Source organism: Typopeltis vanoorti, chromosome 7 (assembly GCF_054136105.1).
Source record: "Typopeltis vanoorti isolate ZY-2024b chromosome 7, IOZ_Tvanoo_1.0, whole genome shotgun sequence".
Classification (NCBI taxonomy): domain Eukaryota; kingdom Metazoa; phylum Arthropoda; class Arachnida; order Uropygi; family Thelyphonidae; genus Typopeltis; species Typopeltis vanoorti.
Window position 1 is genome coordinate 149,839,986 of NC_143555.1, and position 72,089 is coordinate 149,912,074.

General features: G+C 36.5%; 1 protein-coding gene across 1 annotated transcript; it reads right to left on the minus strand.

Annotated features, from left to right (window-relative positions):
* Positions 1 to 2,881: 2,881 nt before the first annotated feature.
* On the minus strand, positions 2,882 to 57,914 carry LOC150105195 (uncharacterized). Its single transcript, XM_090395135.1, has 3 exons — positions 57,743 to 57,914; positions 7,509 to 7,585; positions 2,882 to 4,324 (listed from the first exon to the last, which is right to left on the minus strand). The coding sequence occupies exons 1-3, from the start codon at positions 57,912 to 57,914 to the stop codon at positions 2,882 to 2,884; spliced, it is 1,692 nt and encodes a 563-aa protein (XP_090251261.1).
* Positions 57,915 to 72,089: the final 14,175 nt, after the last annotated feature.

Below are 72,089 nucleotides of genomic sequence, written 5' to 3' on the forward strand. Positions count from 1 at the left end.
ATGTCAAAATCATTATTATTGGTAGCAGCAGCAGTAATAGAAGAGGGTTCCCCAAAGGGTTTTGTGCAATATAATAACTTAAACTTTATAAATTTTACGAACTTACGGTAAACGCATTGGAAAGTTTAGTTATTGGAGTTTTTTCTTATTCATTAGTTGTGTGAATTCGGATTATTTTATCTTTTTTTTAAAGATTTAATTTCCGAATTAAAATGCAAACATAAAAAAAAATAGTAAACTGTCCTATTGTTAGTAGAACATAAGTCCACTTTTATTATACAAATTATTGAAACAATTACTGTGTTAAAATAAAAACTGCAGTTTAATATAAATCTAAATAATGATTACGTTTCGACCTTCACATTAACATTATCATCTGGAGTATACACATATATACAAAGAAACAAGCTACACCGAAATCTTCATGGTTTGCTATAAAAGTAAGTTAATTTAGTCACTTAAAACTACTGGTCTGACCTCTGGTGGAAAAAAACAACTTTAGTATACCATGTAGATTGTAGTGTAGCTTGTTTCCTTATTATGTGTATACTCCAGATGATAACCTTCTTTGAAGGTCGAAACGTCGAGTGATTATTTTAGTTTACATTAAACTGAAATTGTTACCTTAACACAATAATTGTTTCCATAATTTGTATAATGAATTTTGATCACGGTGCAACCATGGAGGAAAGGATAACCCTACTTTTCACATGAATGGCAAAGTTAACCGCCATAACAGCCAAACGTGGGGTACAGAAAAGCCTCAGGAAGGTTTGCCAACATGACCAAGATTCTCCAAAAGTTTGTGAAGAGGTCATTCTTTGAATGATCTTAGGGTTAGGATTACAAATGCAACTCATTCAATCACTCAGTGATTGAATGCAACTCATTCAATCACTGAGTTGAGGATGATAAATGTTTTCATAGAGTTCGAAAATCGGATTGAACAGTTCATCACACATGATTATGATGTGCCTGAAATGTCTTGCATTTTCAATCCTTTCTTTATTGAAGAGAACCTGTGTAGGTCAGTGGAAGTGGTGTTTGCACACTTCAGTGCTAAACTACTCGAAGATGGACTTAAGTTCAAGTCAAGTCGCCGACTAGAGGAACTTTTTCTAAGCCTTTTTTAATAAAAGGAACGAGCAAGCGGGAGTTTTTCTCCCCTAAACTCGGATTTTTCGTCCCTTAAACTCAAGAAAATCGGCCGTAGAATCCACACTATTTCAGACATTAAAAATATTGTGTTAGGGTTAGGGGCTGGTTAGTGGTTAGAGGTTGTTGACCCGTCTCTTCACTGCTGGCCGCTTAAATTAGTGAAAATTTTTTAGCCAGCTATCTCTAATTGGCTAGCAGTTGTGATTGAACTACCCATTCAGTCTCCGAAAGTTATACCCCTATACGGGAATGAAAGGAGTTAACTGATTTTTTTAATGTTTTTTTGAAGAGTCAGTAGTCTAACAGACATTCTTCATTCTCGAACTAGAAAGGTTAAATCTTTTAATGAACACGTTTTTTAACACCAGGAGGGCACTTGATTGGCCACCTCGGTCTCCTGATCTAACGCCATTGGAATTTTGTGTGTGTGTGTGTGTGTGTGTGTGTGTGTGTGTGTGTGTGTGTGTGTGTGTGTGTGTGTGTGTGTGTGTGTGTGTGTGTGTGTGTGTGTGTGTGTGTGTGTGTGTGTGTGTGTGTGTGTGTGTGTGTGTGTGTGTGTGTGTGATCGAAACGGTTGTCTAAGCATCAAAACCTCGTTCTTTGGATGATCTTAGGATTACAAATGCAACTCATTCAATCACTGAGTTGGAGCTGATAAATGTTCTCACAGAGTTCGAAAATCGGATTGAACAGTGCATCACACATGATTGCAGTAATGTGGAACTTAGAACAAACCTGAACTGCATAAATAATTAAGTTTTTGAATGGTGTTCACTCCAAGTTTGTAACAACGTAAGTTATTAAAGCTAAAATCTCCAGAAGGACTTTTGGGACGTTATTTAAAGTTCAGCGATATAAACCAAAGAATAAATCTACATTTCAAAGATAAAATGGTACTGGTACTGATTGATTGAAAAATATCCCCTAGCGGGATTTGCGGGTAATTAGCATAGCCAGAAACCCTTGGATCCTGAAAATATCACTGAAAAAATGCATTTCCATTTTCAACGTGTAACTAAATATGAAAAGGTACATTTATAAACCATTAGATTTACTTAAAAAAAAGGAAAAGAAAGAGCTGTTTATTTTACTAAGAAATTTAAAGAAATGTTAAGATATCCATATTTAATAATAAATATTTTTTATTTAAAAATATTTATTTAATTTAAAAAAATTATTTAAAACATATTTTGATATTAAACACGAAGATAATATTTAACAGATTGATATCTTGAATTGTATTTGTCTAATATTTTTTTTTTGTCATTAAATTCAGAGTTTAAGTTCAACACACAAAACTTAATGCACTTGACACATTGTATTAAACAATTTTATTTGACACTTCATTTATTTTCACTTAAAAAATGGAAGAAATGAACATAAATAATCCCGCGTGCTGTTCAGAAGTGTCTGATCATGCAGATCGCGTTCTCAACCCCATGACAAATTACTCAGCTGAATTGAACTTCACCACCTAAACAGATTAATTTCTTTATTTTCACTGATGGAGTTTGTTAGAAAAGTCCTGGCATTTCACGACCCGAAATGACGTGTTGTTTCCTCTGCAGTAAAAGAGGTCATCGATGTTAATTTTCACCTCGAAGCTTCTGGGAGCCATCAGTTGCCAAATCCTGTCCTATCACGCCAGTTAAGTTATGAGTCCAACTGCAGATGTCGCTTATGTACAAATACATTTATATCCAGGTTCGTAAAATCGTTCTTCTCAGTGTATAACAGTCCCTTTGTGACCTCCAAAACCGATGCCTTTCTCCAATACAACGCCGAAGACCACACGTCCTTTGAGATCAACTTTAGGCTTAGGTATAGCTACTGGAAGTAATGGGGACACCACGGACTTCAGGATTCCACCCAAGGGAGCAAGAGGAATCGCACCTCCACCGAGATTCAAGGATATACCTTTGCCTGGACTTCCAGAGACTCCGATATCGATAATTCCTGTCCGTCCAGAATCGTAATCTTGACCTCCGCCACCACCACCACCATATCCGTCAGTCTGGTATGACTGGGTTGGTGGAGGAGGAGGTGGTGGGGGATAATAGGAATATGAAGGGCCACCTCCTCCTCCTCCTCCATTACCTCCCGCAGAAGCATATTGCTGTTTGGGATAATACTGTGGTGGAGGTGAGCCTTGCTGATACTGCTGCTGCTGGGGTCCTTGCGAATACTGTTGTGGAAGTCCTTGTGGATACTGCTGTGGAGGCCCTTGCTGGTATTGCTGTGGTGGTCCTTGTTGGTACTGTTGCGGGGATCCTTGATATTGCTGTGATGGTCCTTGCTGATACTGCTGGGAGGGGGGTCCGTCTTGCTGCTCTTGTTGATACTGCTGGTACTGTTTATATTGATAATACTGCTGCTGGGCTTGTGGCTGTGGAGGGGGCCCTTGCTCGGATGGTTGCAGCTGGTTGTATCCTCTCGGACCGTCACTCGGTCCAGCCCGGTTTACCAAAGCTGCCGGCGCTATGCTGCTCTGTGTTTTTTTGGAGGATTTCGAGAACGTTTTGGAGAGATTAGCCGTGGTATTCTCGGACGTTCTGCGACTGCTCTCCGAACGGACGAAGTCACCTCCGCTCGCGGAACTTCTGGTGCTGGTCTGTGGCGCCACCTTTTTTTTGGTTGACTTCTTGCGTTTCACTTTGATTTCCACTTCTTCTTCATCATCATCGTCATTGTGATGATCATTTTCTTCTTCGTTCTCCTCCTCCTCCTCCTCCTCTTCGTCGAATTCGACCTTCTCGTCTTTCGGGGTCTTCTTGGTGGACGATTGGGGGTGTGCTATCTGCGCTGCCCCTTCCACAGGCGCGAACACTACGAATTGCGGAGTTCCCTTCTTCGCGCTTTTCGAAGCCGACAAAATCCTGGCGAGAATGTCGCTCGTCGACGCCGAAGTCGTGGAGATGGGTTCGCTCTTCTTAGTCGGCACGTAGTGAACCACGTATAGCGGATCGTTGCCCGTGGTGCTGTCGTCGCCGTCGACGATCGAACCGGTCACGCTGGCAGTCGGGTCTCGCCTGTCGATTCGAGACGGACCGTTGCTGGCATCGTCGGAGTTGACCCTCACAGTAATTACCGACTTCGGATCGAATTCGAAGTCACTTCGGTCCTCGATTTGAGGAAACAAAGGATGAAGCGGGTTGTCTGCTCCGTCCTGCAAAGAGAAGAGGAGGGTTACAATGAGAGCACATCAAAAGAGAAGAAATTAGCATCGGGATGAGCCGATGCTAATTTCTGTTAACAATACTTTTGTTAACAGGCGCGTTCGGTTTTGTGTGAATGTAAAATTCCACGTTAAAGTAGGGATATGATGTACAGAAAGAGGATGTCTGTGTAGGTCGTGCAAACATTGCCGTTATTGATACTAATGTACGTAGGCTGTTCAATAAGTAATAAGACTATATTTATACAGAAAACAGATTACCTTTAATCGTCATCATTTACATGGTATCTTTCGAAGTAACTACCGTGAGACGCGATGCATTTGTCCCAACGTTGCGTCCACTTATCAAACACATGTGAGAGTCCGTTTTTTGAGAGTTCTTTCAAAACCGCCTCCACAGCTTTTACTGCTTTCGATTTATTGCTTTCGAAATGGTGGCCTCTTAGTGGTTTCTTGAGCTGAGGAAACAGCCAGAAATCGCACGGTGCGAGATCAGGACTGTATGGAAGGTGTGGTAGGATATCTGTGTTGTTCTTCTGCAAAACGTCCACTACACAATCAGCAATATGTGGCCTTGCATTATCGTGGTGCAGTAAGAAGCCATTCTTCAGCAATGGATGCTTCCTTTTGACGTGCTTGATGATAATCGCTGCTGTGTTGATCATTGTCTGTGATGGACGTTGAAGGTCTTCCCTCACGTTCAAGATCTTCCGCATTTTGCCTTCCTTCCTTAAAAGTTTTATGCCAGCGAAAAGCACTTGCCCTCGACATTGCTTCATCGTGGAAAGCTTCGCGTATCATGTTAAAAGTGTCCGATGCCGATTTTTGCAAACGCACACAAAATTTAATCGCATAACGCAGTTCCAAGGACGCTTTCCATTTCGAAGACTGGTGCCTAGCAGGCGCGCCGAAACAAGTTTAGGTTTAGTCACGTGACACTCTGGCACATCAGCCCGTATACGCCATCTATCAACCTCTTTTGTTAATACAGACAGCAACATTTCTTTATTCTACAGAAATTCATATTGTCATGAGTGCTTTCGCCACAGTAAAATTAGTCTTATTACTTATTGAACAGCCCACGTACTATAGGTTATGCAGTACTTCGCGTGAGTGTGATAATAATCATAACAAAACCATTTCTGGACGTTTTAAGTATTTTTAGAAAAGGTCAGAAGACTATTGAAGGTGAAATCTCAACAGTAAAAGTTTGACGTGTAGGAGTAAAGCTAAATCAACTGAAAATTAGTGTATGTACTAACGTCAGCCAGGTCATGCTCAGAGAGAATTTAAGCATGCATCATGTCTGCGCAAGTTTTTGCAACTTCTGCCGATAATTCTAGAATGTTATCATCAACCTCACTTTTGGAGCATTTCAGTTACAAATGCTCTGGAGATATGCTGAGCAACTTTCATAAAAGTTAGAAATTCTCCTGCGGCTTCGCTGTATTGAAATCCATATTGTTGATAAGAAAATACCGTAGTTGGGATCAAGTAGTACAGAAGTTGACTGTTGAGGAATTTGTAAATTATGAGATTATATAAATTTGTTTCCCTTTTTTGGGACTGGGAATAGGTTAGATATGGCATAATTTCCAAGTTGCAAGGCATCCAGTGGATAAGGAGAGGGTGAGAAAACCATAAGATAAGATTAGCTGTGGAGACCGAAGGAATTATGATAACGGGGGAAGTATTTGGTGTAGTATAGGAAGAAAAAAATTTCCTGATTACTAAAGTAAGATTTATGGAAAGATATTTCCAAGAGGTCTGTTTGGACCTTTTGTGGAATGGAAGAAATCGAAGCCATAAAAATTAACAAGGGCACAAATGCATGACTACCATTTCGGTGAAGCAAAGTAAATTTTTCATTTTTTGGCTTTTCAAAATTTTTGAACTTTTAATTGTAACTGCATCGCCTAGTTGAAAAGACTGTTGGCTAAAAAGAAACGAATAATCAGAATTAGTTATTCTGAAAAGTTAGATAATCACCAGTTTCATTGGATTCATAAACTATTTATGTAAGATCTGATATTTATTTGATATTTTTCAATGTATATCGCAAAAGCTGAAGCCTTCGTAGCTCAGTTAAACCTAGAATCTGGTCTAATTCGGAGGTGGAAGATTTTTTCCTCTCTAAGGGTTTGTTTGTCCCTCAAAATAGGCAAACCCGCCATAAGAACACACGCAACAGTCGCATGACAATACGGGAAAAAGGATTAATCATTCTGTTCCATCGGATTTGGTTTCGAACGCCTGCAGGTAAAGCGTGGGTCTATGAGTAAGCCAAAATCTGAAAGGATTGTAAAAATTGTGTTTAATCGTGTTGTTAAAAATTCCCATTAAGATCTACCGTTCTTAGAATAGATTCAATGATAGTACAGTAGTAGTCGTATTGTCATATTTCAATTAAGTACGTTGTGGTATCACAATATAGTCGCAAAGTGTTATATTTTCTAATTTTTATTATTCCAGATTCATATATGTTTCTTTCTTTATTCATTTATCAACATCAATTTATTTATTTATTGTAAATAAAAAAAAAGAAACCGAAATACGATTGCAGTCTTCAGGAAAGACTGCCAACCACACCCTATATTAAAAAAAAAAAATATATAATAATAAAAGATTTGTGATGCTGTATTTGCAAAAAAAAAAAAAAAAAAAACTATATATATATATTCAGTCACAGACCCTGATATTGTCTTGTGAGGTGTCTGGCGCACTTCAGTGAGCTCCGAAAATGATTAACAGCTTAATTTAAAAATTCAGGAATTTAGCAAGAAACGCTGAAAACAGTTTCGGGATTTAAAAAAGCGAATGCTGGTCTCATATGCTACTAGTGAATTCAGTGACGTCAGGGGAGAGAGTATGGCAGACAACTACGGCCCTCTCATGATTCTGAATCCTAACATCGACTTTGTTAGTGAGTTCCATTTTCTTGAGTTGAGGGTTTAAAAACTAGTTTCTGAAAGGGTGAGGGGGGGGGGTGAAGACCGCCTGTTCGGAGACTAGAATGCGACCTATAACAACCTTTCTTCTAGAGGTCTAGCTATAGAGACAAACGCTATTTCCACAGGGCTTATACAGACCTCCAGTTCTGGATATTTAAACTAATGTAAGTTAACTTGGTTTAAAAATTATAGAATGATTTTTGAGAAATGAGAATGTTGCTTACCATTCTTCTGAAGTCACTTGTTTGTCGCGCTGCGGATGGAAACACAGTTTCTGCACTCACAGCCCAAGCAACCACTCCTAAAGGCAGAAAAATCAAAAGAAAATGTTACATTTCAGATATATGTTCTGTAATAGCGAAAGAAAAGCGATTTATTCAGAATATTGGTTGTTTATAAACGGATAATCACAGTTTTTGCATGACATCGAATAACGAATTTAGGCACTCAATCCTTCACATCTTAATACAATTTAAATTTAATAATAATCCGATATACAGCAAAGAGGACAATCATATCAATATATCAGTGAATTTAGATTTCGATGGATACCATTGAGATCGCCGTAAATCTATAATTGATTTAAAGTAGTTATTTCGTTCTTGATTTTTTCTTTTAGATTTTTTTTTTAAATTTCGGGTTATAATCATGGTATGTGACTTAGTAAATGCATGTTGCATAATTCTATAACATACACATCGCATTTTTAAAATAAAACGTTAAAACACTGAAGTAATATATTAAATATCTTAGATAAATACCTTAATTTGAAATTCAAAAAAATGTTGCTGCAGATGTTGATAGAATTGACAATGTTGCCAGTTTATTTTTTAAAAACAAAGCAAATATTAACACTCGGGAGGTCGAATCTGATCTGACAGATACATGCTAATTGTTAACATGAATATTCTTCTTTAGCCTATCTATTGTATAATTTGAAGGTCATGAGTAGCTGTGCATTCATATGTTACGAGTGATATTCCGCACTTTTGTTGCTGTCAGTTTGGTTTAACACGTATTATGCAAAGATTTGTGATATTTGACCTGCGGAGGTCGCGGCAGATCTGACAGATATTTGCTTATTTTGTAACAAACATTTTTATTCTTTATATTTCTTTGTTTCAATAATTTCTAGATTGTAACTGAAAATAAACAACCATCATGTATTACTGAAATAGAGAGCCAAAGGCTTATTTTTATCATACATATCCTCTAGTCTAGGTGATGTGCTTTACATTTATTGAAAATACTAAGGATATATATCTGTAGCTTGTTCCACCTTTGCAACGAGTTGCCCAAAGTTGCACTATTTATGCTTGTGTCCGCCTAAACTTTTAGTTTCTATATTTTCCGCACGAAACTCTGGAAATAATATTGAAATAATGTTGGTTTCAATATTCATCATACATATTTCTATCATACATATCCTCTAAGAGATGTGCTTTACATTTATGGAAAATACTAAGGAAAGAAATCTGTAGCTTTTTCCACCTTTGACGAGTTGCCCAAAGTTGCACTACTTATGCTTGTTTCCGTCAAAACGTTTAGTTTCTATACATATTTTCGACACGAAACTCTTGTAATTTCTATATTCGGCTATGAAATAATGTTGGATACAATATTCATATAAATATAAGGGCCCCTCCAAACAGCCACACAGCAGCCGTCATAACATGCAAACTAGCAGACCATTATTTCACAGCATTGCAGTTACACACTGAACCAGAACCCATAAAAATCACTGAGACTACACAACAGTATCAGAGCATTGTAAACGAAGCAATAGTGAACGAAGAAATCAGAAAAACAGACTGGATGCAGATAGCATCTTTAGACTCTGCTGAAGCTGTATATAATAATCTTAAACTTGCATTTAACAAAATATACAACAAAGCATTAACAAAAATAAAAATACGCCCCCAAACGAAACAAAATCCATGGATAACAGACAACATACTAACAGACATACAAAGAAAAGATGCCCTATGGAAACAACTTAAGAAGTCACCGAACAATATCGCTTTAAAAACTGAATACAAAAGAAAACGGAAACTCCTAACAACCCAGATTCGAACGGCAAAAAGAAACTATTACAGCAACAAATTAACAACAGCACAGAACGACATAAAGGAAACCTGGCACCTGATTAATGAAATGCTGGACAATGTACACAGAACCACTGCCACAGAAACAATAAAACACAGCTTTGCCTGCGACCCCAAATCCCTTAAACAGTTGGCAAACAACTTTAATCAGCACTTCGTGAACTCTGTCCAAAAGCTACAAGAAACAACCTTTCCTCACACACACGAACATTCTCCACTAGGTCCACGAGCAACCCAGTCGATGTGGTTCCCCACAGTAACAAAAGAAGAACTATCACTGGCAATTCAACAAATTAATCCTAACAAAGGACCGGGGATAGACGGAATCAGACCAAAAGACATCAAGAAACACTCAACCGACCTACTCCCAGTTATACAAAAACTGTTAAATAAAATCTTCGAAACGGGACACATACCTGAAACACTGAAGACTGCATTAATCACACCCATACACAAACAGGGAAAAAGAAACATAATAAGTAATTACAGACCTATCGCCACGCTGCCTGTAATCAACCAAATCATGGAGCGCATTGTACATCAGAAACTCTCCACATACGTTGAAAAATTTCAAATCATACCCAAAACACAATATGGCTTTCAAAAAAATAAAGGAACAGCAACACTCCTGGAAGATTTCGCAGACCTAATAAACGCTGCATTGGATAAAAACAGAATAACATTAGTGGTATTCATTGACCTAACAAAAGCATTTGACACACTTACATATAAAACCTTGTTAACGAAACTTACCCATATCGGAATTGGAGGTCGTCTACTCCAGTGGTTTAAAGCATACACGAAAAACAGAAAGCACACCACGCGTATAGGATCAGCACACAGCAAAGAGGTACAAGTAACCTGTAGAGTACCGCAAGGAGCTGTCCTATCTCCCATTCTATTTAACATATACACACACGACATAAGCCAACTCCCCCTAAAAAGTAAAATCTTCCAGTATGCAGACGACACTGCCATAGTATCCATTCACAACACTGCAAAAATCGCTTACAAAAATATGCAACACGACATTAATCAAATCACTAACTGGTTAACCGAAAACGGCATATATATAAACCCTGGAAAAACAAAGCTAATGATATTCAAAAACCCCCAAACCCTGCCCATAGAAACAAAATATCTCACTATCAAACATTCATCCTCCTATACACAAAGTGCAGAACCTAAAATCACAACCATCACACAGGTGAAAACAACACGCTACCTTGGACTTCACTTCGATGCAGATCAAAGTTGGAATAGCCATACAAACTACCTACATACCAAGCTTAGGATAATAGCAAGCAAACTATACAGATTAAAAGACATTGTCCCAACCCACATAAAAATACTAATCTATAAAGCATTATGTGAAAACATTTTAAGATATGCAATCACATCATACGCATTCTGCGCAGACTACAGACTTAACAGGCTACAATGGTTGCAAGATAAAATGATAAAACTGATATTCTGGGAACAACCCACTCTTATGCACGAAGCACGGACAAAACACAAAATATTTAAGGTGAAACAATTACGCCACTACACAGTCATGTTAAAACACTACTACAGTCCAACATATAGAGTAACCAGAACAACATATCAAATAACAAGACCACAGTCAACAAACTACATAACATATAAGTACAACAATCACTACGGCAAAAGCCACCCGAAACTTCTATAAAGCATTATGTTCCTAGGTTTCTGTTGTCAAACTGCCGTTCGACAACAGAAACCTAGGAACATACAGAGAGCTGAAACAGGCACTATATAAATATTATAGCGAGAACGAAAATTAGAGCAATTCCTGTTTCTCTCTCCCCCACCACACACACACACACACACACACACACACACACACACACACACACACACACACACACACACACACACACACACACACACACACACACACACACACACACACACACACACAAAAAAAAAACTATGACAACCCCCCCTCTCCAAAAACTATCACTACAAGAACACAAAGCAACAAACACACCATGTCTAAATCCAACCCTATTTTCACAAAAAAAAAAAAAAAAGTTAAACTGTAATAGCAGTCGAAGTCTTTCAAGCATGTACCAACAAACAGTAAAATCAACACCTGGCTTGTGACCACTATAGGAACACAACCATAAAACCACCACCCTCTGTCATCTATTATCTTCCTCAGATAAGCTCTGCTAAGCTTCGAGGAAGAAAATTACTAACTTGCAAGTATCTGTTATACACACTTGTAATGCGTTATAAATATTATATACATATAATTACTACAGCAACTATGTATGCAATTCATCTGAGACATAAAAAAAAAAAAATCTATCTAATCCTTATTGTAAATACTGTAAATATTATTATTGTATGTAACTTATACTGAGACATAATGAAATGTAAAAAAAAAAAAAAAAAATTATTATTATTATTGAATTGTGTGTGTATGCTGCATTACTGCATTGTATCGTGAAATGTGTGCACATCGATGCCAATCCATATTTAGCTAGTTTAAAAAAAAAAAAATGTATACTCATATTTATAAAATGTACACTGCATTTTGTATATCAAATTTTCGTACTGTACAGAAAAGATAATATGTTTTTCATTGTGTGTGTGCAGATACTCTGTGTGATAGTAAACCTTATCATTTTCATTGTAAAAACAAAAACAAATAAGTCGTTTATAAAAAAAAAAAAAAAAAATATTATTATTATATTCTAAATTCAAAAATTCTGTATAAACCTTATTGTAAATATTGTAAATATTATTATTGTATGTAATTTATACTGAGACATAATAAAATGTTTTAAAAAAAAATTATTATTATTATTATTATTATTATTATTATTTTATTTTATTTTTATTTTTTTGCATTTTAGCACATACTAGTAATGAATGTATCTCTCAGATACACCTCGTCCGACGCTGCAAAATTACGACCTCAACCTCCCGAGTGTTAAGGAAATATTAAACAGATAATTTTACGTCATCTTCATTATGTAAGAAACACTAATTCATGACGTAATGCTTGGCACGCGACGCTACAGTCAGTAAATCACTTGATACTATTACTCGAATGTAAACATTTTATTCCTGTGTGTTCATTTCAATTTTTTGAGACTTATGCATTGTAAGTTCCTCGGATGAACATTTTTATGCTTTTCGTTATGCCTTTATCTTTTGTTTTACTAATTCTCAAAAAGTAAGCATTAATTATTTCTATTCACGAATTCATAATTATTCTCTTTCTCAGCAATGCCCTCCTACTGATGTTCATATAAAACAGTAACTATTGTTTAAAATTTATTATTTCACTCTCTTGATATGGCATTTTATAAAGGATATCAGAACAATAACAATCTCTAGCTTTCCCAACAACTCGCTAGATGGCAGCACAGTAAAACAACATTTACCAGTGAAAGGATTTCACAATAACGTCCATTCAGTGAACTCTAGAAGTGGAGTATTGAAGCAGTGAAGGTCACTAGGTCATTATCCCCGTTGAAGGATAGTTTGATATTAGTGTTCAAGTCACTTCTTTGTAGATGATCTTGAAACTTGAGATATTTGAGCACTGCAAGGTTTATCGTATCAATAGGATGAGTGGAGAGTGCTAGCATTAGCAAAACTGCGAATTGGGTTTGAGGTCAGTGAGAGCAAATAATTTATGAATATGAGAAAGAGAATGGGAATTGCACGCAGTGAATGACACCATAGAAAACTGGAAATCCTATTACAAAGGAAGGAAGGCAGAGAATAAGATGCAATTAGCTGATAAGCCCTCTATGTTAAGCCCCATCAAATGCCTCGGAAATGTCAAATGGAATAACAAAGGATTGTCCAAAGAGATGGTCACTTAGATGAGAAGATCTGTGGATCTTGATTAGTGGAATCCGTACTGGTGGCAACTGATTACTTCGACGGTTTTCCAGGTGTTAAAGTTGATTGTTGTTGACATTCGACGTCACTTTAGACAGCACTTAGGTCAGAGCAATAGGTCGATAATTTGATAACAGACACCTTTCATCTTTCTTTCGAATTAGCTGTGTGAGGGGGGTTGCTTCCATCTCTGCAGGCGGATGCCAGCTGAGTGTACAGTGTAGAGAACATAAAGAACAGGTGCTAATTTAGGAGAACGAACACAGTTGTTACCATTAGGACGAGAAGCCTTCTTTGGTGTCCAGACTGGCAAAAATCTTTCTGATGTCTTTCTTGCGGAGGGCCAAAGGAAGCATGTAATGCAATATAAATGAACTAGACAAAGGAAATGGATACACATTATACTTTTGGATTTTACTAAGGCTTTTGACAGAATACAGCACGGCAGACTGCTGCATAAATTGGAGAAAATGGGTTTGGGTTATACAACATTAGCATGGATAAGAGGAAGGCTGACTGAGAGATATCAAAAAGTGGTATAAAGGGGATCTGAGTCTGCAAGGTCTAAGATGACAAGTGGTGTACCACAAGGATCAGTGCTTGGTCAACTGTTATTCAATCTGTACATTAATGATATTGGAAAGGATTTGACAGGCGACATGCAGCTATTTGTGATGATGCAAAGATAAGTAGAGTAATCATGAATGCTGCTGATATGCAGTACTTTCAAAATGGTTTCAATAGGCTGGAATTGTAGGCATGGGAAAATGAATATCAGTAAATGTAAAGTCATTCACTTTGGCGTGATTAGATATCCGATGTCGTATTATATTGATGGGATTATGCTAGAAGAAACTGATGAGGCTAGGGATCTTAGAGTGTTAGTAGATAGCAAGTTGAGGTTCAGGGGGCCATGTAGAAAGATTGCAAATACAACTCAAAAGATAATTGCAATGCTGAAACGAACTTTAACATGTAAAGATAAGGATGTTATTTTGCCTCTTTACAAGACCTTGATAAGACCTCACTTGGACTATTGTGTGCAGGTCTAGTCTGCTGGTTTCCGTTGTGATTCTGATATATTGGGGAGAGTACAAAGGAGAGTGTTAAAAATGATACCAGGATTGTGGAATACTGATTACGAAGACAGACTGAGAATTTGTAGACTGCAGACAATGGCAAACAGGAGAAAGAGGGGTGATACAATTGAGACTTTCGAACTTCTGAAAGGGTCATACGACATTTCAATTGATGGAATTTTTCAATTTATGGAGGGTGGGGAAAGAACGAGAGGGCATCCTTGGAAGCTGAGAATGAAGGCCGCCAAGAGGGGTGTGAGGGCTAGATTTTTCTCTCATAATTGCCATTGGATATTGTGAGTGCAAGCAGTGTGAATGAATTCAAGAATAAGTATAATAGCTGGTGTATGTAGCCTCCCTCGATGAGTCTCTGACTCCCTGGAGGCCTCTCTTAATATTACTATTACTACTACTAATAATAATAATATTCCAGGTAGTTTGTGGTTTGTTTTGATCAGGAATGAACGACTTGGGTGACAGGAATGATGCCTGGAGATTAGCTTTTTCTTTCAGTAATGCTACAGTAATACCCTCTAGTTGATGTCAGAAGTGAGAGCGCAGATGCGCAGAAAGCATGATTTCTTTTGCTGAACTAACTGCTCTGCAAGTGTTGCGGGCGGCTTAAAGTGTTTTATGTTTGCGAAAAATTTTGCTGCTTTATGGACTTGCCACTCCTCGGTTGGAGTGAGGAATTATCTTAGTTGATTGTGGTTAGATTCCCAGGAAACCTTCCATACTCGGCTGAGTCCTGCTGGTTTCTCTTGGATCATGACATCGGGGTGATTCTTCTTTTTTCCCACGTTTCTGCCTAACCCACGCCTACCATCTATATGCATTGCTGGAAACGAGATTCATCCCAAAAGACAACTTTATCTAATCTTCCATATTTAAATGATGTCTCTCAGAACAGAACTGCAGATGTAATCGGCCATGATTAGGGATAGACATGGATACCTTGACTGGTTTCTACTTCGGATGCCCATACGGAGGAGGACATGTTAGATTGTAGTCTGTTAGAACACTTTCGTCGTGCCCTACTTAAATTCATGCTTTCGTTTCACAGTTTTTCCTCTCTGGGTTACACAAAGTTGGGAAACTGAGTTCCTGGCGACTGTTGTTCTTCCAAGTATTATCCTTTCATTCTTTGCACGTCTTACCTACAACACTCTGCTAGCGAACAGCCAATAATATTCGCAATTTCCTGGATACTATTACCATCCAACCGGTACCCTACAATCGTACCTTTTTCGAAGTCTGTGAGATCATATCAATCAACAACTTATAACGAATAGCATGCCGCACAACTTCAGGCTCATTTATGATGGCACTGCAGTGATAGGAGTGCCACCAGGTGGCACTTCTATCGCTGCAGTAAAATCGCTGCTGTAAAATGTAAAATTGCCCTGTGATTTTAAAATAGCAGATTTTTCAAAATAGTTTGACTGAACTGTGTATATCACAGTTCACTCAAAAATCTATGTATCAGTTAAAATTTTTAGAAAAAAACTTAATTTTTTTTAAAATCAAAAATTAATTTTTTAATTTTGGATTTTAATTTTTAATTCCAAAATAAAAAAAAAACTTTTTTGCTTCTTTTAGCTTTATTTATGATAATGAGAGATTATAGTATTATAAGTATGTTTTTAATGTTACTTGTTGAATATTCTCTTTAGTAAAAGTCACTTAGCAATCAAAATACTTTTCTTATTATCTGTTAAATATTTAATAACAATAATTCCTAGAATTAATAATAAATTAAAATTACTAAACTAAAAAAATATTTTTATATATTTTTAAAATATTCCAACTTTTTAAATATGTTCAAAAGACACCACAAAATAAATATTATACGCAAAATCATGCTTAATACTACGAATAGGATGTGACCTACCCTTGTACCTACTCTTGGAGGGTAATGTGTATATATATATATATATATAATGCAGTAGCCAATGAAGTTCTAACTGAGGCTCGGCCATTGCTGCTACCCTCCTGCCATGATCAGAGCTTTAATAGCTCAATAACACCTTATCCCGACACTGTCCTCTACAGATAACGGGGAAGATGAAAAGCATTCTTGCTTCGCCCCTTTAACCCAGTCCTTATAAGGACGAATAAGATGTGGGCACGGAGAAAGGGAAAAAAAGTCCTTTTTAGGACTTCCAGGGTAACATATGGCAATGCTGTTGCCAATGAAGTTTTAACTGAGGCTCGGCTATTGCCGTTACCCAGCCATGACTAGAGCTTTTTAGCTTGATAACACTCCATCCGCACAGATTTACTTCATTCAGATGACGGGATAAAGAGTCAAGGACTCAGTCCATCGCCCAGTTCTTATAAGAACGAATAGGATGTGACTTCCCCGTGTGGCTGCCGGGATTGCCGGCAACCGCAAGAATTCGTGTGGTTGCCGAGAATTGCACCGACGGTGCAATATATCTTGCTGAAAGAGACAAGGTCAAGAAATGCCACAAAGTAGGAAGAATTGCATTTTCCAGAATGTTCCAATACCTCTCGGAGTACAATGTTCGTTGCACCACAAACGGGGTTCGATGCCAATCCAAAATGAATAGGACCATATCATCACATCGCCACCTCCGAACTTCATAGCTGGGGTTATGCACTCTCGTAAGAGAGGTTTACACCCACACCTGTCCATCTGCTCAGTAGAACTGCTCATTCAACGTGTCTGCCGAAGAATAGCGGTTTTTATCCTTCGTAGCAGCCGTCGGTTATGTTGGGCGAGTGTATGGCGGTCGATCACTGTAGGTAGCACTTGCAGTTGACTCCTTGCTCTTCCATCTCAGTACGGTATCAGTGGTTGTTCACATGAAATAGCCCAATCTGTCAATAATTTGCCGAACAGAAAGGCCTCCTACTACATCTTTCAAACTCCTTTAGTTTCCTTCTCGCAGCCATACACAGTTGCACTGACTTGGGAGCATAATATTCCTTCAATTTATACCGGCTACAAACACATGCTTCGTTACATGGCCCAATGCACCTTGCCCATGGGTGTGTCCTTTGACTTATTTCCAAGCAGTGTATACGTCTTGGGTGAAGAACGGTTCCTATCCAACCATATGACACATTATACATTGAAATAAATTAAAGTTAGCATATCTGCAACTCCATTGAGTCTAATTCGATTTTATTCCAAGATGTGAGGAGGAGAGAGAGAGAGAATAGCCTGAAAACACCCGGAAAACACATCCAATTTAAGAACTTTTGTTTTTATTATACTTATTTTAAAGCCAACTTTTTCAGTTGTTTCATACAATGCTTCTGAGTCTGCATGTATTTCAGTGTGTTTTGATGACACGAAAATCAAGTTATCAGCATAATCTGCATTCTCCAGCAGTGATAACATAGAGCACTTCGGGGGATGATGTAGCCTGCACCTATCCCCGCCTAGAAACTAAAACTTCTAACTAATATCTCACCTCCGATCCAAATGTGAATACCGGTATCCAAGCTTCAAGTTCTTTAATGTGTTAAACACTGATCTACTTGCCCTGGTCAATTTAGTGAAATTCAGTGCTATCAAAACACAGTTCTTCCTTATTTCTGGCAAGAATGCCTAAATCTCCAAACCAGATCAAATTTCTCTTCTTGGGATGGGTTACATCGATAGCCTTTCTTGTCCCAAACACGTCAGCCATAGTTTATATTAGTAAAAAAAAAACAAATTGGTGTGCTGTCCAAAGGAGTCTCCTTCACATATGACTGCAGGTTCACTCCAACTGCTTCTCCGATTTTTCCCTTTCTATAATTAATATACACTAACTACCAATAACTGTCCGGATACCCTTCTTATTTGATGTTACGGAATATTTTTTCCGTAACTTCCATAAATTCCAGGTTTGTTAATAACATAAAAACCGGATGTACAGATAGTAGGAAGCAGTATTTCATCGTAGCAGTCGAATACAGGTCATATAGCAACAGGACGTAAGCTCGGTGACTTCGAGAGAGGCGTTATCGTGGGCATGTCCATACGTGCCATTGCCGCTCAATTGGAGCATTCAGAATCCAATTCAGAACTTCTCCATTTGTTGATCACATCAACAAATAGAGAAGTTCTGCAATCACAGGTGCAAGAAAACACCCATACGACAGCCGAAAATGACTGACAGGAACAGGAGGGTGTTAACACGGGTGGCACGCAAAACCGGCTACAATCGGCACAAACCATCCGTGATGAGTTCCATAGCTTCAATAACACCACGGGAGAGCAGCGGAACACAAGCCAAGCATCACAACAACGAACAAGGCGGCTCGTCTGGACTGGTGCAAAGAACGTATGAACTGGACAATTGACCAGTGGGAAACGGTACTCTGGAGCGGTGAATCAAGGTTCACCTGTTTCCAGTCTGGAGGCAGGGTGTAGAGGCAGCTTGGTGAACGCTTGTTACCAAGTGTGTTGTACCCACAGTATAGTTTGGTGCTGAAGGAGTGATGACTCGGGGTTCGTTCTGCTGGTTTGGAGTGGGACCACTGGTCGTTGTCGTGGTTCCGTTAAGGTAGCTCAGTACCTTGATATTCTGGATGGTGCTGCGTACACTGTGGAGTTTTATGGAACGGGCCCATCACTATCAAGACGACAATGACCCATGCCACAAAGCTGCAGCTGCTGTGGAATGGTATGAAGAGATGGGTGTTCAACGACTGCCCTCCGTACACAGAGTCCTGACCTCAAACTCATCGAACACCTGTGGGAGGAATTGGAGCGGCGATTGAGGTCCAGAGCAGCACGTCCTCGATCTATCACTGGAGGAATGGAAGCGAATTCCACCTGATGTCTGCCGCACACCGGTGGAACCCCCCCCCCCCAAGGGTGTAGGAGGTGATCAAAGCCAAAAGTGGACATACCTGATATTAGGGTTCGCTAGCTGGTATCAATTGTAAATTGCTTAAGTGTCCGGACAATTATTAGTAGATAGTGTATAGTTTTCTAGTGTCATATATCTATAACGGTAGAGCACGGGTGCGTAAATCACTTGGACATGATATTCGATGATTTTACTGTTCTTTTCTTCTGTTTGGTGAACATTTAAAATTTGGTTTGGTTAATATTAAGGCCATGAGTCATGCTCATTTACTGCATGTGTTTCGCGGGATGAAGCCGCTGTCACTTTCATATGACATCGGGTAGTCCCCTAGGAGTTGATAAACCACTATAAAGGAGTTACTTCGGTCTTTCACGGGAACCAAATTCCAGGTCTTTCCAATAGAAAACTAAAGATGTATCGTCTTCATCACTGAGCTACGGAGGCCATCTCGGTTGACATCCATTTTTTCAGTTAAAAGAGCCAATTCTTCCGAGCCACGTGTTTGTTTCCTAAGGAACCCCAATTTAAAACTTTGTCTCACGATTATAACCTCCCCATCTATATACTAAGACTCTCACCTGTTCTACATTTTGGGAATCCCAGAATCATTTAAAAACCAAACTGTTACAATCATCAATCATTTTACTATTCTGGTTTAGAAGAGCACTGTGCTCCTTCAGGAATCCCAGTTTAAAAACTTGTATCACGATTATTATCAACCCCCCCAGCAAGCACACCACCCCTATCCACGCAAATTAACCCTGCGAGGTCATTGACTCCCCTCTGTCACTGAACGCGTGCATATCCGCCGCACGTATTACACTAACCTGGAAACAGTGGCCTGCCGAGACAACTCGTATGTCCCGTAGGCTGAGTGACGGAACTTCTGACTATGCCTAGAAGGTATTTATTACCTGACTTCTTTTTCATTTGAGGACACCTTTTATTTAGATATGAGATTAGGCTCTTTGCGCTCTTTAAAGGTCAATGGCTGCCAGAACTGTAGTTAGACAAGTAGGAAAGTTAACGATGTCTAACATATAATAAAAGTACGTTGGTGTTTCAATCTTCAAAACACAGAAGAATAAAAATTGTTTCTACTTTAGCATCCATCGTCTGCGTTTTCTATTGCATTTTTACTTTGGCTTTCATCAGAGATCATTATTGTTGTTTTCTTACTTTCTTTCATAATAAAAAAGAATAAAGCATAGAAACTTTTCTATTTCATTTTTGAAAAGTTATATATTTTATGTCCTTGATTTTATATAAATGTAAATAAGTTTTTTTACCTTGGGAATAATGTATATTAGGGTTACCAAGTAATTTTATAAACTTGGTCATTTTACTCCTAATCCCAAGTAAGCAAACAGTTAAGTTTGCGCCTGAACGTAGTTCAAGTCTAAAAGTGGTGCAACACTAGGGCAACTTATTGTAAAGGTGGGTAAAATTCTGATCACTATTCTTAGTATTTTCCATAATGTAAAGCACATCTCACTAAGAGATGTATACTGCAATACATCATGGGTGGGGTCACTACCCAGACCGGTTTCAACCTTTTTTGAGGTCTCCTCAGTGAGTAGCTAGACCCTAAAATTTACATTATGGAAAATACTCAGAATAGTGATCAGAGCTTTAACCACATTTACAATGAGTTGGCCTGGTGTTGCACCACCTTTAGACTTGAACTACGTTTCAGGCGCAAACTTAACTGTTTGCTTACTTGGGATTAGGAGTAAAATAACCAAGTTTATAAAATTACTTAGTAACCTTAATTTAAAAAAGAATTTATAAACATGAAAACAAATGAATTTAAATTGCATTAATAGGAAGTAATAAAATATATATATGTGTGTGTTAATAAAGAGTTGGCGATCAAAATATTATTAAAATTAATTGGCAAGTTTGAATGTAGTACATTTTAAAACTACTTATTTGTAACGATCTTGACTTCAATTCATACATAAGTGACCTTGGAATTTCAATGTACAAATGTATTTAAAAATCTTTTAAATGGCGGTCTCGCCTGGTGCATCACATCTGAATCTCATGTTTTTTTTTTATTCAATAACATAAAATTTACCAGAAATTGTGTGAAAATTTTTATATCTATATATTTTTATATGTTTAAAATTAATTCAAATTTTAGTAAAATTATCTAGAAGAAAATCAATTCTTATTAAAATGGTTTTTTAAAGTTAAAAATTTAAATAATTTAAAATTTAATCTAAAAAAATCAGATTCTTGATCATACACCAATACATTTCTTGGCTCTTTTTGAAATATATATAAATGAGTGTGTTGGAAAAACTTTGCGAAGATGGGAGAAAAAAAAAAGTCCTTTTTAGGACTTCCATGGTAACAAATGGCAATGCTGTAGCCAATGAAGTTTTAACTAAGGCTCGGCTATTGCCGTTACCCAGCCTTTTTAGAGCTTTTTAGCTCAAAATAACACTCTATCTACACAGATTTACTTCATTCAGACATTCAGATGACGGGATAAAGAGTCAAGGACTCAGTCCATCGCCCAGTTCTTATAAGAACTATATATATATAAGAACTATATATATATATATATATATATATATATATATATATATATATATATATATATATATGTATATATATATGTATATATATATATATATATATAAGAAAAACTTTGCGGAGAATTGAGACAGAGAGAAAGTCCTTTTTAGAACTTCCAGGGTAACAAATGGCAATGCTGTAGACAAAACTGAGGCTCGGCTATTGCCGTTACCCAGCCATGACTAGAGCTTTTTAGCTCAATAACACCCCATCCACGCATTCAGATGACGGGATAAGGAGTCAAGGACTCAGTCCATCGCCCAGTTCTTATAAGATAAGAAAAACTTTGCGGAGCGAATCCAATACCCTTGGAGGGTAATGGATGGCAATGCTGAACCAATGAAGTTTAACTGAGGTTCGGCTGTTGCTGTTACCCCCTGGGGCGCAGAGATTCGAGAGTTTTGAGTTCGCTCTCTTAAGGTTTTTGCCTTAAGGGAGCAATTTGAGTCTCCGGGGAGAGTGTTTTCCGGCACGGCCCGCTGAGGGGCTTTGTCGGTGGATGCTTTTCCTCGGAATTTGAGCGGCTTTGCTCGGTGGTGGCGTGTGGGTGGAAGGCCATCTCAGCGTTGGCTCACTGAGTGGAGCCAACGCTGAGATGGACGGTTTCTCGCCCACGATTGAGTGGCCTAGGGATCGTCCGAATTTTTAGAGACGGCTTTACCTGTAAATAAATATGCAATGCTGTAGCCAATGAAGTTCTAACTGAGGCTCAGCTATTGCTGTTACCTTCCTGCCATGATCAGAGTTTTAATAGCTCAATAACACTTATCCCTACACTGTCATCTACAGATAACGGGGAAGATGAAAAGCATTCTTGCTTCGCCCCTTTAAGCCAGTCCTTATATAAGGACTATAAGGAAAAACGGGGAAGAAATTTGAGCATGAAACTTGATGTGGTGATTAATACTGCGTCGGCGCAGAGAACATTTTTGGATTTACCCCTTACGGGGGAGAAGATACCAGGTAGTGACCAAAAATATGAAGACTAGAGAAAAGCTTCTCCAAGGGTTTGACTGTGGTAAAGTAAAAGTATCTCCCTTCATGGTTGGGAGCATCCTGAGAACCCTTAAGATACCACGATTTCCCCTAGAATATGCAGAGAACAACGACATAATCCACAGCGTATTCTCTAAGTGGGGAGTTGTACGGGAAATCCAGTACAACTCCCCACTTAGAGAATCCTGACTTTTAAGAACTTAAGGTTCACAATGACGCAGACAATCCTGAATCGAAGTCAGGGGAGGTAACTATCTCTCTTGAAATGAGGACCGAAGTTCCTAACTTTGTCCTCATAGGATCTGCCCGGGTAATGGTAAATTACCCAGGCTTCAAAAAGCAATGCTTTAGAGGTGGCGCCTTCAATCATCTTGGGACAGACTGCCCTCACATAAAATGCAAGAACTGCCTAAAAATTGGCCACAACCAAGAAAAATGTGAGGCAGCTTGTTTGAAATGTGGGGTCACTGACCACAAAGTCGACACCTGCCAGAACCCTCGCAGAGAGGATGGGTGGTACAATCACATCAGCAACAAAACCAAGTAATGAAAAGGTCACACCACAGGAAGAGTTTCCTCCTCATGAGGCCACTCCCGATCATGCCGCCATGTCTAAGAGAACGAAAAGGTCCCGTAAGGGAGGGAAACCTACCAGAATTGCAGAGAACAGCAATACGATCCCAACAGAAGAGACTGACAATGCAGAAACCATCATGGTAACTCCCACGGACGAAAGCGGAGCTTCCACTGCCAATATAGACATTGCCAATTCAGATACAGTAGAAGAAGCTGAAGTAGAGATGGAGGCGAACACCAAAACTTCCAAACCACCATTAAGTCCGCAGGAAGAAGAGCTGACAAATCTCAAAACAGCAAAAGTATCTGAAACCGAACACCCAGAAGTCCCTCATGCAAAAGCAGGGGAGACTCTAAAACATCTCCTTAGAGGTATGCCCGGGGCGGCAGAAAAGTTTAAAGAGGCAATATATAAAGTAGGAGAACCTGAACTCCTCCTCACAGGGAAATATGGACCCGACATCGTCAGTGCAAAATGGGGTGACCTGTTCGTTGATGACATCAGCAAAATCACCTCTGAGTAAGTAGAGGTAGCCCTGGATATAGATGAGGAAGCAGCTTCGGCGTTCTACATAGCTCTCTGCAAACTAGACATGGCCAAGGGAAGTGAGGTGGCCAAAAGAATCATAACAGCCCACAACAAAAGAAAGGAACAGTAACCACCTTGTGAATTTCTGTACTCAGGTTCATTGGTTTTAGCTCCCACAGGTGGGGGAGGACCTGAGAACCCGAGCGGCGAAGGCTTACAGTGAGGCGGTCCAATTCCTTGGGAGCTGCATCACTCGGGGCAGATCCTTCCTCCACCTCTAAGTTTACCTTTCCATTCCTTCTCCAAATTTATTCTCTCTTTGTTTTGTTATATGTTTCCTTTTTAGGATTTTTCCTTTTTTTTAAAGTGAAAAATCGACGACCGTTTCAGAAGCGCCCCTTCGGGGCAAACAGCTAAAACAGGTCAACTGAGGCCTCTTTTACCTACTCTACCACTATGCACTCCATCTTTATTTCCTCTCCTACTATCTGCTGACTCTCAGCCTATCTTACTCTACAGGCCAATGATGAAGTTTGTTGAACTCACAAAATATATATATATATATATATATGGTGATGCTGTAGCCAATGAAGTTCTAACTGAGGCTCGGCTATTGCTGTTACCCTCCTGCCATGATCAGAGCTTTAATAGCTCAATAACACCTTATCCCTATACTGTCTTCTACAGATAACGGGGAAGATGAAAAGCATTATTGTTTCGCCCCTTTAAGCCAGTGCTTATTATTATATAAGGAAACACTTTGCGAGGGAGAAAATAGTTCTTTTTAGGACTTCCAGGCGAATGGTAATGCTGTAGCCAATGAAGTTTTAACTGAGGCTCGGCTATTGCTGTTACCCAGCCATGACTAGAGCAATTAGCTCAATAACACTCCATCCACACAGATTTTCTTCATTCAGATGACGGGATAAAGAGTCAAGGACTCAGTCCATTGCCCAGTTCTTTTAAGAACTTAAGAAACACTTTGCGATTTGTCCTGTTTATTGAAATGATTGGTGTTATATGTTATTTATATTTATATTATTTTACCTGCAGAGGTATGTTTTTGTTTCGTTTAGATATTTAGGAAAATGTAACAGTAGTAAATCTGAAGTAATTGTAATTTCTCTTCGTTCTGTTCGCCTCCAGCAAACGTACTTGTCTTTACCTTTGTCATGAAATTATAAACCTTCAAACTTATTTTTTCTCTCGCTTCACGACAGGCCTACATGAATCGCGATACTGACTATAAATAGACTACTAGAGAAAAGAGGTTGTGTAATGCATAATAGCAGGTCTTTGCTGGATTATACCAAGGAAAAACAGCAAGTCTGAGGTCTTACTGAAAGACGGGGGGTGACAAACAATACGGTTCTTTTCTATTTGCTTCCTTTATATGCTTTTAAATAGAACCAGTACTCGTATGAAGACAAGCGATAAAAACAAACACGCTAGCTAGAATTGAAGACTCTTTTGAACCAAATAGCACTCTTCAAACAATGCGGTCAACATTCTGCATTTTACTCAGTTTTCCTGAATTTATAATTTTTATTTATGCATTTATTTTTTAAGATCTCTCTCTCTCTCTCTCTCTCTCTCTCTCTCTCTCTCTCTCTCTCTCTCTCTCTATGTGAGGGTTGTTTGGCCAGAAAAGAAACTACATGTTTTAGAATCCAGTATTTTCTGGATAACAGGCAAAATAAATGTTCAATTGATAAGTAAGATTGGTAAAGGAGTAATGAACGATTGATTGGAAAGTTTCCAGCAATTACATTAAATGTAAACTAAACACAGTCATGTTATTGTGATAGAATCAGTGATGCATCATTTACATGTGAACAAATACCATGCGATCGAAAGGTCTCAGTTTTGAACTGTCGTTTGCTAGTTCGAAAAGCAGAGTTTGAGCCAGCTTTTTTTTCGCAAATTGGTTCGACATGATGGTTCATGTTATGGCAACTTGTAGCAAAGGTGGCTCAAGCTCCCGTGTTTCGAATCTTTCTTTGACTTTTCTTTATTTTAATACATGCTTTTTTTTTTTTAATCAGTCGTTATCGATAGATATGTTTCTTGATTTTTGTTTGTCTGTGAGTTTCGTTTGTAAATAGTCTGATTTCAGATCTAACATTATTAATTTGAAAATTGCCATTACTAAACCTTGAAATTTGATTTCTAAGCAAGTTTTATATTATTTAAATTTTAGTAAGTTAATTCATAAAATTCGTAAGTTGTGAAATGTTTCCTCCACTTTCAGAAGCGTTATTATTGCTAAGGATAAAGAATAAATATACTAAACATAAATAACACTTATTTATGCATAAGAATTAATGAGTAGCATTTAAGTCTTCCCAAACAGTGGTCTGGAAACTGTATGTTGGGACTGTAACGAGGGTGAGGAGGAAGCACTTGCTATCTCTAATTTTCCAAAGAAAACACGTGACATTTCATGTCATGAAAAATCTGCAATATTCGAGTCATTTAAAAGTATTTTTTTAAATGAGAAAACCGGAAATAGCAAATAAGCAAACAGCGTTGTTATTCGATTTAACTTACAACTGGTGTGAGACGAAAAAGCCATTGCGCATTGCGTCATCGCAGTGACCACGCATGCGCAATGGCTTTTTCGTAGAGAGTTTTGGAATTTTACCAATTATCAAAGAAAGAGCTATACAGCTTCATTTCGTCGATTATATAGAAATTATTATATGGAAATTATATAGAGTCCGCGCGGTTAGCCTAGTGGCTTTGCGCTTCGCAACCATATGCCTGGGGAAGGAGTGTCCTAGGTTCGATTCCCGTCCACGACGTGAGGAGCTTAAGGATCTTCCTCAGCCATAGCCAAGTTAGCCGGTCTTGGGCGTGGGCAGCAGGGTTTTTTCCGCCAGTTTATCTGGGGTTTTTCATCCCGCAAGCAGGCAAACCGTTCCCGTAAACACACAGGTTACAGTCATAAATACTTACGGCAAGGAAGGCAACGGGAAACCTCCTTGCTCATAATCATCTCTCCCTAGAATAGTAGCATTTAGCTACCCTCCCGCGGCCGTATGGCAGATGGGAACCAGAAGAATAGAAATAGTGGATATTAAACATCCAACATTATTCCAAAGTCGAATATATGTTGAATATTGGAAGTTCAAAAATTTAGTATCCATTATTTCTGTATACATTTTGTTTCACATTTACGAGAACTAATTCATTTTGTTGCATGATAATTAAAGAGATCCCCCCCCGCCAAAAAAAAGGCATTCGAAATTGATCCATTCACTAGTCTAGAACAGCGTTTCTAAAGGTCACAACCCAGTACAAAATAATAATAATAATAATAATAATAATAATAATAATAATAATACGATAAAAATAAATATATAAAAATATAAATGAGCAAAATAAAATAATGAACCTGAGAAAATATAAACATTCAAATATGACAGGCGAGCTGTGGATAGATAAAACCGAGCTATAAGCTATTTAAAAAATAATAAATAAAAATAACAACAGAAATGAATATAATTATTATTTGTTTAAGTTTAGTAATGTGGATATGGGAGTACCTAGAAAATCCTATAGGGTTTTTGTCCTTGTGTAACAGACATTAGACACCAGGAAAAATTTCAGATATTTTACCTTTTATAAATCTGCTATTTAATCATTAAGCTATAGGATGTGTGTTCTAGATGCGATCAATCGACCGTGAGATGCGGTGATTGATTGCCATCCATTACCCTCCAAGGGTAATGGATGGCAATACTGTAGCTAATGAAGTTCTAACTGAGGCTCGGCTATTGCTGTTACCCTCCTGCCATGATCAGAGCTTTAATAGCTCAATAACACCTTATCCCTACACTGTCCTCTACAGATAACGGGGAAGATGAAAAGCATTCTTGCTTCGCCCCTTTAAGCCAGTCCTTATAAGGATAAGGATCATTAAGCTATAAATATACAAGCGTACCTATATAAATGATCATGAACGTTTATTAGGTTTCAGACTTATTTATACTCCGTCGACTGGTCTTTATAGTATTTTTTAATAAATATTCTTTTTATCTGTTTACTCTTGTTAGGTTTTTAGTGTATTTAGTGTATTTTTTTCTCTCCCTTTTTGGGACTTTTAATAAGTGAAAAGTCAAACGACCGTTTTAGAAGTACACGGTGGGTCAACAGCTAAAACTGGTCAACTGAAGTCTCTCTCCTCTATCACTATTTCACTCTATCTTTTTATCTTTCCTCTCTCTACTGAATCTTAGCGCCACTTTTATTCTCAAAAGACCAATGATGAGAGACTTGAACTCACAGAATAATTCATGATGAGCAGCAAAAATTATTCCGGAGGAAACAGGTCCAGGGTTATGGACAGTTCGGGGAACTTCACATCTAGTCTATCCATTATCAGATTATACACGCTGTTGTAATGAGTGGATGACAATAAGTCATCCACTTATCGCCACATTGTCTCAAATTCAGAATATAACAGAATTCAAAATATGACATTCTGTTGTAATAGCATTACTGTTATCCTACTATGATGACATTTTTTCCACTACTAGCAAGTGAATATTCATCATGGGTAAGTAAATTTATGAATAAGGGTATAAGGTAATTCCGGAGCGTTGTAAATATATATACTAGACTTTATATATAATTCAAACAATGTAATTAGTACTATTGCAAAAATATATGTATAATCGACTACAAATGCACAGTTAATGTTGTGAAAAACAAACAAACAAACAAACAAAAAAAAAAACAGTTCGGAATTGTAACTTTCACTTTTAAGTGAAAAAGGAAGTAGACGACGTCAGTTTATTCCTAACTTTTTGAGACATCGACAACCAGTCACTCTCCGCGCTTGAGCCATCACTGATAGCTGGGCCAAGACTATCAATGATTCAGAGGCATCCGGGATGGAGAGTATGGTAGACAGATGCTGTTATCTAGTATTTCCTAATATTAATACCCGAAATAGTTTGAGTTTTGCGTCGATTTTCTTGTTTTGTCGAGTTGAAACATCCGTTTTCTGAGACTGGTTAACTCGCTGGGTGGTTGACAGAATTCATTCCAATGCCTAGCGCTCTGGAAGCAAATTCCATCAATATCCAACTAGAATAAAACTTCCTTAGCCTAAAGCAATTGCTTACAGTTACATAACTGCAATGACAAATTTTATTATTAAATTATTTTTAGACTACCATCTAGTGGCCTACAAATAATTGTAATAACTGAAGACAAAAAGATCAGGCCACCATCCGGTGGTCTGGTCTTCTTTGTCTTAGCAACAGCAGTCATTTTAAGATGGTGTTTAAGGCTTTACCATCTGCAGTGGCTCTTTAGGGCATTGTGTTTCATTATAACCAAAGACATGAATATCACGATGGGAGTGAGATGATCTCACTTTAACTACCCAACCCGAAACATGGATAAAATATTTCAAAAATATATATAAAACAAGGACTGCAGAATCCATTTTCTTCACTAGTGACTGCTAATACCTTCAACATATAAAAATTGAAATGGAAGAAAATCGAAAAAGAAATCTGTATGAGCAGGGACACTGCTTCTATTTTTCGATGGAGTGTCGTTTCCTATTGTAAGTGCTGTTTTTCAGATACTATCTCTTTATACTTAATAACAATCAACACACACATTGAGATATAGGTACTAATAACACGATCAGTGGCGGCTCGTGGCTTGAAATCGTGGGGGTGCTGCTACTTTCGATTATGGTAAAATTAAAAAAAAAAATAAACATGAAAAAATATTTTTTTATTATCGATAAAATAATACAGTTTGGTATAATTCAAAATTGCTTAAAAATAAAATCCATTCCTTTAATTGTAATTAAAGGAATGGATTTACAATTTTTGGACATTACAATTAAATCCTTTAATTGTAATGTCCAAATATTTAAAGAGACGGAGTAAAGACGATAAGCACTACGAACACTTTACTACTGGCGCAAACTGCATAGAAACAACAGTGGAACTGCGCGACGGACAGTGCCGCATTACGCTAATAGCTCGCATCTTATTATGACGTGCATATGCTTGCGCTAGCAATATGACACTGTGGTAAACACAGTGCTGCTAGCGTCCTTCGCCCTCCTAAGTGCCACAAGATGGATTTTTATTATTTTTTTATACAAAATAAGAGAATTGTATAGGATTGTTGATGATCAAATTGAATATTACAAGCAAATATAAATAAATTAATAAATATATTTATTTATCGAGAAAAATTGGGGGTGCTGCAGTTCCGCAGTGCCTATGCACGAGCCGCTCCTGAACACGATGTTATTATTGTTAGACTTCCAGGGATTTAAGGACTCACAGATGGAGGCCATACATCGCCCACACTAGCGTTATACCTTCTCTAACTCATTCACACACTCACCACTTCAACAGGCAGACTATTCCACTCACTCACTGCTCTGTGAAAGAAGAAATCTGGTTCTCACTCCTCTCTTAACCTCACGCTAATTTGGCGTCCATGGATGATCCCATCCCACCCCTATATAACAACAGATTACATCACTCCCCTTTCAGATGATATGACAGAGCCCTCTATCATATCATCCTTTTTTCTCCTAACGTCTAGTGTTTGCAGTCCACATACTTCCATTCTGTCCTTTCCATATTCCCTATGTCATCTTTGTACCCTCTCCAGAGGGTGCACTGTAGTCCAAATGCAATCGTATCAAGGCTAGTTTGTTATGATCAATGTGCGTTTCAACATATTGTAAAGGAATATTCTTGAAAAATTTCCTGATATTAAAAGGTTCGGAAACGTTGCGTCGATAACTGGCATAGAGAGAGAAAGCTAATATTTCTCACCGCAAATGGAATAAAGAGAGAAGAAACTACTCATGTTCTCGGTTATATAAGTTATAGTATCAGCAACAGGTCATGATTCGGAAACTTATTCTATGGAAAGAATCTTTACCATTAAAAGGACTCGCAAACCACCGAAACAACCGATAGATAATGTGACTAAATATAAGTGAGGGAGTGAAAGAGTAGAGAAAGGAGAGAGAGAGAGAGAGAGAGAGAGAGAGAGAGAGAGAGAGAGAGAGAGAGAGAGAGAGAGAGAGAGTGGATTCTTCGACAAATCTAAATGACATAAATACGAAGCAAATGATTGGATTATTGATAGACACATAATCAGAATATTTCCTCGTATTTTGCACTGCTGAGGACAATAAGAACACGTAGCACACACACACACACACACACACACACACACACACACACACACACACACACACACACACACACACACACACACACACACACACACACACACACACACACACACACACACACACACACATCTCAGCCAGATGGTATGCTTAACAGAACCTACTATTGTCTTGGATACATGTAAGTCTGACGTCACATCCCGCTTAATAAAATATCAAAGAAAACAGTTTTGTTATATAGAAAGACAAAACCATATTCCAGTGCAGTTTTGCTCAGAGATGAGTCGAAATGCATTTCAGCCATGGTTCAGTCTCACAGACACATTGTGAGATACACACAGAAGAACTGTTTCCAATGTCTTTTCTAGGGTTACTTCCATGGTGACTGCTCAATGGAACTGTGGCCGTCATTTTTCGAATTCTGTTGGGCCTGTTAAAACAAGAGCTGCACCTACCAAACTTCGTCTTAGTGTAAAACGAATTCTTCGAACTTCCTGATTCTCTTCCTCATTTATTCCATCTACTTCTATCCCCTGAAACAGCCTTCCTCATGAGGTATTCTCCAACAACAATCTTCAACTCTTCAAGATAAATGCCAACAGTTTTCTTCTTTTCCATTCCTTCTCTGCACCCCACACACGACTCTGATGTCTTGTGTATGTGATAATCATAAGAAAATAAATGATGCAATTCTCAAGTCCTGGAATGCTATCAAAGTCTGAAAGAATGAATAACTGGATATAGAGAACTGGTTATTTTGTCGTAACCAGATAGAAATTTTACACTTTAAGTGATTATTTTAACTATTTTATATAAATCTAGACTATTTGAATCTTCTTCTTCTTACGTATTAGGCCTAGTGACCTGTTACGGAGCTGTCCTTAGCCCTTCCAAACCACACTCGTCCCCAGGATAAAGTGGTGAGCCCTATGCCTCCTGGTGTGTTCTATGTCTGTAGAGGCGTGTGTTCAGGGGGACGAAAAACCTGAATTTCAGGGTGAGAAAAACACCTACCTCCGTATGAGACCGGCTAATTTCCGTTTCGTCGAAAAATGCCAGATGAAGGTTCTTTACATCACTGATGGGAATCGAACCCAAGTCTTTCCGACCAAACGGTTTCGTCTATACCGACTGAGCTACGGAGGCTCACTATTTGTATCACCTAGAAAAAATTTTCTTACTTGATTTTTTTGTAAAATATTATTGTACGTTCAAATCACAGTATAAGTTCGAGGTACCATTTTTATGGTTGTCAATTAATAGACACAACCACCGACGCAATAATCTTAGTTGTTTCGGACGTAATTGTTTGCTTACTTTCAAATGAAATCTTGATTCTTCAATAACAACAATCGAGAAATTTTTCTTTTTGTCAATATGCGTACAAATAACCGATGTAATACTGTACTTCAGTTGTCACACATGACAGATGTGCGACAACTGAAATATCCTTATAGTCCTTATAAGGACTGGCTTAAAGGGACAAAGCAAGAATGCTTTTCATCTTCCCCGTTATCTGTAGAGGACAGTGTAGGGATAAGGTGTTATTGATCTATATAATAAAGGCTTTGATCATGGCAGGAGGGTAACAGCAATAGCCGAGCCTCAGTTAGAACTTCATTGGCTACAGCATTGCCATCCATTACCCTCCAAGAGTATTAATAACCGCATCTCACGGTCGATTCTAAACCGACAAGCCAATATAAATAACCGTGACGTCATAAATTATTTCTACTAATGGTATATACTTATTAAAAAGGTGTTCTAAATTTTTGTATAATTTGCACAAAGAAAAAACTTAATTACAGTTTACTTTAATGAACTTTAATTGTTGAATTAATGATACTCATTTTATAGATATACTTCTTGGTTTTTTGATTATAAAAACACATAGAATTATGTACTATAAATAGAGTTTTCCTCAGGAACTAAAGGCTATATTTTGGATCTCATGAGTCCGCGTTCAGTATAGTTGACCCTTAAACAACGCAAGGGTTAGGGGGCCGACCCCTAACGTTATTTGAAAATCCGTGTATAACTTTTGACTCCCACAAAACTTAATTACTAATAGCCTAGTGTTGACCGGAAGCCTTACCGATAACATGAACAGTCGATTAGCACATATTTTGCCTTCTCTATGTATTATACAGTATACTATATTCTTACAATAGAGTAAACTAGAGAAAAGAAAATGTCATTAAAGAAAATCATAAGGAAGAGAAAATACATTTACAGTACTGTGCTGCATTTATCGATACCGTAACTTTACGAGATGAATCGTATCTTTCAGTACCTACATCAATATTGTCTTAATAGATACCAAACACTGTAGATGTTATACATATTATTAACACTAGATATCAAAAATGGAAAGATATTGTGAAAAGAAATTCATGTTTATTTAACTGGCATAACGATTCATGCATTGATAACGAAGCAGCAGCAATGTAATTGCTTGAGGGTAGCCTCGTGCAATCGATACGATTGCTTCGCGGTAGCATAGCCAATACATTAATGAATGAATCGTTATAACATTTTTATTTTATGCTAATTAATCTCATCTCATCTTCCTTGTACCCTCTTTTACCTTGCGGTGTCGAGGGTTTATTAATCATCGGACCTCAAGCCGTTCACAGGATAAGGTGGTCGGCCTTACTCAGCTGTGTATCCTATGTCCTGTAGTGGTGAGTTCTCAAGGCCGGTTTGCCTGCTTTGAGGGGTGAAAAACCCCAGGATAAACTGGAGAAAAAACCTTACTGCATACGCCCAAGACCGGCTAACTTGGCAATGGCCGAGGAAGATCCTTCAGCTCCTCATGTCACCAATGGGAATCGAACCTAGGACACTCCTTCCCCAGGCATCTGGTTGCGAAGCGCACAGCCACTAGGCTAACCGCGGGAACTTAACTATTTAATAACAGTTAATTTTATGCAGTTGTGATTTAACACTTCATCTTTACGTTTATCTACATTTCTCTCGACTACGAATGGTGCCATGTACGGTCTGTAAGTGTTTGTGAGCGTACGTTTTGATAAATTTTAACTTTTTATAGTAGATTTGTGTATGCTTTATGTTAGTAAATGATAAAATAGACTAACATCTACATAAATTTTATGCATTCATGACATACTTAACTTTTTCTTAATTTTTTCGATATTTCTAGGCTACGCGGTTCGTCTGCGAGATTTTAAATTGTCGCAAATCTCCAAAAAACTTTCCAATATATTTATTCAAAAAAAAAAAAAAAAAAACGCGTATAAGTGAAACCGCGCAGTTCAAATATCCGCGTTCTTCTAGGGTCAACTGTATTTGATTTTTAAACATTGAGTTTGAGTATATTTTGTATTTTTGTGGATGAGCATGCTTATTTGTATAGGAACGTGCATTTTATGAGCACTGTATATGCAGAAAGTAGCCACGAAGCTACAATGAATGATAGAGTGAAAAGCGCCTTGCTTTACTGGCAAAGGTCACTCACGAACAGTAGCTCATACGGTGATTTACACATTACTCTTCAGGATCAACACTACTTAAAATTTTAGCGAGTGGAAGATTTTTCTTTTAATTTAAACATCTTCAAAAGATCTCCAAGCTAATTAATTTTTCAAATAAAAATTTGAATTAAAAAGTATTTTTCATAATTTTAATTTTTTTATATTTATATATTAATAATATACATTATTAATATATAAATATAAATTATTAGATTAATTGATCTAATAATAAATGTTTTTCTATTTAAAAGTATAAAATTAATAGTTCCTTATTTGTGCATAATAAGAGCTATTATGCAAAAGTATATCTTTTGCAAAAGTTTCAGCTTTACGGTTTATTGTAGGAATGTACCTAAAACCTGAAATTAGCAAAAACAGAATTAGCGGCCATTTTCCTATCTGCTCAGGAAACCACACTTGTACGTTTTGAATTAGCGGTTCTGTTAATCTTATTATTATCATTTGACGGAAGATTGTTATTCTATAGTGCATTAGTACTTGGGTGGGCTAAGTATTTTTTCTTTTTTTTTTTTTTTAAATAGAAAGTCAAGACGTGGTTGCTATACTGTTGCCGCTATGAGTCAGAAAGAATGGGATGATCAGTTGAAAATTACGTCACAAGCAACTAAGGCTATCAAGGCTATATAGAAAGAAGAAACTCTCAAAAAATGATAGAATTATGTTTAAAATCCCAGGTATGTAAACATTTATCGTTTTAATCTTTCTGATTAAATATTAAAAATATGAAGAAATACTGTGACTGCTATGCAATTATGATAGAGAGTGTAAATGCAAATGGCGAGGGAAATATTTTTGGCATTAGGTACTTAAAGCAGAAAATATGACTATAGTGATAGGCGTGGAAGAACATTACCAGAACCAGCATGGTCTCACCGCTCGTGAGAAAGAGTGTGTCTTAGTGCCGGTTTTATCATTAGGCGAACCCAGGCAATCGCCTAGGGGCGTTTAGACTTCGGGGCACCAGATTTTGCTACATAGTTTTGGGGAAAATTACAACCTTCAAAAAAAATTAGTAAAATCTTGATTAATAATAAAAAACTGAAATAAATGAAGCCGTCATGGTGTTCGCTGATGATCCTACATTATTTTCGCCTTTCTCTGTTTCTTCCACTCCCCTGCTCTTTGTATACTTAACCCCAAGTGCAGAGATTTGCTCTCCTTCTGGCATCTGTCCCAAGATGAGCGGAGAAGTTCCGGGGTATCCCTCAAACTAACAATCAGTGGTCGCGACTAACCGACTGTTCTCACTTCTTATCTTCGTTCCCTACAGACTTAATTCTGTTGATTTTTAGATTAAGCCCTGTTTTTGCAAGCTCTCTGAGGTCTGAGAAGTTGGGGATTACGTCATTCATTTTCTCACAGAATCGTCTTGTTAATTCAGTTCAGTTTATTCTAAACCAGCATAAGAATGCCGTGGGAATCTTCATAGAATTGCAGTGGCAGAGATTTTGATTGGTAGCATTCGTGAAAAAAGACCTCTGATTGTTCTTTCTCTTCGCTCCCTTTACTTGTCATCATCCCCACTTTGGCATTCTTCTACTGATTTCAGATTAGTTCGGTCAAGCTTTTTCGTAGATGACACTTGAGTCCGATGGCTCAACAGGACGTATTGTAAGCTTGTTGCCGGGGGGGGGGGATTACATACCAATTGCTCAGGAAAAACTGACATTTCTTTAACGTTTCATGCTCTTATAATAAAATTTATTTCAATTTTTCACGTATTACAATATAATTCAGGGGTATAATTTAAATAGTTAAAATTCTTTCCATTTATTATTTTATTTATTTAGCTTATGGCTCACACATGAAAAGTTACATTACAACAATCCTTGATATATACATAAACATAATATAAACAAAATAATAGACATATGCAGGGCCGGAGGCTTAGGCATCAACCTAGGGACGCAATGGCTTTGGGGCACCAGCATTGTAAAAAAAGTAATAGTATTAAAGAGAACAAGAGAGTCAACGCGTTGGTGGTATGAGCAATGCCCCCTTCCCCCCCAAATACTGTATACGCATTTTTTTGGAAATAACTATAAACTGCTTTTAAGAATAAAGAATTTCATGATGCCTTTCTTGTCTTGTAATGCGTTGATAAAACTGGCTTAGGGGCGCCACATCACATACCCTCGAGTTGGCACTGAGACAGACCATGCTATTGTTATTATAAACAATCATACATGCTTCCATTTAAGCTTATCGGTACAAATAGTTTTAAAATATTTTATTAAATAAATATGAATTAAAAGATAAATTAATAATTTATCAAAAATATTTTATTTAAGAATAAATTCTTTCTAAAGTTTTAGATAATTCTAAAACACCAAAATGATTATGGTATCAATGGATTTCTTATAATAAACATTTGATATGTGAATTATCTGTGTTATATAGATCCTCTACAATAGATAGTAGAAGTGAATTATCTGTGTTAGACAAACAGAAAAAGTAGCCCAAAGTGAACCCACCTAAGGAACCAGACAACCATAGAGAGCTGAGGAGCGAGGATAAAAACAAGGAGAAACCCGTTAATCAAAAAGCTAAGAAAAATACCTTAACAAAAGAAGGAACTAAGGAGGAACCTTTCTTCTTTTATAATGAAAGACCAACCAACAGAACTGTGGGACTGGCAGGGAACATCTTTCGTGACGTCTACAAAATAGAGCCCAGTGATTTTGAATGAATATGCTTCCAGAAGATGCAATGTCAGCTTATGATGCCGTCTACTCCTTTATAATAAATGACACTATAAAGTCAATCCCAACGGATTAAGTGGAGTCTATTATAAAGGACAAAGTAACATAGATAACTTTAATTTTCAGGCAAGTTAGAGTATGGAAAACTTAGAGCAGGACCCTACATCATAGCAGGAAAGACCAACTTCAGGTGGCCACCAAAAGTGGTCTCTGTGATGCAAGAACTGCAAAAAGTTGCCAAGTGCTCTAAAATACCTCTTCTTAATTTGTTAAAAAATACCTCCAATCTTTAACTATCTCCTTTCATCAAAAAAAAAAAAAATTAACCCAACCTTTATATTTAATTTTCCTTTCCACTAACCTTACGCAGAAGTAACTGCCAACTATAATTAGGAGGTATGAACTAGCCAAAAGTTAAATTTAAGTCAAAAGTTAAAATCTTTCTTATAGATACTAACCTCCTGTCTCACCAAGCCGCCCTAACCATAACCACACTTAGGACGACGGGGTAAACAGAACCCAGGGAAGGGACTGGTACCTTCGCTGGGAAGATCCCCAACCAAAGAATACTCAAAGAGTATAAAACAGAAACCCTTCAAGCCCAGGTGTTTATGTTTTCATCTGTCCTATCAGTCTTTTCTCTTCAGACCATAAGTTTCAACAGGATTCCCAAGCCTGCAAAGTCTATAGACCCTCTCGACTCAAACAGTGGCCAGAGAGGGCAAGGACAGAACAGGCGAATGGGAATTTAATAGATCCAAAATGGTATTTCACAAAGGGTAATAGGGTACGGTTAGAGAAGTGGAAGAGGAGGCTAAAGCTTCGATAACTGTACTTTATAAATGAGTATGTCTTCCATTGGCCTTGGCACAGATATGCTCTGGACATGGAAGATGTCTAACAACAGTTAGAACAGAAAAGGTACTCAAACACAATCTGTGTTAGACAAACAAGTCCCAAACTACTTAACCATCCACGGGTATGTTGTAATGACAAACTATCAAGGAGTTACAAAAACTTGCCATAGATGTAAAAAGAGCGATCATATCGCCAGAGACTGCCCCCTGAATCGGTGTGGGAACTGTGCTACCATCGGACACTCACAACCAACATGTTCTAAGCCATGCCAGCTGTGTGGGGATATCTCACACAGATGGTTCCAGTGTTCCAAAGATGAAGCAGTGACGTTTCCCAAAGAAGATTCCCCCCCCCCCCCAACTAAAGAACAGTCAACCATAGAGCCACCTAGCGAAAAACAAGGGAACACTAATGCCCACACCGAAACCGACGACACCACAGAACCCAAGGAAACACCTTCAGTCTTAACAGGGACATCCCCAAGCTCAATCCACTCCAACAATAAATGGTTTCCTATTGAGTGACGAGTCAGCAAGCGAGGGTGAAATGGCCGTTGACACTCAGAATGACCACCAAGCAATAGAAAACGAAGACCCCAGGGAAACGCCCAGGCAGCTTAAAGGAAGGTGAGGGGAAAAACAAGCAGGAGAAGATAACCACTTCAGAGGAGCCCAAAGAGGACAAAAAGGAGCAGAAAAGATCCACAGAGTTCGCTGAAACCACCTTAGCTTTTGAAAAGTCGAAAGAAATGGAAAAGGTTTTAAAAATAACAGAGCCGCCCATCCTTTTCACCCCAGACTCAAAGACCCTGAGCCTCAGATGGGGAACCACCGTCATTCCAAATATTAAAATGATGTCAATGGATCATCTAAAAGAAATCCCAATACTGAATAGAGAAGGGAAAGTAAGGATATATAAATTGATCTTTACAATGCTAGAAAAGAGGGAAGAAGAATTGTGGCAAGCGATCTGGCGCAACCAAGATGAAAGGATGAAATTCGAGGAAAAAAAGAAAAAGGCGGCTACAAAAAAGAAGTAAACAATCTCCTTCAAAAACCCGAACATTTGTAGTTTAAACTAATGAAAAAGAGAGATGGCGGCCAACCTGCCGGGCCATAGCAGGTGCCAAGATCTCAACCTCCCTGACCTTAACATAACTATCCAACACCCTTCTCCTCATAGCTTGGAAGCCTCACACTGTGAGAACTCCTGCATGGTCAGGAGAAGGTTTATAATAAAAAAAAAAAAAAAAAAGCCAAAGAAGTGTTTTTACTGAGGCAAACTAATAGAAGATAGATACGGTTCATGATAGATAATAACTAGCTGGTATACTGCTACCACGGAAGGAGGTTTCCACTCCTTCCGGAAAGCAGAGTCAGGAAAATTATTAGGAATTAGTAGACAATTATTTGTCTTCAAAGATTACCCTTCAAAGTCGGGCTTTTCAGCTCGCGACAGAAATGATGACTGGTAACACCGTGTAAACTTTAAAGTGATCGGTACTTGTCTGATCTGATCTGATCTGTGTTGTAGATCCTCTACAATAGACAACTGATATCAAAAATGCCTTGTATGTGTTTTATATTATATTATATATTATTACATCCAATGAATAAATATAAAAAATTGTCATAATTTGAGTCTTGACAGAATTAGACTACTCGAGTAATGTCTCACGTGAAAAGGAGGAATAAAAAGAAATCAGAAATGCGAATATTTTCTCTCAGAATTTTGCCCTCTATATTCTCATTTTTACTTTAAAAGTAGAGCCTGTTCGGCGAAGTGTGAACGGTTGAATGAAAGCAAAGTAATCAAAGAACTCTTTTAACGTTACGGATCTGTGCGTTCAAAGAATGATTATGTCTTGATATGGCAATCTGTCCCCCTAACCCTGTCATATATTGTGCTACATCGATTGTTGACTTTGCGCTAATAACCTCCATCTATTTAATTATTTTCCAGCTTACTCACAGCAAATTAAAATTCCAACTTTCGGAAAATAATGTTTGTGTTACAGTCATAGCAGCGCCCTCTGCCGTTTCTGATAATACGTGGAGTTTGTTTCGTTATTATTCTTTTCAAAAGAATAAAACTGAAATATTTCTCAAATTAAAATTTTCCAAGGTTTTAAATTTCATTTAGTTTGTTGCTAAGGAAATTTCAAGAAGACTAGCATAACTACGTTTTCGTTCTGATTAACATTGTTCTTTATTTTCTCAACATTAAAAAAAAAAAAAAACGAACGCTTCTATCGCTGCTGAGACCTTACTTGAATAACTAAGATATTCAAGTATGGATCACATATGATCCATATTTTAATTTACTGCAATCAAATTACTCTTATTTTTGAATTTAATTATCATTTACAAAAAAAAAACAAAGACCGTAGAATTCACGGTTGATTTTTCGGAACAGACCCCGAATCCTAGTTATTGCTATCAGTAACATGAAATAGCAGCAGTGTAATCACCATTTCATGTGTCGCCTTCACCTATACATGCCGACTAACGATTTTGCCAATCTTCCGGCGACGCCGAAGATGGAGTTACTAGCTGTCAATCGATTTCCAAAAAGTTAGGCCTAACGAGTGACACCACAGCTTTGGAGAAATAACATGGCATAGAAGATTTATTTTAACCAGCTGTTGATAGATTATTTATTTAAGAGGTACTGTAAATCTAAGTGCAAACGTTTCTATATTTTTATTTCGTAAAGAAATATCGATTTAAAATTTTTGTTGATATTAATACATAGTAAATGTATTTTATTTACTTTATGATTTTATAGATTTCATGACTTTCTTTTATTATCTTATTGTTTTTATGATTTTTCCTCATTTATTTTATTATATGAAGTCAAAGGGGTCTTTGCAATTTAGCTAAGATGAATTTTAATCGAAATTATAAGAATCATTTAATAATAAATGAAATCAATAGTTGATATTATTTATTACATAAAGTAATAATTAATTTGAGACATTATTATGTAAGTCTCAACTCAAGAATGATTTTGCATAACTGGATTCTCTAATAGTTGTTCTGTCGAAACATCCATATAATGTAATTACTAAAATAAAGAGCCCAAAACTTCAGTTCGCGATGCAAAATTATTCAAAAAAAAAAAAAAACGGATATTAGATCCAGTATTATTTCAAAGCCGAATGTACGAACTATGAAATTTTCTGAAACTAATAACTAGAAAAAACTGTTTTTATTCACCATATAAAAAATGACATAATTAAAATTGAAATTAATCTAGGAACGCATTTTTGTCTTGTTAGGAGAGGGTAATGAATGAAGAATCCAATACCCTTGGAGGGTAATGGATGGCAATGCTGTAGCCAATGAGGTTCTAACTGGGGCACGGCTATTGCTGTACCCTCCTGCCATGACTAGAGCTTTAATAGCTCAATAACCTTATCCCTACACTGTCCTCTACAGATAACGGGGAAGATGAAAAGCATTCTTGCTTCGCTCCTTTAAGCCAGTCCTTATAAGGACTATAAGAAACAATAGCCATGATCAGAGCTTCAATTGCTCAATAACAGCTTACCATACACTGTCCTCTACAGATAGCGAGGAAGATGAAAAGCATTCTTGCTTCGCCCCTTTAAGCCAGTCCTTATATAAGGACTATTGTCTTGTTGCGTTGGGATTATAAGCAACCATCACATAAAGATTTTTTAGGATAATTTCGATTTCAGAACGGAGAACGTTTCTACGATTACTCTTCACTACGGTGATATGTTTGTATAAAATTGTGTAAGCTTTCTCAGGCTTTCTTAAAAATAAAGAAAATATACAAGGTATATTATTATTATTGTTATTACATTTCAAAGAGTTTGAGAACAGGAATCAAACCTTGGAGATTCAGTGGCAAGCCTTGAAGAAAGGCCTGATTGATTCAGATAGAGAGGCATGTGGTGAAGTTGTCTGCAAGGATAGAAAAATTAGAACTCCATGGTGGACACAGGAAGTTAAACAGGCAGTGAAGGAAAAGAAGAAAGCATATCAAAAGTTCCTGGCAAATAAGTCAGCTTGTGCTCTTAGAGAATACAGAGACAAAAGCAAGAATGCTAAACATTGTGTAAAACTAGCTAAACAAAAGTCATGGGAGGACTTTGGCAAGAATATAGAAAATAAATATTAAGAAGGTGGCAAAATATTCTGGAGGTTGTTGAAGAAGCTTAGGAATGGAGAAAGAGTGCTATAAAAGGAATTAGAGATGATAAAGGTGACATGAAAACGGGAGAAAAAGATATCCTTGAAGTACGGAGTAATTACTTTGAAAAATTGCTGAATGAAACAAGCAGCGATGACAGCACGGTGGTAAAAAACACTGACCAGGCATGCAGTCAGGAATCCATATCCATACTTGAAGTAAAAAAGCCATCAAAGGCTTGAAATGTGGAAAGGCAGCAGGAGTAGATGATATTCGACCAGAAATGCTGAAGTATTGTGGTATAAAAGTCTTACAGTGGCTGCACTGCATAGTTCAGAAAGCCTGGACAGAGGGACGAATTCCCAATGATTGGAGTAGAGCTCTCATAGTACCCATATATAAAAAGGGAAATAAAACTGAATGTGAGAATTACAGAGGTATTTCCCTACTGAGTGTTCCCGGCAAGATCTATGCAAGTATACTTGATAAACGGTTGAGAAGAATTGTGGAAGAAAAGCTTCGTGAAAAACAAGCTGGATTCAGGCCAAATGGAGGCCGTCAGGATCAGATCTTCACTTTACGACAAATAGTCGAGAAATCATGGGAATATAACAAAGATCTCTATTTAAGTTTTGTCGATCTGGAAAAGGCATATGACAAGGTGCCAAGAGAGAAGCTATTCAATACGCTACAGTTATATGGTGTCAATGGGGCATTATATCAAGCAATGCTTAGTCTTTATTTGAGTTGTAAGTCAGCAGTTAGAATTGAAGGAAGTACAGGAAGATGGTTTAATGTTAAATCTGGTGTGAGGCAAGGATGTACATTATCCCCTCTGTTATTCATTATCTATATGGATCACATTATGAAGGAAAGTGGTATTAAACATGATATCAAAATTGGAGATGTTAATGTCAGCTCTTTGCTTTATGCAGATGATGTTATATTTCTAAATAAATCCGCTACAAGTCTGCAAGATTCTCTGACGAAATTGAATAACTGTTGTAATAGATATGGTATGAAGGTCAGCATTAAAAAGACAAAGACAATGAAAATAGGCAGAATCATTGAAAATGTCAACTGTGTTGTGAATGGAGAACCTGTGGAACAAGTAAAACATTTCAGCTACTTTGGCACGATTTTTAGTGAAGATGGTAAATTCAATATAGAAATAGACAACAGAATCAGCAAAGCTAGTATGGTGGGAAGTCAATTGAATAAATCCATATGGAATAAGAGAGAAATTAGTGAGAACACTAAATTAGCTGTATACAAGACAGTGTTCAAACCAATTTTAACTTATGGATCTGAGAGCTGGGTCAGAAGTAAAACACTTGATCAAAGACTAGATACCGCAGATATGAGAGTCCTGAGAAAGATTATAGGCGTGAACAGATGGCATCAATGGCAATATCATATTAAAAATGAGGATATTAGGAAAGAACTTGACATTGTCAGCATCTAGGAATGCGTTAGCAGCGCGCTAATCTCAGGTGGTATGGTCACTTAAATAGAATGGGAGAGGAAAGATTAGCAAAACAAGTATTGTCTGCGAGGTTGGCAGGAAAATGACCCAGAGGAAGACCAAGATATAGGTGGATTGATACGGTAAAGTGCTTTAGACGATAGAAATATAGGCTCTGATAATGCTGGAGTCTTGACAAGTAACAGACTGATTTGGAGGAAAATTGTAGATAGGAAGTTAGTAATGATGTAATTTTTTCATGTAGTATTATCATATCCTGTACATCCTTTGAGGGTACATGGCAGGAATTTGATGATGATGATGATTATTACATTTGAAATGAATTTTTTTTTTTGGCTAGATGGGTGAATCAAGAATGCTTTTCATATTTCCCTTTATCTGTAGAAAAAAACTGAAATGAAAAAAAAAGTTTCCTTCTCTTAATAATTACTATGGACAACGATTTTGAAGAGGTGTAATTAATTTTGTAGTATAAAATATAATATTAGTAGAACGAATAATAAATTAACTGCATTTTATTAAAATTTTCCTCTTTTCATAATTGCTATGGATAGAAATTTTAAAGAGGTGTGAATGCATGTAATTAATTTGCTAGTAGAAAAACAAATCAATTTCCTTATTTTTCTAAATATATCCTCTTTTTTTAAGAATACATAATTCTAGTATTTTTTACAAGAAATTTACTTTTAAGGGAAGACCAAATTTGTTTATAATGAAACATGATAGCATTGTTTATATTTTTGTACAAAGGCAAAGAATTATATCCTAGATCCATAATTAAATAACATTTTCTGCTAAAAACGCTAAACGCCTATAAGAGCAAATTTCTTCTTAAAATATTAGAATTATGTATTCTTAAAAGAAGAGGGTTTTTTTTAGAAAAGTAAGGAAATTGATTTGTTTTTCTACTAGCAAATTAATTATATGCATTCACACCTCTTCAAAATTTCTGTCCATAGCAATTATTATAAGAAGAAAATTTTAATTGAAATTCAGTTACTTTATTTGTAGTTCTATTAAAGAATTAATCACGCACATTTCTTCGATATTGCTATGCTTATTAATAGAGATTTTAATTAACAACGACTCGGTTTTGATTCATATACACAAACCAGATAACTAAACTCAGAAAACGTTATATATGCAGTATTTGGTTTCCGCAATAGATAAAATTTTGACGCGTAGCAGAATAAGGAAACGTCATTGTTCTGGTAGTATAGAAACACTACAAAGAAATACTTTTCACAGTTATTAATGAGTCTCATTCAAGTATGGTTTACTCAAGGAAGTCTTCAAGCACATATGAGGAAGTTCTCAATCATAGCGTGCTTTGACATATTTTGTTGAACTGATACCCATTTCCTGGTAATGTTTTTGCTGAATGGTTACATGATAAGTGCATGAATGTTTCGAGAGGTTTGACTTAAATAGAAAGAGATCAATATATCTGATGCTATAAGAATCTCTATTTGGAGATGCAAAAAAAAAAAAAAAAAGCGATATTGTTTGGTCAAGAAACAATAAATGTCTGCTTTCAGTGTAAATTTAAGAAAATATGGTTTTAGATATTGTAGGCTTGTGCTTTCATTACAACGAATTTTAGAATCGATATTTTCAACCTATTAATGTCCAATTGCGAATATCAAATCAAATCAATTATTTAGCCGATAAGTTATAGAGAAGGACAACAAATCACTTCAGTCCTTATAAGGATAATAAGGACTGGCTTGAAGGGGCGAAGCAAGAATGCTTTTCATCTTCCCCGTGTAGAGGTCAGTGTAGGGATAAGGTGTTACTGAGCTATTAAAGCTCTGATCATGGCAGGAGGGTAACAGCAATAGCCGAGCCTCAGTAAGAACTTCATTGGCTACAGCATTGTTATCCATTACCCTCCAAGGGTTAATCACTGACTATTTAAGTAAAGGTGAAATCTCAAAAAATCGGACTATCTCTAGGCCACTCCATAGTGGGCGAAAGACCGTCCATATCTCAGCGTTGGTTCCACTCAGTGACGAGTTCCCCCACCACCGAGCAGAACCGCTCAAATTCCGAAGAAAATAATTCACCGACAACGCCCCTCAGCGGGCCGTGCCGGAGAACACTTCCCCCGGAGACTCAAATTTTGCTCCCTTAAAGCAAAAACCTTAAGAGAGCGAACTCAAAAACTCTCGATTCTCATCCCCCCCCCCTTGGGCGATGAGAATCGAGAGTTTTTGAATTTTATAACAGCAACAGCCGAACCTCAGTTAAACTTCATTGGTACAGCATTGCCATCCATTACCCTCCAAAGGTATTTTAATTATTAATCACCGATCTCAAGGTCGATATCTGTCTCGCCTCACAAATCACTTCACCTTTGCATTTTTAAAGATAAAAATTGATATGTAAAATTTTTAGAGGTGTATTTGATGCTACTATAACTTTGAATAATATGTTAGTTAAGAAATAGTATAATATTTAATTTAGAAGCAAATTTTTAATATACAAGCATTTTTAATAGAATATTATTTTTCTTTAACAAAATTATCCAAGCAATGCCCATATGCGCAGACATCATAAGTTTCTATCAAAACAAAGCGCACGTTGTGACTTTGTCCACACAAGCAATAACGTCTTTTCACAAGCCACCAGTCATTGGAGCTTGTGAGAACAAGTTACTGCTCGTGTGACAAAGTCGCAACTAGTATTACTTTAGCGGAATAAAGACAATCGTTCACAAAAATATGCCTACGACTCGCATCAAGACTAAACGCTTAATTCAAATAAGTTTCTTCTTCCTTTCCTAAGTTTAGGCCAGGTAACGTGCTTTGGTTTCTATACACTCTTTCAACGCACTACCTTCTATTCCTTGTTTGTGCTCCCTTCGCGGTGCTGAATCATTGTCGTATTTAAGTTTTCAAACTCATAAAAACCTTTGCATCATTAATTAACATCATTTTAATTAATGTCAGGAAATTTTCCTTCCGCTGATCATTAATTATTTTTATTATAAAAATAAATAGGTGTGTTAAGTTGCCTTAAAATAGCATTAAATATTTTATAGATTTTTTTGATTATATAGAGAAACCTGTGGAGAATTCATGACTAAAATTAACACACGCGAACCACAGTAGTAGGTTTTTTTATTACGCAAATATTTCGTCCTAGGTATCTTAGGACATCATCAGTACAGTAGAAACAATACTAGGAATGACACAAAGGATAGGGTGCGTACGTACAATGGAATCCAAATTGCGTGCAGTGGCGCGTTGCGGCCTGAACTTAAATTAGATTAAATCGAATTAAATTAAATTAAAAAATGAAATCAACCAGATCCACAACCTGTTGCCTTCGCCCCAAGACAAACTTTCACCTATGCTACTACCTGGTGTATACGAGGTTCCATGCTCCTGTAAACTCTCTTATTTTGGACAGACAGGCAGATCAGTTTTTAAACGCATTTCGGGTATTTTCATCAAGACCATATCCGCCTCATCAAACCGCAAAAATCAGGCCTCGCTCAACACGGAGTTGAAAACCCAACCCACAGGATCCACTGGGAAAAGATAAAACTCCTACACAGATCTTGGTATAAATATGAACGCTTATATAAAGAAAGTGCTGAAGCCCTACTTCACAGATCAAATCAAAACCACAATGATGTTCTTGCCATCCCTAAAGTATGGGAAATTGTCATACAAAATTGTGTAAAAATAACTTAATTGTAGTTTAATTTTAATTTAATTTAATTAATCTAATTTAAGTTTAGGCCGGAACGCCACTACGCGCAATTTGGATTCCATTGTACGTACGCACCCTATCCTTTCTGTCATTCCTAGTATTGTTCTACTGTACTGATGATGTCCTAAGATACCGAGGACGAAATATTTACGTAATAATAAAACCTACTATTGTGGTTCACGTGTGCTAATTTTAGTCATTTTATACATAAATGCTGTTTATGTTCAAGTATAATGTTTTAACTATAATGATGGATTATTTTAAAGTTAACTTTTAAATTTTTACCGTTTTCTTTTTAAAGTTTTATTCCAATTCAGTTCAACTTCTAATACATGAAGTTCGCCCTGTTATTTGTTATGTCTTCTGTTATATTAATTATAATTAATCTGTTATATTGTCAGTTTTTCATCAGAGGAAAAGAAATGCGTTGATTTTATGAAGATACAATGTGTGTTAAGTACTGTTTTGTCATTTTTTTCCTTTTTATATAGTTGGTTGCAATTACTCATGTAACTTGGAAAGCCAAGCAGGTTATACTTACAATTATATTTGTTTTATATTTGAGTTGTAAGCTTTCAAATTGATTTATAATTTAAATATTAAGAAAACAAAGCAGGCTCACAATAAACATAGCGTTGGCTTCTAACACACTGTATTTATTTGAAGTTATACTACTACTAAGTATTTGAAACAGTGAAGCGACTGGGTATTTAGCATATTTGCCAATTCAGTATTCTGAAAAGTAAATTTTCGTTTTTTTTTTATTTTATTAATATTTTTTTTTAAGTCTAAAAAATTCTACTCTTTCGAATAAATAAAATGTTCTAATTGTGGTTTAAATGCAATTAATTTCATGATAATATGATTAAAAAGAAAAAAAAAGGAAAAAAAAGAGATTCTCAAAAGTCTTCAAGGTTGGCTGGGGAGGAAAAAATCAAAAAATCAAAATTGATTTAAAAAAAAGCATTTATAAACAAGAATGAGAAAAAAAAACAGAAGTTCGTGTCTCTTTTTGTGTTGTTTGGTTGGTTGATTAATTATTATACGGGGGTGGGTAGAAACTGTGCAGAAGCAGTCTATGCATCGGTTCCTGATTTTGGTCCTACCTTGGCATTCATGGCTTAAATCCCCTCTCTCTCTCTCTCTCTTGCGATGGGCAATTTTGCAAGTGATATACTAAGCGAAATTTGTTTTTTTTTAAAAAAAACAATAGCTCCCCCCTCCTTTCCTTTTTTTTTTACTTATTGAAACTCACGTGACACACTTTCCTGATTAGCTATTTTTGTTTAGTGACGGATTTATAAGGATTTATTCTAGCAGACGAACAACGAGACTTCGTCTGCTCAGAATAATTCGAATCTTTTTATCTTCCATCGTACTATCACAGCCGAATAGTTTTTTCTAGCAGAGCAAAGCAGATATTTAATCATTTGAGCTTAACAGGCTGCCTGTCTCGCTAAAAAGGAGACAGATTGTGACCAGCTATTTTGAAGTGGATAGAGAATTGACTTCAAAACAGTTCGAACTCGTTCGGTCTGCCTAAAATGGAAGTGAAGTCAAGGTGGAAAAAGAAAGAAAAGGTAATGGAAATTGTTAAGCCTTTTGGTAGAGAAAACGGATAATGTTTAGGACAATGCAGTACACCACGAATACTGCTGTTCGTTAATTATTGTAAACATGTTTACTTGACGTGTGTGTACTGTAATTGAGGAAACTGTGTGCCCGTTATAACGATAAACGAAATAAAAAAAGGGTAATTGAGGTCTGTGTTTTTATTTCTTTGCCTCCAAAAGCAAAATAAAAATTCATAGCACAGACTTTCGGATATCGGTTACTGCTGCGTCCATATTTTCCTGGAAGGGGATAAAACGCCCTTGCGTAGCACTTCCTTTTAACCATTTTTGCATTGAGAAGGAATGGCTAAAGCAGATTGTGGAGGGGGAAAAAGGGGGCATAAAACCTTATTATGTATAGAATTTTTTTATAATTATAATTACTCACTTCTCTCTTTCTTTCTGTCTGTCTTCCTCACAGAAGGGAAAAAAACGTGATTAAATAAACAAAGAACTTCGAACTGTAATAACTTGCAATGCGGTACAATATTTTACCCTAATTATTCTTAATGATATCACGATGATAATTACTTCAACCAGGCTGTTTTACCAGGGCTTGAGGAAAAAACTTTCTTAATATGTACGTTCTTTTTTCACAAAATTAAAGTTACAGGATCATCCAAAGAAAGGGATGATGAAGATTTTTATGTATGTAGGATTTAAATCATTATAAAGACCGACCAGCACACTTTTAATAACCCGAAAAATTGATGAAGGCATCTGTAGACATTAATAAGCTGCCGTGACAGCCTTTTGGCATCATAAATGGATAAAATGTTAAAGTTGTTAACCTACTAAGATATTTTAGTGCTGTGGATAGGTTGTGCCTTAAGTAATCCAGAAACTGTACTCGTAGAGATGTAGCTTATTGGTTGGAGAGTTGACACACCACGATATACTCGGCGAAGTGGTCAATCCATTCCATCAGAAGGTATGGTAAACACTTAAATCCTGCATCATTACTGGACAATGCATCGTCTGAGCTCCTGTATGACTATTTGTTTATGCTAACAATGGCATGAAGAATTTAGTATCACGTGATCAAAAGTGGGCATAATCATCCATAGCGCTAAGATCTCCGAAGAAAGATGTTATAAGTTCTGTTTGTCTTTCACACTAGAGAAACTTTTTCTGAGTCTTTCCTCGAGAGGTTCCGGAGTTAGTCAATGTCTAGAACGGGCAAGTAGGTTCCCCCCCCCCCCCCCCTTCCCCTCTGGGAAACACAGGATTTTAATACCGCAACTTAGAAAATTCATCATAGAACTCATATTTCAGATAGTAATATATAGTAATAGGGTTGGTTATCACGAGATGGCGGCATCTCGTGATAACCATATTCTCCTCCTCTGATGCTTTTTAAAATCATTGATAGCCTTTGACCAGCTGTCTCTCATGGCTGAAGGTGGAGAATGGCTACCAACCAGTCTTCAAAAGTTAGTTTAGGCTTAACGGTCTCGCCTACTTTAAGTACGAAACAAATGAAACCAACTCTTCAAGTTGAAGTTTGTTTCATAGGAAATGGATTTATCAAAAGATTTTTGAATATAGTCTTTAATTATTATTATTATTATTTACTATTCTTAAGTATTAGCACTGCATGCAGCGACAACTCCTTGTATTTGAACACATTAGAATGAGAATCCCGTCGAGAAGACGACAAACAGTTCTGAGGGCTTTTTGACAGAATATTAGTTGTCAGTGTCATGAGGTAGTTGCTAAGATAGAAAAAAAAACCTGCTTTAAAGCCTTTCATTCTCCACAGGAAGAAGATGGAAGCCGTAATCTTTTGGGTATCGACAGAATGCCAGTCTCAGGCACCAGTGTAAAATTCTAAATCTGATTTTATACACGTGCTATTAGACAAGTTTCTTGAAAGTGATATGTAAAAGAAAATAAGATATGAATGTTACGGTGATATATAAGATGCATTACTATATATTTTTAGAAAAAAGTAAAAGTTGATAATCTTTTATGGAATATTTTTTCAATAACTATCGAAAAAAAAACGAATAAATTAATGCCTGCTTGATTAGCCGAGTAGATAGCTTCTCCGCTATTCACCCAAATAGCTTGAGGATATTCATATTTCACCGCGAGCATGGATATTTGTATCTTCAGGTGGTAAATGACTTTCATCGCACGGTGTAACTTTAAGGTTTGAGTGAAACTATAGATAAACCGATTAAGGATATGCATTTACGTGTTTGATTTTCATGTGGTCTCCAGTTAATTTTTCGCTATAAAAAACACAGTTTTGGAGAGAACAAAATGCCTACCACCCCAACATGAGATCGTCTAACTCATCTTCTGTTGAACACATCCTTAATGCAGTTCCCACTCGCACCTGCATCAAGGATTTTGAAATATTTTCGGCGGTATCTGCGCCTTAATTAATGTATAATGCATTTCATATCTTTTTGTTTCATTAAACACTTTATATTACTTTCTTTGCCACTACATTTACCATATATTTCTACTAGATTTTCCATATTAAAATTAGTTATTCATTATTAATTAAAATACCTTAAATTTCGTAGCAGTTTTTCATTTTCATAAAGTAGTGTTTAACTCATAAATAATCCATTCTCTCTTTTTTATTTTCTTCAAAATGTAGCATAAGTATTTTTAGAAGACTGTTTTTATAAAAATGAGCAGTGGATAATATCTACAAGAGTATTTAAATAATTAAGATAATTTTGAACATTATTCGGACACAGATGGATGTAAGATACAAGCCAAATTTAGTGAACATCACTTTTTTCCACTAGGTGTCGCCAAAGATGTTTATAAGCTTGCCTGCCATGTGGCATGTGTTTTAACGGAACTTAGCGAATAATCTTTTGATAAATTGATTTTCAACCAAGTCTCCTTATTCTAGTTTACTGAACGTCTGAGATTCTTTGCTAGAAGCACCATCTTCTTCCACTCTTTCTTCCAGTCCAGTCTAATCCAATCCAGACATTTCACGTTAGCTATCATTCTTTTAGGCGTTATCTTCTCAACATTTCTGTGGGCTTCCTCTAAGTCGCTTTCCATTAGGCTTCACGTTGAAATTTTTGTTTAGTTATTCTCTCCTCACCTCCCCCATTCTTTCCATATGTCCAATCCATCGCAGCCTACAAGCTGTCATTTCGTTAGCTATTAGTGTGGAGCTATAGCTTTTGATTATGTCTTTTTCTCCATTTGCCTGTTGTGTGTTATCTCATACTGGTCCAATAACTTTTCTAAGGATTTCATATCCAAAGGTACGCATAGCTTTTGCATCTTGGTCTCTTATGTGTTCGGTTCTTGCTCCATATAAAACAAAGATATTGTGATTATCTTGTACATTTCTATTTTATCTATGCAAGAGAAAATTTTTGAAAATAATAAATTATCTAGTTAACGAAGATATATTCAGACGCACATTCTAGCTTGTATTTGCATTACTTGTCGGTATGCACAATATTGTACACTTGGTAGTTCTGAATCTTCTAGTTATAGCGCAGTAATCATTCGTGTGCTCAGTTAGTGATATATGGCACAGCGGTACAAAGGCATTTCACCCAAATCCAAACTAGATTTTGTCATATGATGTTTATCCGCTGCTTAAAGGAATTAACTTAAAGGAACTCTCTTCGCTTAGTCAACTTCCCATGCTCCCTGAACGACGTGGTTTACGCGCACTGCACTATTGTATTTTCTGAACCTACGCTTTTATATTAATATTTTTTCATCTCATTCTCTCTCTCTCTTTAATATTTAAGCATATAATAACGGAAAATGGTCATTGAAACACGGTTGTGTTATAAATATTTCAACAGTTCTGATGTATTTCCAAATACATGACGTACACTGGTCCGTGGATGCATTTTCTATAACTAAATTGATCTGTTGTTTGAAACCTTATTTGCTTAACTTCACAGCTTGCAGATATGCAACCCCACCAAGTAGTACTTTTCTGAGTGATTGAAACTTCGAAGCCTAGTTCGTCATCTTCAGCTAACGCTGTTTGAGAACTTAACATGTGAATGCGACACTAAACAATCTTGCGAAGTTCAACATATAACAAAATAGAAAGGGTATTTATTGGACTTGCTAAGTCCAATAGATACTCCTTTCTACATTTACAGAATATGTATTAGCTTTCCATATTTTACAGTTGAATTTCTTCGTCTTTGATCCAATTTTATTTGATAAAATTAAATGAAAGCAAAGTAGCTTCCTAGAAAAGATGCTGACCTCTTTGGTGACCCATGAGAATTACTCTTTTTGCGGTTTTCCTCAAGGGAGGGAGGGATGGAGAGAAAGAACCTGTTTAATTTTCTGCCTTGGGGCTGAGGGTCTCCTTTTGTTTCTTGGCATCGATGCTGTTCCTGCATTTCTTGTATTTTTGTGGAACACTTTTTTCTTTTATTTTCAATGATGTCCTCGTTTTCTTGCTTTCAGCTGAGAGTATGTAATTTGTTAATACAGGAAAATAACGGAACTTAGATAATATGTACTATCCATAAATTACAAGGGATTTCTTACAATTCCCCTACGAATTAATACAATTAATACGAAGTTTAGGAAGCCTTCGGTATGGGAAGTTTTGCCAGCATCAAGAATTCCTTTAAGTCAATGTTCGAATGAGTCATTTCAGAATCCTTGAGGATGACCGATGGTTGTGATTCTTCTTGGAGACCACTGTCACTAGGGGTTGATTTCGCAGGTTTCTCTGTTACTTCTTTTAACCCATAGCCCCACTAATCAGATGCTCCCTCTGGCTATGAAATAACTTTTTTTTTCATTTTCACGACAAAGGCCGCTATTTAGTTGTACAAATTTACAATCTCTAAAGGAAAAAAAAAGACACAGAAAACAGGAATTAAAAAGTTGTTTTGAAAACATGCTGATGTTACTAATTCTATTTTTCATAGCACTAATCACTCGAACAAAGCATTAGAAAACAAGTAAGGAAATGATCCGAGGAGAGTTATAAAATGATGAGTTTCGTATTCTTGAGTTGTGACACAATTCATTCATTCATCTCATTACCACAACTGAACTTGGAGCTGTTTGTTTTTGGCATACCAGTAAAATATCAGACATTTTTATCCACATTGAATGCTTATGTCATTAAACTTGAATAAATAGATGTTACCCATTTCTGTTTAATATTGTTAAACAGTTTACCTTATGCGGCATATTTGAAGTTTCATATTATCTGAAAAGAGTACTTGTCCCCCCCCCCCCCCTAAGGACAGTTACCAGGTCTGGGTATACTTTAGGAAATGAACTTGAATAACTTACAATTTAAAACGAAAAATTTGAAGATGTTAAATTAAAATAATTTTCTAAGGGAGGAGTGAAACATGCCAGTAGAGAAAGTGAAGCAATAAAAAAAAATAATAAAATAAAAAAAAAGAGTAGTAGGCCTCTAAATAATGACAGTGAAGTTCAAAACATTGAGCTTAATTATTAATAGCTGACAGTAAAGTTTAAAACATTACGAAATGTAATCATATTTCTATTTTAAGTTCTTAAAAGAACTGGGCGATGGACTAAGTCCTTGACTCTTTATCCCGTCATCTGAATGAAGTAAATCTGTGTGGAAGGAGTGTTATTGAGCTAAAAGCTCTAGTCATGGCTGGGTAACGGCAATAGCCGAGCCTCAGTTAAAACTTCATTGGCTACAGCATTGCCATTCGTTACCCTGGAAGTCCTAAAAAGGGGCCATATATATTCATATTTCTATTTTGACAATTGACAATTATTCTTTAAGGGTGAAGCAAAATGCTTTTCATATTCCTCGCTATCTGTCGTGGTTACAGTGAGGGTAAAATTTACGAGCAGTTTGCTCGCCCTGAATGGGCATGGAGATTATGTATCGCTATAGGAAGATTTTTATTGAGCTATTAAAGCTCTGATCATGGCAGGAGGGTAACAGCAATAGCGGAGCCTCAGTTAGAACTTCATTGGCTACAGCATTGCCATCCGTTACCCTCCAAGGGTATTGGATTAAATGAATCAATCACCGCATCTCACGGTCGATTGATTCTTCACCCTGAATTCCTAAAAAAAAAAAAAAAAAAAAAAAAAATTTTGGTACTGATCTTCTTTATTTATAAAATTTGATAAAATAAATTTATAGGTGTTTCATTTTAACATTTATGTAATTATTTTTACCAAAGAAAAACAAAGATATAATAAAAATTTTCAAATTTTATAATTTTTACAATATTTTTATTAACATAATATTAGACTATCCTTAAATAAAATTGTAGTATTCTCTAAGAAATTAGAGCGATCTCCATATAATGAGGGTTTTCATACTTTTCTTTTAAAAGCTATTAATGACTTAAATTGAAGGATTCAGTTTTAAAAAAGTATCATTAGTACAATTAAAGTAATCTAAATAAAATAAAATACTTAGTTTAAGGGAAATGTTCCGGGAAATCAAACTATAGTTGATTACAGATCTATTAAATTTGTCATAATCTTAAACTTAAATAAAGTGCAACTCTAGTATAAAAATGTAACTGTTTTCATAGTACGATTCGCACCAAGTAAACTGTGAATATTATGCAATAAGGTTTTAATCACATATTATTTATTATATAATTCAATATATTCAATTTTATTGCATAATTAAAAAAATAAATTTTTTACATATAAATATTTATTTTAGATTGTTTATATTATTTAGTAGACAATGTTGTTATATAGTATCTTATTTATTATATAATATTTATATAACTTTTTATTGTCAAAGAAATGCATATTTATTTAATGAAATATTCTTAAAGCAATTTTAGGAATCATTATTATGACTATTTTTTATCACAGTATTATTACGTATAGAATTTTATGAAAAAATAATACTTCAGATTTTTAGAAGATTTATTAAATTTTGTCATTTCCCCAATCCTCTAGCGACATTTATTAAATTTGTCATTTCCCCAATCCTCTAGCGACAACTAGTGATGCACGTATTGTCCATATCCTTTAGACCAGTGCTTCCCAAACTGTACGCCGCGGCACCCTTGGGGGCTGTAGGTTTTGTTGAGGGGGGGGGCGTGAAATAATGAAAACAAATTTAAAATGTTGTAAGACTAAGTAGATTTTTTATTTTAAAAGAAACGTATTTAACTTTTATTATTTATTATTTCTTTTTTGTTATTTTTTATATTTTAACGGAAAAATTCACACATTGGTGTTGGTTCACAAACTTCGCTTCCTGCGTATTTCGGCGCTTAATGAATATTAGTAAATATTGCTTATTCATATGTTTCATTTCAAAGCAGTGGTTAATTGTACTTACTTCGAACTCTCCAGGGAAGCTCCAAATCAACTTTCATCACGCCTTCGTAATCAGGGACTATTGATATTGACTTTATATACATATCAAAACTCATTTTTTATTATCACTGTCATCCGAGCTAGTTTTCTGTTACCAATAAAAGTTTCGCATATACTTCACACATGAAAAAAAGCTTAAACAAATTCGTGCAGGGAGATAGTAACTCGCTTGCAGTGGTAAACAACACCCTTCCCTAACAGCCACTATACTGCAGAGGCAATAAAAACAAGTACTTTTATTATGCCAGTGAATAAGGTACGAGGAGTCTGTGTAATATATTTCTCAACAAATAGTGCAGTTAGATACAACTGGGATAAAAATACACTAATTAATGAATCACATGTCCCCTCGTACAGAAACTATGCTGTATAGACTGAAACAAAACCATATGTTGCATGGGCAAACGCAGTATCTAACTAAAAACTATTGTTATTAATTAGATGTGTGTGAGTTCGATTTCCCAAGGCAGCAATAAAATTCAAACGAACGTGTTAAAATTCGTAAAAGTGTTAAAACTAAGTAATATAATATATATATATATATATATATATATATAAAATGAATAATTCGGTTGAAGAGAGTTAGCATTTCAACTCAATTGTCAGCTAAGCTTTTATCTTTCGGTTGCGCGATCTTTTGTTAATTCCGCACCAATCATATGCACGTTTTAATAACCTGCCTTTGCTGTCTGTTTCGCGTTAGGCTTAATTACCTTAAAGGGAGCAAAGTCACAAAAGAGAAAAATGTTCCTGGTCCCAGGATTCATTTATTCAGGTAATATTCACTAATTTCATGTTATCAATCAGTGGCGTGCCAGTATCGGTAAGTGGTGATATTATTTGATCTATTCAACGTTAAAAATTTTAATCCTGAGATGGATAAGTGGCTGATAAAAAATGAAAATAAAAAATTCTCGCGAACAATCAGAAGAAGCAGAAAAGGACAGTATTTCATATTTTACCAGAACAGCCCGCATCGTCTTCATACCCAAACGGTAAGAGGCAAAAAATGTAATATATGCATTTGATTTTTGCAATATTCGCTGTGTATGTTTTGTATTGAATATAAATACAATAAATATTATAATAATATATCTATCTATTACGATTTTTTTTCGAGAGGGGCAGTGAAATATTTTAATTTTTGCAAAGGGGGCCCTGACATCCAGAAGTTTGGGAAGCACTGCTTTAGACTATCTATATCTATCTGGCGGCTAGTGTTTAACTCGGAAGATATCCACTTTTACTAAATAACTACTAACATATATCGCGAATTACATAATTCTCTAAGACGCTCACTCACCTATCACCGCGGCCAAGGCCGGAATAACAAGTCCAAGAGAGATTATGAACCGCATGCTTCTTTTAGATTTGGGTTCTGACGACGGCGGTGCATTCGTCTGAGCACTCCCGCTACTCCTGGGCCTATGAGGGATGAGGAGAGAAGACCTTCCCGGTATCGACGTCTGCTTCATAGTAAGGGAGTGTCAACAATATATAGGTCCACTGGATTACTATTTTCTGAGTGCTGCTTGTTGGAAGGGCAGGTTTTACAGTCCCGACGTCATGTGGCAGTCAACAAAGAAAGCTAGTGAACGGTGAAACGCCAAACAAAAGTGACGTCACACTTTTAAGAAGTGAGGAAAAGTAGAGCGAGCTCCTACAGCGCTAACGCTGCGGCCAATAAGTGCTGTTTGTCCAGAGGAAAAGTCGGTCAGAGCAAATGCAAAAGGAAACGTAAGACTCCAATGCAAAAGACAGCTGTCGAGAGTAATTATCAGCATGGTTACCATGGTAACTACCTGTTTATGTGTTATATGAATTTCAACTTTTACACTCAGATCGAGAAATCGGCATACTGCTTACCACTTTACAGATGAATATATATTCTATAGACTGATTGGTACTCCTGTAAGCTGGTAGGTGGCGAGGAGGTGCTATGCTATGCAATCAACCGATACACCTTCTGTTCCCACACTCATGTACTATAGAGATAAATGAACTGCATATAGGTGTCCGGAACTTGTGTGAAGATACTCATCGGCCAAGGGCGTCCTACTTCCACGCGCATGGAATGTCGGTCAGTAGGAAGAAGAAAGAGGAGCGATCGCTAGCTTTCTCCGACCACGTGCAACAATTCATCGCCAAGATTTTTCTCCGTCTGACCTTGATCCTTGTCCAACGCCCTTGTAGAAAACGTGGAGGGAAACTCAAACCATATTCAAAATCATCACCACCACCTTTGCCACTTCTAAAAGATCCCGTTTAGTTAAAATGAAGTTTAAAAAAACATGAAAACAAACAACAAATAAATCGATTACTATGATTTTCCTCAGTTATCTAGGCGAACCAACACCATTTACAAAGACAGATAATTATCAGGTACTAGACTGGATTTACTGAGCTTTAGGGAACTGTTTTATCGCAATATTCAACGTGGGTATGTAACAGTGGCGGGGGTAGGAGCAAGCGAAGGAAAGATTTCGGGTTTAAACAGGAAGAACTTCATACTTGTAATGACCTTTAATTGTAGTGCGGGGGGATTTTCCTAGTGACCTTAGATGGGAAAAAATGGGACAATGCCATAACGTGGCCAACAAACGAAAAAATCGATTTTAACTTATGAAGCTATTTCACTGAAGGAAATTACACGATATTATACTACTGAGACAACGTTCCTTCGCTTTCCCGCATCCTTTGAATAGGAGTAGAGCATCCCTCTCACCTTATAAAGTTGCACGCAGAATACTCAACAAAAAATGAACGTGAAAAATGCATTCAAAATCCTTTGTCGCTGTTGGTTATTATTATTTCGACTCAAGGAACTAATGTCATCAGGAATTGTATTATGTCTATAACCAGGGTGGGCAGAGAGGATAGCAACTCAGCCCACAAACCAAAATGCCTCGATTCGAATCCCATTCAGACATGTTTGTAAACTTTAAAGTGAAATCATTACCCCGCTTATTGGAGGCCTGAAATGGCTTAAAAGAATTCCATATTTGCCTTTCGGATTATCTAATCCCTTAACCCATAAACAGTACTAAAATATATAATAGGCTTTTAACCTTCCGTAGGTGGTGGTAGTCACATAAAAAAAGTTGCATGTGCATTCTCCGGATTTTTATTTTATTTTATCCAGAGAAATCAATCTGTCACCAACGTCTGAGAACAGACAACTCACCTCCAATCGAAAACGCCATAGAAAATGGAATTCGAACCAAGTTTCTCCAACTAGGGAGGAAGAAAATGTCACATTTCCCTTCCGAACTGCCCTACTGAGGCGATAACATGTGACATCAGGAAAGCTAGAATTCTTATTTTCAGGCCAAGCAGAAATGGTTTTTGCACTTAGGAGCCGTAAGAAGTTATTATTATTATTATTATTATTATTATTATTATTATTATTATTATTATTATTATTATTATTATTATTAACACAGTGAAAAAAAAGTCTCCTAATTACTTCAAAAAGAAGACCACAATAAAAATGAATGTGAACCACCAAGCAGATGCAATAACACCAGAACATACCGGCAATTTCACTTTGATCGGATCTTTCAGATCATTCATTTGACCTCCCAAATATCAGCCTACTTCCAATACAGCAATCAAATCAATAATAAAAAAAAATACATATATCTAAAAGCTTCGAGGATGCAAGCAAAGGCATTACATCTCAACCGAGATTAAAAATAATAATAATTATTATTATTTATTACATCGAAGTGCTGTGGTTACAGCGGTTAAAAACATTAAAAAGCAAAAATTGTAAAATAAATATAACTTACTGTTATACTATAAATGCTGTTAAAAATGTAACCTTATCCAATTGCAACCTATAAATCATCATCCATAGTAACTATCATTAACGCATTTTAGAATACAAAAAATGGAACAATCTGTATGAAATTCACTGTAATATATATATATATATATATATATATATATATATATATATATATGTAATAAACAAAAATTATTTCCTCAGATAAACTTAATAAAAAGCTTCGAGAATGCAAGCTGACACATTATATCTCAACCGGAATCAACACAAAGAAAAAAAAATCCATTTATTACAACTTAAATACATTTAAGAAAAAATTGTAAATATCTATAATTTATTATTATTGTATAAATACTGTAAAAATGTAATATTATTCAATTGCAACTATATATATATATATATATATATATATATATATATATATATATATATATATATATATATATATATATATATATATATATATATATATATATTTATTCCCATATATATATATATATGAATTTTTTTTATCTTTGGGATAATATATATTAAGGATATCAAGTAATTTTATAAACTTGGTTTTTTTTTACTTTTTTTTACTTTTACACTTGAACTACTTTCAGGCGCAAACTTAACTGTTTTGCTTACTTTGGAGAAGGAGTAAAAAAACAAAGTTTATAAAATTACTTGGTATCCTTAATATATATTATCTCCAAGTTAAAAAAAATTCACATCTTTATTTTACCCAGAGTTTCTTATTCAAAGTAAAAGCGCATTGTAGCAACTTGTATAGGTAAAGTTGATAAAGCTCTGTATTACTAAAAAACCTTGGTGAATTGATAATTACGAATTCTGGTCAGAGTTTTCGATGCTGAGAATTGATTAGGTTGGTGATACTTGTTGCTATAGGGTAGTTAATAGTTAAGATGAAATGTATATATATATATATATATATATATATATATATATATATATATATATAGAGAGAGAGAGAGAGAGAGAGAGAGAGAGAGAGAGAGAGAGAGAGAGAGAGAGAGAGAGAGAGAGGTAAACGTTCCATGCTGTATATAATGGTTGGGACTTCCGAATGATATATTCAGAAGTAAGCTTTCTTTCTTTTGTCTATTTTTGTGATTACACATTGCTTAGCTGGTAGACTTTTGCGTGAATCTGAGAGATTTGTCAATAGACCACCCTCCTAGATCGTCAGGAATAAGACACCGGAATCATCCCTCATTGTACACAAGGATGGAGAATATAAAAGATATCAAGGACACCATTCAACAGTTAAACAAAGATATGTCACTTGACATTCTCAAATTCATCCTAAAGAAATTTGAAACGGATTATCCTGGTTGCTTGAATCTTTTCACTCAAGTAAATGACACTGAATATGATGATTTGGACATCGAAGAGGACATTACACCTGTTTCATCTACAAAGACTCCCCGCCAGTTCGATTGTTCACAGGAGGAACAATCTAATAAATGACGCAGAACATCGGAAGGTGGAATGGAAGATGATGTAACAGCTCACCAAAATCAGATCACCCAAGATAGAAAACAAAATAACAAATGTCCCTCCAGTTATCATTCGAGATAAAGATAAATGGACCTCAGTCTCAAGATCCCTAGGAGAACAAAATATCAATTTCTCCTGGGCAAGAAATACTGAAGAGGGTGTAAAGATTCACCCTACCACTGTCACAGATTATCGCATGATGACGAAAATGCTGGACAACTCTAAATTGCCCTTCCACACCTTTGCGCTTGCAAGCGAGAAGAACTTAAAAAGTAGTTCTAAGAGGATTGTCTGAGGGCATCACAACTGATGAGATCACAGCTGACCTCACCAATGAAGGATTGACCCCAATCAAAGTCAGTAGAATGTTGAGGTCAAATAAAACACCAATGCCACTGGTGTTGGTCGAAATCTCCAACACACAAAAAATAATCTATGAAGTTACCGACAATTGTAAGCTTAAAATTACAACCGAACCTCTAAGGAAGAAGGCACCGGAAGGTCAGTGCCACAGATGCAAGAGGTTCGGACATGCCCAAAAACTAAAAATTATGAAAATTCGCTGTAAATGAGCTGCCTACAGATGCCTAAAATGCGGTGAGGGTCACCAGTCTAACTCCTGCACCAAGTCCAGATCCACACCTGCCTGCTGTGCCAATTGTAGAGGACAACATCCTCTAATTAGAAGGGATGCCTTTCCCATTCAAAAAACCGTAGATCAACAAGAACGAACCAAGCTCCTCCAAGCAATGACACAAACAACGAAACAGGTCGCCCTCCAGATCATAATACCTCACATTCGGCAACACAGGAAGGCACTCGACCTTCATCCGTGTCCAAATCATATAGAGGTGCTTGCTTTGCTGAATTCATGCAGCAAATGAAGCACCTCTCCATCTTCCAAAAAGAGATTCCATCTAGAAACCCAATCCATATTAACAGCTCTCTATAATGTTAAAAAAAATTTAAACCCAATTATCTCATGATAAGCATGGAATGCTTACAGCTTAACTAATACAATTCTTGAGCCTCAAGAATTCGCAAAAAGATACAATCCAGACATAATTTTGATCAGTGAATTACACCTCAGACCATCAAACAACCCAAAACTAAGAGGTTATATTTTATATAGCACAGACAGACTTAACTCTAGTGGAGGCGGCGCAGCAATTTTTATTAAAAATTATTTAAGCCACAACTCGTTGACTAACCCCATACTCTAAACCTTGAGGTGACAGGTGTGGAGATGCACACTAATAACGCAGGCAAACTCAAATTCTACGCACCGTACAATCCTCCCATCATTCCACTATTGACAGCAGACTTAGACTCCATCCTCAGCTACACGGATTCCATAATTATAGCAGAAGACCTAAACTCCAAACATAAAGCCTGGTTCAGTTCGTCAATCAACTCCAAAGGCCGTACTTTATTCAACTACACGTTACTCAACTCATCAATAGTAGCTGGACCCACCCACTAGAGCCTGTCAGGAATTTCTGATATATTAGACATAGTTATCCTCAGAAACATCAAATATCAATACCAGCTGGAGACATTAAAAGAGCTTAACTCAGATCATAAACCCATCCTGCTCAGGTTAGGACTTCGAGATCAGCTCTCTCCCCATCATTCTTTCTACCATGGGACAAGTTCTCTAAGGTTCTCCCAGTCCACATAGGTCCACCCCCTGTCATTCGTAAAAAAAGAAGAAATAGACCAAGCTGTAAGCAATTTAACTAGGCAAATCAACACAGCAATAGCATCAGTCACTCAAACCACTGTCTTCCACGCTCCCAACTGGATTGCAGAAGAGATAATGGACCTGATTAGGGCCAAAAATAAAGCCAGAAAGCGATATCACAACACAAGAGCCCCGCAGTACAAAACAATCTGAACAGACAGGTTCGAGAAGCCCTCCAGATGCACAGGAATTCCAAATGGGATTCCAAGCTCAGGGAAATGAACCCAGAAGATAACTCCTTGTGGAAGTTTGTAAAATCTCTTCGTACCAAAAGACAACCACTTCTCCCTTTGAAGACCAATCTTGGAATTGCACACCCAGATGAAGAAAATGTAGAAGCCCTAATTGACAATCTGGAAAGTCAATGCAGCCCATCTTACGTAAACTTAAATATCAATCTTATTTACAAAGTTCATCATAAAGTTAGAAATGTATTAAGACAGCCTAAGGATGATTCAGAAACCATCACCCCCACATCTCCAACAGAAATAATAAATATTATTTTTCCTCTGAAGAATAAATAGGTTCCCGGCCTTGACGGCATTACTAATAGGATAATACAGCTACTCCCACGGAAAGCCATAATTCATCTAGTTAATATTAAAAATTGCATTTTAAGATTCCAGTACTCTCCCACAGATTGGAAAATCGCGGACATTATACCTCTGAAAAGCCTGGTAATAACCCACAACTTCCCCAAAGCTACAGGCCCATCAGCCTTCTTTCCTGTCTTGGCAAAGTAATAGAAAAGGTCATCCTATCAAGACTACAATCAGCAGTGGACAAACAGAAAATAATCCCAAATGAGCAATTTGGGTTTTCGCAAAGCTCACAACACGGTGCAACAAATTCACCGACTAACAAAACATATCACTCATGGTTTTAACTGGCACCTTCACACTGCTGCATTTTTGGTGTTGCCAAGGCCTTTGATAAGGTCTGGCATCAAGGACTTATCTTCAAACTAATTGAAAACAATATCCCAATTAAACTAGTGAAACTCACATATTCATATATTAATGAAAGATGCATGCAAGTAAAACTCAACGGAATTGTGTCATCAAGGCGCAAAATTCTGGCGGGAGTACCCGAAGGTTCTCTTCTGGCCCCAATACTTTTCACAACTTACATGGCAGATATTCCTCTCAATTCAAGAACAACTACTACGGCCCTTCATGCCGAGGACACCGCTATTCTAGCTAGATCGCTCAGCCCTCGCCTAGCAATCACTAGACTCCAAGGAAGTATCAATGAGCTAGCAAACTGGTTCACTAAGTGGAGGATTCAAGTGAATCCCCTCAAAAGCTCAGCCATGTTGTTTTCAAGAAGAAAGGTCTTCAATAAAGAAGACATCCTACTCTCTGGTCATAAGATTCCATGGCAATCAGAGACCAAATATCTTGGGGTGTTAATGAATAAGAAACTCCTTTTTCACAAGCACATCAATCTCATTGGCTCCAAATCTTCCAAAGTAATAGCACAGCTCTACCCATTGATCAACCGCAAGAGCAAATTGAACCTACATAATAAATTGCTTCTTTACCAGATGGCAATACGTCCAGTCATTACCTATGCCTCACCAGCATGGAGTCACACTTCAAGATCAAACATTTCGAAATTACAGAAAATCCAAAACAAATGCCTTAGGATGATCCTGGATGTACAGTGGTTGATCAGAAATTCACAGGTTCACCGAGAAACCGGCATTCCATACATTTCCTCCTTTCTTCGTATTCTTGCAGAAAAATTCTTCGTGAAGTCAAGTTCACATTCAAACCCACTAATCGTACCAGCTGTCAATTACAACGAGACTGATTACTACAAACACAAAAGACCGAAGGCTGTTCTCCTCTCAACTGATCATAGCTAACACAACTGCCCTCAGAGGGCGAGCTTAACTGCTCACAAACTTCCCATTCCCAAACAACTCTCATTACAGATAAAAGGGAATATGAAAAGCACCAGTGCTTCACCCATCCTGTCAGTAATGTTAATGGTTAAAAACCTTGATATTTCAGGGTCTACCTACTCTCACTGATGAGACCCCAATGGGGGTGGAAACCGGTGCGGGGTGGATCTGGCTTTGAGAGGCTCCGTTGGAGGTAGGTTTTAGCCTGTCTCTGAGTGGGGCCACCGCTGAGATTATGGCTCTGCTTGGTGGTGGGGTGAGGCCGTCACTGGGTAGAGCCAATCCTGAGAAGTTCTTCTTGGTGACGGGGTGAGCCTGTCATTGATTGGAACAACGCTGAATTTGGCGATCTTTCGGGATCGTCTTATTTTTAGAACCCGCTTCACCTATACATAAGGTTGAAACCGGTTTGGGTAGTGTCCCTCCACCCATAATGTATAACAGTATACATCTTCTAGTGAGATGTGTTTTACATTATGGGAAATACCAAGAATAGTGATCAGAGCTTTAACCACCTTTACAACGAGTTGCCCTGGTACTATCTTTTAGACTTGAACTACGTTCAGGCGCAAACTTAACTGTTTTGCTTTCTTGGGAGAAGGAGTAAAAAAAAAAACAAGTTTATAAAATTACTTGGTATCCTTAATATATATTATCCCCAAGGTAAAAAAAATATTCAAATATATATATATATATACATATATATATATATATGTATATTTCTCTAAGTGGGTGAAGCAAAGCAAGAATGCTTTTGATATTCCCCTGTATCTGTAGAAGAAAATGTATGGATGGGGTGTTATTGAGTTATATGCTCTGGTCATGGTGGGGTAACGGCAATAGCTGAGCCTTAGTTAATACCTCATTGGTTACAGTATTAATATTAATAAATTAATATTGTATTAATTATAATTAATGTAAATTAATACAATAACTATTATTAATACATTATACAAAAAATGGAAAGAAAAGAAAATTTGTATGAATTTCACTATACGTGTTGTAAACGCATATTTTAATAATGAAAATTATTATTAAATTTTTTTTAATAGAAATCTAATGTCGAAAATGAACCATAATCTGCAGCACTTAGTTGCTCTGTTATGTAAAATAACATGTCGGAATGTCACTCAAGATGATTATTGTATACATGTAAATATTATTGAGGTCAATACAAATAATAATAATAATTCTCACAATATTACGAAGTAACATACTAAAATGCAACGTAATAATTTGATAATATTATCATGTAACATGAATTATGAATTTACATTGTGCTGTATGTTTGTGCGAAATAGAAAATATCATATTTTAATTGGTTTGCAAATACCGTGGATAATCACACTTTCGAATACCACTGCGGAGGTGTTCGTTAGAGTATGGAAGTAACTTGGGAGCACACACTTTCTCAAACTTGAAAAACCTTTTTTATACTTGAAAAAAAAAAAGAGAACTACTACTTATAACTGTAAATTATTCTCTTAAAAATATCGCAAAAAAATATGTTATCTTCACTAATATTGACATCTCATCATTTTGATAATGCAGAGCTTAATGCTGAACTTTCTACTATAAAATCATATACTGAATGTTAATCAAGATGATTATTGTATATATGTAAATATTTGAGAGAGATCAGTAAAATTTTTATTATTTAAATTTTTATTATTTAAATTTTTATTATTATTCTATTCTATTCGCTGAAAATCACTGAGTTACCTTTCCATCTAACGATGACGTGACTGATGTCTGATAATGCATATTTTGATGTCACAAACAACGACTTTTCTTCTGAAGGCGAATTATCTGGTCTCATTGCGAGGTAAAAGGATTACTTCTCCTCTATGATTTTCCATCAATTTTCTAGGTGAACCAATACTATTTGAGAAACTGCAAACCACCACTATTAACCAATACTATGAACTCAGTCCTTTCAAAAAAGGAAAAAAACAACAACAACAAGAAGAAGAAGCAAATCTGGCTGATAAGCACAAGCAGTTTACTGACTAAATGTATACTGACCTCAATAATGAACTTTAGTTACTCCGGCTGTAATTCGAAACCAAACTAAGCTAAACCTAAACTTGTACGAGGGTGGTCTGAAAAGTTCTTGGTCTAACAATGAAAAAACATATAATTTCAAAATAATTTTATTTTTCAACATACTCTCCATTTAGACTAATACATTTATCCCAGCGATGGTCCAGCGCCATTATCCCATTCGTGTAGTTGTTCTCAGTAAGATCTGCAAAATACCCCTATTCAATCACCTCTTGGTTCGAAGAAAAACGCTGACCAGCGAGGAAGAGTTTTAGTTTTGGGAAGAGATAGAAGTCAGAGGGAGCCAAATATGGAGAATAGAGTGGATGTTCCAGCAATTCATAGTGCAGATGAATTGTTGGAACATTTCCTTAATTTTCCCATTTCCCAAACACCTTTCTTGGCAGGTGCATTGTCTTGATGATAGATGATTTTTTTCTTCTGCAAACGGGGTCTTTTCTGGCGAATTTTTTCGTCTAGTCTGGTTAAAAGATCGGAATAATATTCCCTGGTTATTATTTTACCATTTTCAAGATAATTAATAAACAAAATCCTTTAGCATCCCAAAACACCGATGCCATAACCTTTCCTGGTGATGGACCCGACTTTGTCTTCTTTGGCGCTGAAAACGGCTTCTGTCCATTTAGATTCTGGTGTGTAATGGTGAATCCAAGTCTCATCCATAGTAATAAATCGAAGCACAAAATCAGTTTTATTCTTGTTAAACGCTCCAAGCACTGTTCAGAGATTTTCTTGCGAGTGCGTTTTTGATCTGCTGTGAGCAAGCACAGCACCCATCTTGCGGAAAGCTTTTTCATTTGCAATTCTTCATGCAAAATATATCCTACATGTTCTTTTGAAATGCCTATAGTCTCAGCAATTTGACGCACTTTGACTCGCCGGTCATCCAATACCATATAATTTCTGATGTTACACTTTTTGGACGTCCTTCACGTGGATCATCTTCAAGGCTGGTACGACCAAGCTTAAACTTGGCAGCTCATTTCTTAATTGTCGAAAACGAGGGAGAAGAGTGCCCATAACCGTTTATGAACTTCGAATGAATTTCTTTTGGCGTTAAAACCTTCTTTTATAAAGAATTTTATAACCGTAAAATACTCAGTTTTATCCATTTCAAGGGATGCATACAACACTTTGGCTTCCGACAGTTGTATAAAACAAACTACTTGAGAGAATACCTTGCAATTTCAAATGGATACTTATGAGAAATGTACCAACTTAAGAAAACACAAATTCGTGCCCATAGTGTTGCCATCTATGGTCGAGGCCGAGAGCTTTTCAGATCACCCTCGTATGTGTAGTTACTCTCATATGCATATACCTAATGCATTCGTATCCGTTAAATAATGTATATTTAACGTTAAGTACGTTAATTTGTGAATGGAGCCGCAGTAATTGGTTATGCTATATGAGTTTTCGATTGTTATAATTATTTACGCAATATATGGTCATAAATGAATATTAACAACTTGTCCATAACATTACAATCAATTGAATGTTAAATAACAAATAAGTTTAAAATTCATAATAAACAGTATTGTAAGTATAAAATAATACATAAGCAATGGATATTAGATCCAGCATTATTTCAAAGCCGAATGTAAAAATCATGAAAGTTTCGTAAGTTGACCAGTGAGCTTGTGGGAATGTATTCCTCAGCATCCCCGATTTGCCTTAGTTGACCAGTTTGCGGGACGATCTCCTGCGAGAGAGCCCCCTCAAGCTCTCTGGTCAACTTACGAAACTTTCATAATTTCTACATTTGGCTTTGAGATAATGCTGGATTTAATATCCACTTTGGTTATGGAATTTTGCATCGCCGAACTGAAGCCTTTTGGCTCTTTATTTTATTAATTATTTTAGTAATAAAATATTCGTCATTTTAATATAGTTATTTGAAATATTTTTTTCTTCTTTAAATTTTGAAGAATTTTTTTAACCCTAATTTTGTATTACGATAAATAAATTATACAAATTTCGAGAGGGAAAATCTTTTGCTCCGTTCATATAGTTAGTTCCTTTGAAAGTAAAAGAAATGTTTAGTAGTATTTTCACGTATGAAGGATATAATTAAAAGTTAGAGTTACAGCACACGACTGTTGCCATCTTGTGTTCCTAACGCTAACTACTATTGGTGAAATCCAGTTCTGATGTCAATATTTCTGAGTTTATTACAGAAAGCACTGTAATTGTCGAATCTATAACTTTTTTCCCCTTCCCTGGAAGTCTAGTATCGTTTACATTAGAGCACGGTTAGTCAGGAGACACCTCATTCTGCTTGTACAGTTTTGTTTTGCTTATATTTTGCCAGTAGAAATGCATTGATTGAAACGAAAACAATGAAAGCAATCGAAAAATTCGGAGGGATTGACTCAAATTCGAATTTAATTGAATTCCATCTAGTCATTTCGAATCTTATTTAGGCCAAACAAAAATGCACTTATTCGAACTAAAACTGGACTCCATGGACAAAGATTTGTATGTATCATTAAATAGAATTGTCTTCTTCTTCTTCTTAATGAAATTCCATCAAATTAAATAGAGTTATCGTAATATATGATTTTTTTAACTTTTTTCCGTTATGCGTCGGATTGAAATAAACACTGGAAGAGTCGGACCAACTTTTGCAAAGATTACAGGTACTGAATCTCAATGAATCCGTCCAGCCAAAGCCGAGGGATTACTTTCATATGTACGGACCGACAAAATGAATTTAACGCACTTCAAAATGACTGTAGGTTCAAATACTGTCACAATGAACAGTGTCATTATACGATAATGCGGTTGGAAACACATATTTTATTGGAATTGACCATTTCCTTGCTTGTGAAATCTGAATTTTGATAAACTGCAAAATATTATGATTCCATACTTATATTGATTACTATTATAATTCTATGTCTTTAGGTGAAGATGAAGTAAATGTGTAACAAACTAGTCGATAAATACTTTTTTCTTTCTTTCATAGTTGTATTGTGGTTATACAGGAATAATTACAATATTACAGATAAACCATAAAAGTTTGATGTCAGCAAAGGCAGTCTCTTATTTTTGCGAGTCTGTTGAACTACTCGAAGTGTTGATTTACCTTTTTTATACTAAAATAATTCCAATTTTCAATTAAATTATCATATAAAATTGAATAAGTTTTCTGAAAGCTAAAATAAATAAGTACGTTTTGGTACTTTCTCATGAATATTAATTATAAGTTGAAAAGTCTAAATACACACCAATACTAAATATTTTATTTTGGATTATAAAATAGATAATAGGATTAACGTCTTCTTGCGGATAACGTATGGATCGACCGTGAGATGCGGTGAGGTGATTAATACTCTTGGAGGGTAATGGAGGGTAATGCTGTAGCCTATGAAGTTCTAACTGAGGCTCGGCTATTGCTATTATCCTCCTGCCATGATCAGAGCTTTAATAGCTCAATAACATCTTATCCCTACACTCTCCTCTACAAATAACGGGGAAGATAAAAAGCATTCGTGCTTCGCCCCTTTAAGCAAGTCCTTCTAAGGACGTCTTTTTGCAGTTCACTGAAAACAATGGTACTAGTAACTTGAAGTGTAATAATATCGTACGGTGAAAGCGAAGCTACTTTTCAGTTATTTCTGAATCTAAATTTAATTTATAACACAATCAAAGAAATTGGAAGTTAACTTTTGTTTGGCTCTTCCTAATCCAGTGATGGTTCACAATCCTTTCATTTCTGGTTTTTGCAGTGTATTTTAAAATATTCTATTACTGTATCCGCATTAGAACTAATTCAGCTTAATCCACAAAATTTTTTTGTCTAATGGAAGGAAAGAAGAGAAGATTATCAGATGCGTCTTCTAGAGATGAACTCGCACAAATGATGAAAATATAAAATCATCATTTACTGCATGGATGCAGGACTATGTGTTCTGCTGAATCAGTGATAAATCGAAACTTCGTACTAATTTTGAAGTTTCAATGAAAATGAACTATTTCTTTCCGAGAATGTTCTGAACTAAACGATTACTACAGCAATATCCTGTGCATGCAAGATCGTGAATGCCCGTGAAAGACACGTGAGCTATTTTGGCTTTTAAGGCATATTCAGCAGAGAGTATTATGATAGAATGGGTGCAACAGTAATCCACAATCCGTCGATGCTTCTCCAAGATTTCACGGATTGAAACGATTACTGTTATGTACCTAATGTGTGCCGTGATTTATTAAGTCAACACGGGCGTGTTTGTAAAAACGACAAAGTGGCCACGTGACCCGTAATACAAATGATACCTTCTTTGTTCGTTAATCACGTCCGAATAACAATTCACAGCTCTTTGCTACAACCCTTTTTTTTCTGTTTTATTACTACAACTTCAGGGTAGAGAGCAGAAGCGCGTGCAGTTTTGCATACACAATGCCTGAGGGACGACGCTTTGGACAGATGGAGAACAATCTTGAGAGATGTCACACACACACACACACACACACACACACACACACACACACACACACACACACACACACACACACACACACACACACACACACACACACACACACACACACACACACACACACACATACTGTGAACAAACACTAAACTGCTGCAGAACGAATTCATTTTGGGAGGAGCTTTGATATTCCCCCACCCACACGCA

Coding starts and splice junctions, on each gene's coding strand:
- LOC150105195 (XM_090395135.1), bottom strand. CDS start 57,914: ATGAAGCAGACGTCGATACCGGGAAGGTCTTCTCTCCTCATCCCTCAT. Junction 7,586..57,742: donor GGCCTTGGCCGCGGTGATAG/GTGAGTGAGCGT, acceptor TTCTGCCTTTAG/GAGTGGTTGCTTGGGCTGTG. Junction 4,325..7,508: donor CAAGTGACTTCAGAAGAATG/GTAAGCAACATT, acceptor TTCTCTTTGCAG/GACGGAGCAGACAACCCGCT.